A 72,089-nucleotide genomic window follows, 5' to 3' on the forward strand; every position below is an offset into this window, starting at 1 on the left:
GCTCGAATCCTGCCTCGAGCATGGGTGTGTGTGATGTCCTTAGGTTAGTTAGGTTTAAGTAGTTCTAAGTTCTAGGGGACTGATGACGTCAGAAGTTAAGTCCCATAGTGCTCAGAGCCATTTGAACCATATTTTAGAAAAGTGGCCAGAAGAATTGTGGGGGGACATTAACGTTGCATGATTGTCAAAAAAATGACCGAGCGAGGTGGCGCAGTGGTTAGTACACTGGACTCGCATTCGGGAGGACGACGGTTCAGTGACACGTCCGGCCATCCCAATTTATGTTTTCCGTGATGTCTCTGGGTCACTTCAAGCAAATGCCGGGATGGTTCCTTTTAAAGGGCACAGCTGGTTTCCTTCCCCATCCTTCCCTAATCCGAGCTTGTGCTCCGTCTCTAATGACCCCGTTGTCGACGGGACGTTAAACACTAATCCCGTCCTCCTCAAAAAATCAGAGATCTTAAGAATTAAACAATGAAACAGATTCATGATTTATATACTAACTGGAAGACTGTAGGCTAGCAAAATTTATCTCTAAGTAATTGTTGGGGAAGGAAGGAGAACAAGTGGGGTGCCAGTAGCTATAAAAGACGCAGGAATATACAATGTGAAATAAGAAGAAAAACAACAAAAAGAGTCAATGATGGAATGTATGAGCACCGTTGGATTCCAAAGTTAAAGAGTAGTAAATCGAAAGAGAAATAAGTACGCCAATATTCTGAATTTATAAACAGATATTGAAACAAAAGAAGAAAACAGAAGCGACAGAAATGTTGGCACACAATAGAAAGGAAATGAAAATGACAATTGCCCTTTCACTCAACACGCGATAACCACTACGTGTCCTGAACAGTGCTTGTGAACGGCTTCACCACTGAGTATTTAGCGACTGCTGGACGGTATGTGACGCTACCATTAACAATTCACCATACGTAAATTTATTGTGTTCCGTTTTTCATTAGATACCCTTGCTCTCCAAATTACGAAGACTACTCTTCCAAATACGGGAGATATTTCTGGCGCACATTCCGCACATTTTCTTGTAGGTAGGAAATGCTGCATGCGCAGAGTGTGTGGGTGTGTGTTTCATACGGAGCGTGGAATATATTTGAGAGCAGAGAGCGCCAGGCTTTGGCACACGCAGCTCCGGCAGCACTGTCGGGCAGGCGCTGTTGTCATGGCAACCTTTTACTCGGCTCCAGCGGGGGGAGCGAGCCCATTAAACAAAACGTCATCGCTATCTGGCTGCCGCGCCGTCACGGTGCGGGCGAGAGAGCGAGGGAGGGGCGAGTCTGGGCTGGAAAGAACGGCAGGGCTGGATGGAATGGCAGGCAGGCTCCAGGAGCCGCGGTTCTCTCCAGGCCCCTCGGAGGCGGCAGAGAACTCATCAGTGCCGCCACGGCCACCGTACTGACACGAGGAAGGAGCGCCGTCTTTCATCAGAAACAGCCACGAGGATTCCTAACGCGAACGTAAGGTTACAAGGAAGCTACACAGCGTAAGCCACGTAACGGTTGACCTCAAATAATATCGGAATCATTGGAACAGTGGTTCTCAACTCAGCGCTTCCTTACGCCCTAGGGAAAGTGGTTAGATCCTTTCCCTACCTGACCAGGACGCGCCCTCAGCACCACGTGTGTTCCTATTTCAAATGAACTCAAAGTCTACCTTGTATACAAACAAAACAAAATTTTTCTAAAAATAACTAATATTTTTATAATATTAAAGATATTTTTTTCAAAAATATCATACAGGGTGTAACGGATAGCAGAGCAGATATTTTAATAAGTAGTTCCTTAACACATATACACATCAGTGTGTTGGTTGTGTATTGTCTGCATTTGACAGTCTTCCCACAAAATATTCACAAACTTTGGGACCTGATTGTTCTACACGGTCGTAACTGCACCAGTAAGTGAACTACGCCTGTGTGTATAGACCATTTCAACACCTAACGTGCTGCCCAGGGGACAATAAGCGTTACTATGTTCAGTACACTTTCTACAGTCACCAATAAAAATGTCTGCTCTTACACCCGTTACACCGCGTATGTTTAACAGATTAGCATTAATTGTGATAGTTCAAAGGAAAGAATTTCAATCATCTGAATATTTAAATATGAGTAAACTCCAGCTACGATAACAATTACGATCTAAAGGGGGGAGTTTTTTTCGAAATTATAAATAATTCAGATTTTGATTACTGTTTCATAGAAACATTGGGATATGAGTAAATGGCGCCTCAAGTCTACATTTGTTCCTTTTTTCGGTCTTGATATGCAATTTCTTGTAGATTTAGAAAACAACAGTGTGTGTGTGTGTGTGTGTGTGTGTGAAGTTATTGGTGTGATTCTCAAGCATGAGGATGAATGAACCTTTATTCTTAATGAAACTCATTTACTCTCCATGTAGCTTTATATTGTCCTCGTTTAATTCGTCAAATGTATTTGCAAGATGCACAATACTGACGGCGTAGTTTGACTATATCACAAAGATTTTGATCTGTCAGCTATATGTCTTTTGTAACTGGTTTTGTTCACAATTTTAAATTAACTGATAATCGAAATATCCTTTTCATCAATGATATTCGATAAAGCTATCATTTATAATTGTTTTAAAGTGTAGGAAATTAAATTCACGTACATTTTTATCCTTCACTAACTAGATCGACAACCACCGCCGGAAACAGCGAATGCCCACGACGGCTGCACGGTTTTGTTCGTTTGAACCTCGAGGACTGTAAGTGCTGCATAGGGAGCGATCGCATTTGGTTTGCGAACCACTGATTTAAAATGTCGTAATTCCACTGTATAATTAAATTTCAGGAAGAAGTAGCAAAAACGTTAAGGTTTCTATATCTGTTATGAACGGAAAAGGACTTAAAAGATCAGTTTCACGAAATACATACTATTTTGAAACTGTGTTTTAGTACGAACACTACAAAAGTAGAGCATGATTTATGGATTTTAGTCGAATTAATTAAGGTGATGCGAGGTGAATTATATCTGAGAACGAGACTGTAAATGTAGTAGACGGTTTTTATTCGGGCGGCAAGTTAACAGACAGTGGCAGAAGTAAAGAGGATATGAACGTAGACTAAAGAACAGTTTACACCGAAAAGAGAAATATCCTTACATGAAATATAAATTTAAGTGTTTGGAAGTCTTTTTCAAAAAAATTGTTTGGAATGTAAACGAATAAAATAGAGACAAGAAGAGAACAGAGGCCTTTGAAATGTTGTGCTACAGAAGTATGCCGATAATCATATGGATAGGTAGGATAACTAATCACGTGATACACAATCTATTTTGGGATAGATATATAGCACAAGTACCCCGAAAGTAGGAAAAGTTAACACGACACTCCCTGAGACATCAAGGAGCAGCTAATTTGCTAATAGAGGGGAATAAAGACAATATACGTTGCAGACGGAGTCCCAGGCCGACTACAGTAAACAGGTTGTTGTGAATGTAAGATGTGGTAATTATGCAACATCACAGAGACTTTAAGATCACAGATTAGTGTAGATAGCTGTATCCAATCAGACTTCGTACTGAAGACCACAAAAAATAACAATTATATCTTCACCCAGATATACAGGGTGATTCAAAAAGAATACCACAACTTTAAAAATGTGTATTTAATTAAAGAAACATAATATAACCTTCTGTTATACATCATTACAAAGAGTATTTAAAAAGGTTTTTTTTTTCACTCAAAAACAAGTTCAGAGATGTTCAATATGGCCCCCTCCAGACACTCGAGCAATATCAACCCGATACTCCAACTCGTTCCACACTCTCTGTAGCATATCAGGCGTAAGAGTTTGGATAGCTGCTGTTATTTCTCGTTTCAAATCATCAATGGTGGCTGGGAGAGGTGGCCGAAACACCATATCCTTAACATACCCCCATAAGAAAAAATCGCAGGGGGTAAGATCAGGGCTTCTTGGAGGCCAGTGATGAAGTGCCCTGTCACGGGCTGCCTGGCGGCCGATCCATCGCCTCGGGTAGTTGACGTTCAGGTAGTTACGGACAGATAAGTGCCAATGTGGTGGCGCTCCATCCTGCTGAACTATGAATTGTTGTGCTTCTTGTTCGAGCTGAGGGAACAGCCAATTCTCTAACATCTCCAGAGAGTGTGGAACGAGTTGGAGTATCGGGTTGATATTGCTCGAGTGTCTGGAGGGGGCCATATTGAACATCTCTGAACTTGTTTTTGAGTGAAAAAAACGCCTTTTTAAATACTCTTTGTAATGATGTATAACAGAAGGTTATATTATGTTTCTTTCATTAAATACACATTTTTAAAGTTGTGGTATTCTTTTTGAATCACCCAGTATTGTAAGAAAGATCTGACAAAACTTCGTGTAGGCTTTTATCATAATTATTAATTATATAAAAATCGATATCAACTTTTTAAACAGAGAACTAGAGTAATATCTACTGCTAGTATAATAGATTTGGAAGGGATAGTCACCAGCGCTTTAATCTTCTAAATCCTATGTAGTAGTATAATGTCAGAGAAGTAATAGTACATAGGATATAGGATTTATATTTTGAATATCAAACTAATTACTGTCTCATGCGGCAGATCGTGGTTTCATGCTGGACCGTCATGTCCAGTTGGTGGCTCCTTCCAGTTTGATGTTGCTAACAGAGAGTAATCATAAGTCCAAAATGGAGGAGAATAGTTTTATTTGAAACTGCCACTAACCGTCTTGACTATGTGGTTAACCTAGCATCTACAAATGATTAATCTGTTACCAGAGCATCCAGAAAAATCGTTTTACCTATGACGTTGGCTATTGTATCCATACAAAGATGTACGTACATATAGACGATGTAGTTCCTCTCTGTACTGATCGAAATGGGAAGTTTTACACCAGGTACACTTCGTTGAATGCCACCAAACTGCTGCTCCAGTATTTCCATGCCTATGTGACAGGTACACATGAGCAGTGGTGTGAGTACATGGTGCCTGTTGTGTGTGCATAACGTTACTGGATGTTTACAGGCCGTGGTCGCAACACAGCACGCCAAGAAGACATACAAGTGGAATTTAGCACCTTTTTCGGGCATTGGGAAAGGTGAAATGACTGGCGTGAGGATTGTGGGTGTAACATACCGACAAATCGCAGAGATAGTTTATTGTAGTGTAATGGTGACGAGATAGACTCAGGACTCAGAAAGTGTGGCAAGGAGAGTAGATACGGGTACTTCAATAAGGACTAGGCCGTAAGGAGGTCTTAGACTTATTTGAAAGGCTCTGATTCAAACCGGATGATAACAGATGAAATCCTAGCAGAGGTTACAGGTCAGCATGAACCGTCAGGATCAGATTATTGCAAGCTGGCTTGTGATCTCGAGTTGCCATGTGTTGTTTACCGCTGAAACCACACAGTGACTTGCATAGCATGGTGACAATCAACTGGGACACTGATAAGGAAACATCATCAACTTGACCTCATATTTTAAGGAGAAAAAAAGCTCACTTGCGATATAGAAACCCCAGAAATCGATCCCGCACAAAAATATGGGACATAATTATGATATTACGTTGTCAAGACGTTCTGAACGTACAGATTTTAAACTCCAGGCGCAGCTGTTGTTTATCACTTGATCCGTCCCACTGCAGCCGCCTTACGCCCTAGCGCCGAGTACTGTACAGGGGACTGACAATCCAGAGCCTTCCTATTCAAATGGTTCAGAGCACTATGGGACTCAACTGCTGAGGTCATTAGTCCCCTAGAACTTAGAACTAGTTAAACCTAACTAACCTAAGGACATCACAAACATCCATGCCCGAGGCAGGATTCGAACCTGCGACCGTAGCGGTCTTGCGGTTCCAGGCTGCAGCGCCTTTAACCGCACGGCCACTTCGGCCGGCTCCCTCCTATTCGCGGGGAAGAGGAGGCGGGAGGGCTTCACGTCTGCCCAACGTGGTATGAAATCCTGATAGTAAACACATGGTTTTATGCACGAAAAATAGGTCAGTAATATGAGTATGTAATGCGTCAACCTCACGCCCACACTGATCAACAGGAACATTATGACGACCTATCTGCCATCGATATAAACCCACCTAGACTATAGCGGCGTCACCTGATCAGAAAAGACTGCTAGTCACACACACGCATGATGCTTGTAGTATGAGTGAGAGCGCTGTCCGTGCGTGGAATGGCGAAGGCGTGCGGTCTATCTGAGTTTGACCGAGGGCAGATTGTGATGCCCCGGACGCTCGGCATGAGCATTTCGTAAACTGCACGGCTTGTCGTGTGTTCGAGGAGTACTACGGTGGGTACCTTCAACACGAGGCGAAACCAATGTGGGAGCACGTCCAGAGGTCATTGGGTTGGGCGGCCACGTTGCAGGCCGGACAGACTCGTAAAACAGAACGGGTGGCGAACTGTGGCGAAAATAACATAGACCTTAATGCTGAGCAGAGTGCAAGTGTATCTGAACACACAGTCATCACGATGGGCCTCCGCAGCCGACGACCCGTACATGTGTCAATGTTAACAACACGACATCTGCATCTACTGCCGAAATGGGCACGTGACCATCGACACTGGGCGTTGGCGTAGTAGCACAGCGTTACATGATCTGATGAAACTCGATGCCTTCTTCATCATGCCGATGCGAGGGCGCGAATCCGTCGTCTTGCAGGGGAACGGCTCCTTGACACTTGTCCTACAGGACAGAGACAAGCTGGTGGAGGCTCCATTATGCTCTGGGGAACATTCACCTGGGCATCCTTGGGTCCAATGAGGCTGATGCTAGGCACCATGACGGCCGAGGAGTATCTTACAGTGGTTGCGGACCACGTGCCCCCATTTATGACGATCATGTTGCCCCACGCCAGTGGCACTTTTCAACAAGAAAATGCGCCGTAGCACACGGCCAGGAGTACGATGGAGTGGTTCGAGGAACATAGTCACGAGTTGCAATTGATGTGCTGACCACAACTCGTCAGATATGAACCCGATCGCGCACATCTGGGATGTGACAGACCGTGGCGTCAGTGCCCATCGCCCCCCTCCCCTGAATTTACGGGAATTAAGTGACTTATGTGTGCAGATGTTGTGAAAACTTCCTCCAGCGACCTACCAAGGCATCATTGCTTCCATGCAACGACGCGTCTCCACTGTTATCCGTGTAAAAGGTGGACATACCGGCTATTAGGTAGGTGGTCATAATGTTCCAGCTAATCAGTGTATAAGTTCTGTTTTATTTTAACAATATTCTTTTATTGGTATTATGTATATTGAAACTAATAACTCTAAGCAAATTAGAATTATTATGAAATGAAGTTAATTATTTACAAGTTAAGTGTGCCATTTACGTTGAAGAATAGCGTAACTGTTGCAGAGATGCTAGACTTTAACATTTCAAACAAAATAACACACTACAGTGATGTTAATAGTTAAACGACGCTACGATACTTCTTTAATGGCACACTCATCGGTTTCATCCATTTTCACTGCATTTATGACTGCCTGCATAAAAATGTTCTAAGCAAAGAGATCTCTGGCACCAGCTACAGTTTAGGAACCTCACAGTTTGACAGAATGAAAAAGTAAACTACCAGTGTCCAAACACTATTTTACTGGATGTCCGAAGTGGTCTAGCCAGCCACTGGTGTAGCCACTTCGATGTCAAGTGTACTGGAAGACCGGCCGCTATACCGGTGCGCATATCTCCCAGTAGAGAAGTGACTGCATTTGAAGGACTTTATGATGCTGGGCGAAGTTCACATCGACGCCCAGATGCCGTGCCGAACTCTTAAACGCCTGGACAAAAGATCTTTGATTATCCCGGAAGCCAAATACATCCAGCAGTCGATAGTATCATACTGCATCTGGTGGCATCGCCAATACAATAACTGCCGTGTCGTCTACTCAGTTTTTTAGTAATTCAAAAGTGCTTTTGTCGGACCTGAAAGACTGAAAGATATAAGTAATAGCACAAAGAAAGCTTTCGTTTGCATTGCGTAGAAGTTAGTCGAATAACCGCTAGTAACGATAGTTACCAGTCACTATTTTCAGGAATTCTCGTTGTTTGATGTTTAAACGTTGCAATTTGACTGACATTCCGTACCACTCCTGAAGATGCCGCACCATTTCTTGCTGGCTCAACGACGTTATGAACACACACATCTTACTCAGTCCGCTGTACAGTACCTGGCACTCAAGAACTAGACGGCTGCAGTGCGGCGGATCGAGTCAGAAATAACCGGTGCGCGCCAAGTTTAAAAGTTGTACATTCAGAAGGTAATAACTGTGTACTGTCAGAGTCACGGAACAGTTTCGCACCAGATCGATCGCTGGAGGTGATATCTTGCAATATGCATTTTGGTATTTAAACTATGAGGTCAAGTGGGTGATGGATTCTCGTGAGTGCCGTTCTGTAGTGTTCAGTAGTGAGTCTCGCTTTTGTTTGTGGTGGTGAGTTCGACGCCAACGTATTTGTAGACGATCCGGTGAAAGGTCCCAGCTGTTCTCAACACCGTACCTCTCCCACTCATCGAATCATGGTGCACTGAAAATCCCAACTTGCAGTCACAACGTGGACCCATGTAAATTAATATATTTTCTTTTATATTTTCATCTGTCATTAGGATATTACTTTCCATACCCATTTCTTCTAAGTATGTACACGTGCCATTACACAAGTGCTGAATTGATGGACTTAGTCCAAGGGCAGTATACAGATTTTAGGAAGGCACAGGTCTACTGATTAATTAATAATATTAAGAATAATATTTACATATACATAGTTAAAGGTCACCGGCCATTTGACAGTCTTCTTCTGTGCTGATGAACAAACAGTGTCCGAACTCTTACGGGGATCGGCAAAAAGCCGCGAGTAATGAGTGTGATGGGCAGGGGCACTATGGATATAGTGCGGGATAGTAAGTTCGGAATGTGGGTCTCACAGGAGGCGTGCCAGATATAAGTCTCAGCAGTCACACTATCCAATGTGTCCTCGGTGGCTCAGAAGGCTGCCGGCACGGTAGCTCAGCGTGTTCGGTCAGAGGGTTTACCTAGCCTCTGTAACAAAAAAACTGAGTGAACGAATCAACGAACAATCTGAACAGATGTCATCGGACGTCCGCCACGAACAAATTCAACGAATAATATGCAACAAAATGACATTAAAAAAAAGAAGATAGAGCGTCTGCCATGTAATCAATAGATCCCAGGTTCGAGTCCCGGTCGGGGCACACATTTTCAACTGTCCCTGTTTACTTCTATCAACGCCTGTATGTAGCTTGGCGTATTCATTTCATTGTAATTCAATAATATCTGCGACGGAAATTTGCTGGCACCACACAAGAGGCGCAACAATAGTGAGTTACTTGGGAGTGTGCGACTCAGCTAATTAACGCACAGCGACGCAGTCAGTCAGGCTTGTGATTTTTTGTACACACGAAAAGTCTGTAACATATAATATTGGATTATTAGATGACACAGTCCGTCAAGCCTTGAAGCTATTTACCTCCTCTTCTTCTTTGAAGACAATGTTACCGTGTCCAGCTTGCTCTACTTAAATTTCTTGCATTTCCGACATACAACATTACAGATACCGGTAACGGAGATAGATAGATCAGGTGAAATAAGGAAGCAGTAAATAAAGTTGTCTTTGTACTGTAAGAATGTATTTCACATTATTAGTGAACTAAACCGAAAGCCACGTTCTCTCTCTATCACAGACGGCAGAAGACAGACGGTGCAAGATCGATGAAACGCCCGAGAGGAGTTTTAAGAAAATGAATGTTCTTCATCTTTTCTCGTTAGATGCACAGGCTTGATTGCTGCGGGCATGCCGCTTTTTAATCTTTTCCGTAAACTACTTAGGTTAATGAATGGATAAAAATACGCAGAAAAATAAAAAAATTACGCATAGAGGCAAACCAGCATGAGTTCTAACACACGGCACAGTGCTCTCTCAGTAAACAAGCAAGTTAGGTGGGAGAGGGGGCACGCGAGTGGCTGCGGCGTCTGCCTTCACAGAGGCGTGAATCTCGCTCTCTTGTGTTCATAAAATCTCCTGCCTCTCCATATCTTGTAATTTAGTTCTGGTACAGGGCAGACTGTTTTAGGCGTCTGCCTCTATCTCTGTTGTTACCTGTAAGGGGACATCAAAAATTTTCGTTCGAAGTCCAAAATCGGCATTGCAATCAGGAAAAATCGGCGTCAGAATTTAGACAACCATCCCACCGACGTACCAGGTTGAAGATGACCGTTTGGTAAAACACCGTATTCTGCTGTGTGGAGAAATCTGTAACTGCCTGCTTCACATCCTCATCCGACAGGAATCGTCACGGCTTCTTTTAAGGGACGGAAGGCGTTATATCCGCGTGGGGTCAGATCAGGACCATTGGGCGGGTACTCGAGTGTGTTCAACTTGAGTCTCCCAGTTGGGGCTTGCCTGCCACATCGACCGGCGTCTTTTGTCGAAACGCGACCCGCATGGAACTTTATATGAAGATGGTATCTGTTCTTTCGGACATGTCCGACATGTCGGACATGTCCTTCTTCTGTGCTGGATGCACACGCGTTGCACGAACTCTTTCGGGACTCGGTAAGATTGTCTGCCGCGAGTAACGAGTACAATGGGCAGGGACACTACGAATGTAATGTGTGGACATTAAGTTGGGAATGTGGGTCTCACGGACAGTGCGCAAGGGATAAATCCCTGCAGTCGCACTATCCTCTGTCCCTTCGGTGGCTCAGATGGATAGAGCGTCTGCCATGTAAGCAGGAGATCCCGGGTTAGAGTCGCGGTCGGGGTACAAATTTTCATCTATCCTCGTTGATGTATGTCAACGCCTGTCGACAGCTTAGGGTCTTCATTTAATTATCATTTCAGCATGGAACTTGGCGCCCCATTCCGCAACTATGGTTTCCGACAGACATGCTGAACGGCTCTGAGCACCATGGCACTTATAACTACTTAAACCTAAATAGCCTAAGGACATCAAAAACATCCATGCCCGAGGCAGGAGTCGAACCTGCGACCGTAGCGGTCGCGCAGTTCCAGAGTAAAGCACCTAGAACCGCTCGGTCACAACGGCCGGTAGACATGCTGAAAGTGTGTATATTCTTCATTCTCCCACGGACGTCTACCTGTGTTTGCTCCTCGGCAGCGAAGAGAAGAATAGCAGAACGTCGCTCCTGTTTGTGTGCACTTCATAATAATGTCGTCGTGTTCACGTTTTTGCATTTATCACATGCACGTCGGAAATACACGAATGTCACACTAGCCCATTGCCTACATGTTGTTGCATATAAACCCGCATCTGAGTCGCGCTACGTTGCGTATACGCTTCAGCAACGCCCTCAAACAGAAACATTTATCGTTCCTTATACATTTGGACTACAGCTGTCTCTTCTGATCTTGTATTTCAAGAATAATGTTGTTACTATTCAAATAATTCTGCCATAGGGGAGCCAAGAATAATGTGACTTGCTGTTACTTAGTCTGTGTTATTAGACAAGAATAACAAGCCCCATCATATCATTGTTCAATCTTCTTACTGTTATCTTTCTTATATTATTTCATTTTAAATCATCTATAGATGATGCATGTGGTCTCTGTCTGCAAATTATCAGCGGCTGTGCGCAACAGAAATTTTATAACTGTTCATATTGTTTAATCTCCCTTCTTTTCTGAATTGAATTTAACTGATAACGTATCGATGTGATTAAACATAATCGAGAGTCGACCTCTAAGTCTGAAAAATTCTGTGGTAACTGCTGCAAATTAAATCGCCTATTCATTAATTACTCTGTGAGGACTTCTGGCTGTGATGAGTTGCGTTAGTTCTCTCTATATGGAAATCTGTTGTTAAAGCTTTTATTTGAAATAAGAATAGATCTGTAAGCACTTCCTTTTGTTATTCTCATTCGGATTTAGCTTTAGTTGTGATATCAACTATATCGAGACACTTTGTTACCTGATTGCACCATTTTTGTCCACTCAGACAAAATAAACTTATTCACACTGCAGTAGTGTTTCGTAGAAAAATATTGCATTCTTCTGAGAACTTTTCAAAGTTGACTGTTAATAAAACTATTTCACTTTTACAAGTAATGCATGGATTGCACATTCATTATCATGTTTGAGGTTTCTAAGGCTCCTCACATTTGTTCTAAAAGCATGTGAATTACAAATACTATTGTATTTTTGTCGAGGAAGATTTGGGCAGAGCAGCTATTGTAACAATTTTCTTATCTTTGTTTTGAAATAATAGTTAACACTTTAATTTCAAGGGCGGCACTACTTTGTAGCTTGTAGCCTGTTGTCAACAGTGTAAGTTGGACTAAATATTTTCATGCATTCGAACTTTATCCTATCTGTAATTTAGTTAAGAGTAGGTTTGGTATTCGTGAACGAGCCGTCATTGATAATTCGACACGGAGGCATTAATTTAAATCTTTTAATCGGGCCTACTACATGTTACTCAAATGTACTCTGAAATATAAAGCTGTATCACTATTCCGTGAGTGCGATTTCATACTTGTGCCTATTTTATATTTCTTAGATAACGCAACATCAACCTGGTTCAACGAATGACTTTACTTCATGGGGCCTATGGATAATATTTCGGAGCTAACCTACATTTTCTTTTGTCCACATAGCAGATAAAATTATCAGATAACTTCCTCTTTAATGTGTTCTGCTTCTCCTGGTGTGAATTGAATTTTTCCTTTCATATAATCTCTTTATCGTATCAGAAAAAGTAAAGTCACAACATCACTAAAATAAGACGTCAGGTCTATCTTGCGATCTCCTTACATTGTCTTCTCTCTGTCAATTAACCTCTTTATGCAAATCAAACTAACCACTATTTAATGCACTGCACTTACTGTTCAGCCCTATCTGCCGACGTCTGCCTCTCTTACCTCCTTGGCGTCTATAAGGGACTGCGATCTCATACTATACGCATCGCCTGCCACGTGTTGCTCAGTATGTGTCCATTTGATCCAAAATATATTCAGGACTTGCTGTCAGCATTTGTGTTTTCGGGTTGATGTATTATTCTAGATCAGCTTTAATCTCGTGTGGTGTTTGAGTTCAGGTTTGTTTTGTATCATACTTTGCATACGCTAGGTTCTATCATTTTTCTTTTTTTTTCGGTGAATGAAGCATAACGTAGCTAGACATGCGAGATTATCATAGACACCGCCACGTTACAAACTTGCGTTTGCCTCTGGCTCTCTTGTAATTTGACTCTGCCTCTGTGTCTCTCTGTTCTTCCAATTCGCCCTGTGATATCACTGTTTGTTTCGAACATCTTTAACACTACCACCCATCCACGTCCCCATGACTGGAAACTGGGATAGCTCCATAGTCCCCGAGGGTGCCATTGTAAACGATAATGCAGTAAAAGGTAGCTTTATTTTCATTGTATATATGACCTTCAGTCGCCCCCGACAACCACGTCTTTCATTCAACCGACTTTTCACTCTGTGTTCTGTTCACTACTGAATGTTACAAAAGGAACGATTTGTAATTTTTGAAAGGGGGCAGAATGCTTGCCAGTGTGTTTAAGGAACAGTAGTCCTTGTTCTCATACCTTTCATGACCAGTGTACGAAATGGAACATTAAAAAAAAGCACGATAACGCAAGACCCCCGAACCCCGCTCCCACTGCAGCCTACACTGAAAACGTTTCGAGGAATGTACTGTAATACCACAGCCAATTTTGCCAAGCCGCCGCGAGCGGCCGTGGAGGAGGAAGGGGCCGGACTCCCTGGAGCGAGCCCCCGGAAGCAGTCATTCTGCAAGCACACAGCGGGAAGCTCGGACGACGTCCTCGCCTCGCTCAAGAAGTGACACGATGTGAAGGACCCGTCTGACTACGAGAAGCGTGCCGAGAGCTGATGGACACCTGCCGCCATTAGGACGGAACGCCAAGAATGTACGCGCAAAAGCATCTGAGTTCTTCTGGCCTTGCGGCAGTCAAATGGCTTCAAATGGCTCTGAGCACTATGGGACTTAACATCTATGGTCATCAGTCCCCTAGAACTTAGAACTACTTAAACCTAACTAACCGAAGGACAGCACACAACACCCAGTGATCACGAGGCAGAGAAAATCCCTGACCCCGCCGGGAATCGAACCCGGGAACCCGGGCGCGGGAAGCGAGAACGCTACCACACGACCACGAGCTGCGGACTTGCGGCAGTCATTTTACCTGCCTTAGAAAACAGGGATGTGCCGACAGTTCCAACACCCCACGAGCACAGAGAGCAGCATAAAAAAGTGCGGGGAATTGGGGCAGGGAGGCGTGTGAAAGAAGCCACCATTCTTAAGATGATGTTTTCCTCGACAATGAGGACATTCCTTGTAAATGACGGACGCCGGCAGATTTTGAGGCGGAGCCCAAACATGAGTCTGCCGAGGGGTCACACAGAGAGAGCGGTCATAAAGAAGTGTTGTGTAGCTGCTCTCCCAACAGCCTCGGAATGCAGGAAAACATCTTAAGAATGGCAAATCGTGAGAAAGATGCCAATTCACGAGGCACGCCACATCGAATTGACGGTTCATGATGTACATCATTATGTATTCAGCTAATTTCTGCAACCTGATCATCTATGAAACTACGTCACCTGGTCATTCACCATTGTCTGCGAACTACATTTGACGATGCTATTTAATTATCTAATGATTTTAAGCTTCATAAAAATTCTTGACAGCTCTTAAAGAATGAAAAGCACTCTAACTTATTACTTTATGCTAGCGTAATATCAATCACGCTTACAAATCAAATTGTAATCGCTTATACAGACACATCTAGCTATATAAGGCCTTTCACCAGCTGGCCTCACTCAGTCGCCTTGTAGGGAAGCAGCCTACTCACGCCTTATAAAATTCTCATCAGTCTTTCCATTGTGTGCCAGCCTAGTCCGCTGTAACTAGCTCTGCCGTCATAAATGTTGCGCAATACTTTAAAAATGAAGTAAATAACCTGAAACGTTTCTAGCATGTCAGGAGTAATACTAAATCAATATGTGCTGAATATCAGTTCAATAACTTTAACCATTTTCGAAATTTGGATGTTTTTCTGTAAAAATCATTGGCGCAACAGAAAAGAGCTAGAAACTTAAAAATTTATATTTAGATTCCTTTTTCATAATAATTTAGTAGAAACAGTATTCTGGATCTCACAAATTAAAATTTTAGTTGAAATTCATGATTTTCTGGTTTTTGTCTTAATAATTAAGGAAGCAAGATAGATTAAGCAGGCGAATAAATAAGGCTAGGATGTTTAAATTTAAGTAAAAGGGAGATCCGCTATAATCATAAAGATGTGAGAAGTTTCAACGGAATAACTATAAAACTATGGAGATACGCTATCGCTAAAGGGCAAGTTCAGAGCTCGTCTACTGCGTATAGTGTAATTAAATTAATTCTCTCGCCCAAAATATTTGACTTAGCCACGTCAGACTTTTCTTATGATTACTTATCTGTGTGCTGATTGCACATTTAAATTGAGAGCTTCATCGGCCATCAGCAAAGGAAGTGATGATTTATTCGATAACTTAAAGTGGTGCATTACTAGCCCAGCGGCTAGTCGGGAGAGTAGATTTGATCAGGCGTTCCCTTAGCCGTCCGCACCGCGGCATTATATATAAGAACGCTGCGCGAGAGAAAAAGGCCCCAGTTCTCTCCATACGCACCACCTGTGCCGCGAGTCGCGTCGCGTCGGTATCATTGCTATAAACAGTCTCGGATGCCGTAATAAGTTACTCGGGATACGCGTAACCATGAAATCGTTTTCGAGTGAAGTGTTAATTCTGGGATGACTTTAATGATCTATCTTCAGTTTTCGTATGTCGTGTTGTCACGTGCCGCCGCGGGACAGACATTCTACCATTATTTAGCGTGGCGTTTGATGAACATTATCACCAAGTTATGTCGAGCATTCACTTAAACATTGAATTTGAACAGTTATAGTTGCATCAGCGCATTAGACTCTGAAGTGCTCTCGTAGTTGGATTGTGTGGATTCTTTTTGGTCTGTGACTTTCAGAATATAGTGAACATTTTAGAGAGAATGATTTTTGATTATGAATCCCAGACAATCTCCTAATTCCTCAGAGCTATAAGCTGTAGCTATAAATGTATTTCTCAGATGAAGTGGGCACTAGGAATTCTAATTACAGGCTTCACGTTTTGCTAATCACTTTCTGCTTGCCAATATTGTAGTTAGAGAGCCAGTGTTGAGAACGGCAAACAACAGCATTAAATAAATAATAGGAACATCAATAACAAAGATTCCACCCGCCGCCCCACACCCTCGTAGGAGCATAGAGGAGCTGTTCACTTCAATTATGTTGTGAGGCAGCCGTCGGCTAAGAAGTAATATTTTGTCACTTTAATTTTATGTACTGTACTTAGATAATTATTTAAATTAATTATCCACCGTTGACAGTTGCGTTTCTTGTTTCATAAGGCTAATGGAAATGAATAACTAGTTGAAACCGGTTTAGACAAGAAACATAGTATATCTGAGCATTGACTGGTGGTAACATTTGTAGTCAAATGTAAGGAGCTGAAGGGCTCTCTTCGTCAGTACGGAAATATGAACTTCAACTCGTCATTCTATGTCCATTTTGGAAATTCGCGCAGGTCAGCATAGATACTATCGATAGCTGCTCGCAAGTTGATTTGTTTTGCACTTGTACATGTTCAAAAATGTTCAAATGTGTTGACTGGGTGTTGTGTGATGTCCTTAGGTTAGTTAGGTTTGAGTAGTTCTAAGTTCTAGGGGACTGATGCCCATAGATGTTAAGTCCCATAGTGCTCACAAGGGAACCTCCCCATCGCACCCCCCTCAGATTTAGTTATAAGTTGGCACAGTGGATAGGCCTTGAAAAACTGAACACAGATCAATCGAGAAAATAGGAAGAAGTTGTATGTAACTATGAAAAAATAATCAAAATATACAAATTGAGTAGTCCATGTGCGAGATAGGTAACTTTTAGAAAGATGCGAACTCAGGAGCGCCGTGGTCCCGTGGTTAGCGTGAGCAGCTGCAGAACGAGAGGTCCTTGGTTCAAGTCTTCCATCGAGTGAAAATTTTTATTTTCAGACAATTATCAGAGTTCAGCCACTCAAACATAATCAACTTCGCTTTCCAAAATTCCAGGACATGTTCAGATTTCCTTGGACATATACATGATTTGACGGTCTACACACGGAAAAATTTGAAAACGTTAAAAACATATGTTTTGAGAGAGCACAGAGGAAACTGTGCGAGTGTGAAACTGTTGCATTCATTTGTTGCAGTTTATGTGACACACTCTTATGTTTTCATCACTTATTTGGGAGTGATTATCACATCCACTAGAAAACGTAAATCGGGCAAGGTAGAAGAATCTTTTTACCCATTCGCCAAGTGTGCAAGTTAGGTGGGTCGACAACATATTTCTGTCATGTGACGCACATTCCGTCACCAGTGTCATATGGAATATATAAGACGTGTTTTACTGGATCATATGTTTTCGGTTCCCATTGGAGAGGCACGTCCATTCGTCTACTAATCGCACGGTTTTGCGGTGCGGTCGCAAAACACAGACACTAAACTTGTTACAGTGAACAGAGACGTCAATGAACGAACGGACAGATCATAACTTTGCAAAAATAAAGAAAGTAAACTTTTCGCTCGAGGGAAGACTTGGACAAAGGACCTCTCACTCCGCAGCTGCTCACGCTGACCACGGGACCACGGCGCCACGGCGCTCGTGTTCTTACAGACTCCTTTATATTGCCTATGTTGCCGATGGACTACTCAGTTTGTATATTTTGCTTATTTTTTCATAGTTCCACACAACTTCTTCCTGTTTTCTCGATTGATCTGTGTTCAGTTTTTCAAGGCCTATCCACTGTGCCAAATTATAACTAAATCTGAGGGGGGTGCGATGGGGAGGTTCCCTTGTCAGAGCCATTTCAAATGTGTGTGAAATCTTATGGGACTTAACTGCTAAGGTCATCAGTCCCTAAGCTTACACACTACTTTACCTAAATTATCCTAAGCACAGACACACATACACACACCCATGCCCGAAAGAGGACTCGAACCTCCGCCGGGACCAGCCTCACAGTCCACGACTGCAGCGCCATAGACCGCTCGGCTAATCCCGCGCGGCTCTTGTACATGTGGTTACTATAGTGGGCCAGAATTGATGACACGTCATTGACAATGAGAAGAGTATAGAGCATAATACTGAACCCTGGGGGCCTCTTAATACTATCTGGCTCGATTGTAATTGTTTGGTCCATGACATAACGCTTTGATGGTGAGACCTCAGGTCCAGTCGAACTTATTCCATTGAACCTGCACAGAACTTAAAGTTTCTGTGTTCGTAAACTCAGCAATGTAACAATGTTGTAACCAGTGTGCACTGCAGATGGTTTGCAGGCTACGTTTCCTATAGTGCATATGTGGTAGCACTTTACCAACAATAATTGTCAATATTAATATCGGTGTTTTTTCCCGGTTTATTACTATTTCTCTGATTTTTCCTTGTTTAACATATACCAAAACGTATTGTTTCTCGTTGGTTCTTTGCCCCTGGCTGTCGTACCTTTTAAAATTCGTAATACTCCGAAAGTTTCGTTTATTTTACCATAACTTTAAAACAGAAGTATCCGAAAGTGTTGGGCTCCTAAGGGAAACTGTGCCGCTAAGTGCGCCCACTGCCGGAGCAGCGCCTGTGTACAGCAGCAGCAGCAGCGGCCGGCACAATCGAAAGTGTTGGCCGCGCGCTGCTCCTGCACCGGGCCGCGGCGCATCATTAGCGAACAGTAATGACGTGCTCGCGGCTACCGCGCATGCGCCCTGCCACGCAGCGCCCGGCACCGCCCGCGGTCGCAGGCCGGCGGGAACTCGCCGGCACCGCTCGTATTGGAAATGCTATCACCATAAATTCGGTGGAATTATTCCGGTTTGCGGGAGGGCCGTTTCTGGGTCGTCTTCGCCGGAGACATGTTGGCGGCCCGCGGCGCCTTATCGCGCCGTCTGCTGGCGCCCCCTGCGCCGTTGCGCCAGGAGCGGGCGGGCTCTTCTCCAGTGTGCCTACTTCCCGTCGCATCTGAGTCTGCCCCGCGTTCCAGGGTGATCAGTACTGCCAAATGTGCGGAACGATAAGTTTCCAGTGCCTAGGCAGGGCGATTGACAGATTTACATCCCGTGTCATCGGCTCAAAAAGATCAAAATTCACGTGTATAAGGCTATAAAAATATTTACCAAGATTTTAATTTTGGTGATCTAATATTGCTGAGCTACAGTAACACAGTTTTTCAGTTATTGGTCAGCAGTGCGTGGTGCGCAAGGATATCACAATTAGTAAAAAAATGGTTCAAATGTCTGTAAGCACTATGGCACTAAGGACATCACACACATCCATGCCCGAGGCAGGATTCGAACATGCGACCGTAGTAGCAGCGCGGTTCAAGACTGAAGCGCTTAGAACCCTTCGGCCACAGCAACTGGCTCAAATTAATAAACCTGGTTCAGCTTTCAATGGGAAACTGTGCTCTATAACAGTGTTTGTCAATTGCGGCCCGCAGGTCGCATGCAGCCCGAATAAACTATCTGTGCGGCCCACGGCTTTCGACCACATTTTGTAACACGTGCCTGCAACTAACAACCCAATTCAAAAACGGCAAATAACATTAAGAGCTTCTTAAGAGTGTATTTTTCCTGCTTAGAAACAAAAAAAAATACCTGCAGAGACAGTAATATTTAAGATGTACTTAAATTTAATTGACGCTGGTCAATTCATCAGTGAGTAAAATAAGGTTGGTCGCTTACCTCAAGGGTAAGTAGTCCATCCACTGCTGGGCTATGGGATGTGAGAAGGAAAATGTTTTATTGTTTGTGTTCCCAGTACTGACGACTCACAGTCGCGCGGAACTCATCATGGTCAGGTAGTATGGTAGCAATTTGGACACGGAAGTAATAAATGAATTCGTGAATGCGCATTATAGAGACAGTCATCTTCAAATGTGGTATATGTTTGTAGCAAGCTGTATGGAATTAAATTAAGGTTCATCGACTACAACGTCATTAGAGAGACAGCACAAGCTTCCATAGAGAAAGGAAATTGGCTGTTGTTCTTTTCATAGCAGCCTTCTCGGAAAATACCTCAACCGATGTAGGAAAACCACAGACAAGGTAAATCTGAGTCACTTGATCCCCGTCCCATCACTTGTAGGTGAACCGCCGTCCTTCTGAACGCTAGTGTACTGTCTTAATAACCTTGCTGGATAAACATCCACCGATTCAAAGTACTTACTAGTCATAGTAGTACTTACAGCGCTGAAGGAAATATATCGAAGATTGCTATTATCGCGCTGCATACGGCAAGGAAGCAACTTATAAGCTCGTTGTAAACAAAATACGTAACTAAACAAATTTCTAAGTCTTTGGGATCTTACCCACGTGAACAGTGCACACTGTAGCACTTCCATTATCAGTGGCAAATACACCTGTTATCCTCATATCCACATCAACCTTAGCCTTATACGCTTTTCACCATGTCAACAGATGGAGCTGAAGTAGATGACGGTCAGAACGAAGCGAGAGTGCGCCAGATTAGAATTTGTAAACACAGTACAAAATGGTTTAAATGGCTCTGAGCACTATGGGACTTAGCTTCTGAGGTCATTAGTTCCCTACTGCATCACAACTTTGACATTCAAGTTTATATATTCCTGATTGTTGGAATTTGTCCCTCTTGGTAGCTGGCTGGCTTAGGTGTGATTGAAGGGTTTGCCCAGGCTTATATGCTATTTTGAAGCCCTGTCTCTTTAGGATGTTTGCAACTCTGTGTGTTAGTTTATGTGTGTAGGTCATGGTGTACCATCTGGTTCTTTTCTGTGTGGTGTTGTCATTGTGTGTGTTTGTTGAGTGTGTTTGTAAGTTTTCAGGTTGTGAGTTCTTTTGTATTGTGGAAATGTTGTGTTTGTTTTTTATTTGTATTTTTATTTTTTGATTGAGCCTGTGTACCACATGTGTGTCATACCCGTTGTTCCTAGCTATTTGTATGATCGTGTTCATTTCTTGTTCATAGTTTCTCTTACTGAGTGGGATTCTGTTTAATCTATGTAACATGTGTCTTAGTGCTGCAAATTTCTGGCTTTGGGGGTGGTTGGATGTGGAATGTATTATTGTGTCCGTGGCTGTTGGTTTTCTAAAGTTGTTAAATGTATGTTTTCCATTTTCTTTTTTAATTGTAATGTCAAGAAAATTTATTTGATTTTCTTTTTCAAGTGTGAATTTTATGTTCTTATGAGCTTTGTTTATTTCTGAATGGAGTTCATCTATTTTTTCACTTGGCTCGTCTACCAAACAAATAATGTCATCCACGTATCTGTACCAATATATGATTTTGAAACTTTCATTTGTGGTTATCTTATCAAATATCTGATTTTCAAGGTGACTGATGAAAATGTTTGCTAGTGTTCCTGATGTTGGGGATCCCATGGGCAGTCCATCAGCTTGTAGATAATATTCTTCCTCAAACTGAAAGTAGTTTTGTTCAGTTGTCAGTCTGAGCATATCTGTTATTTCTTTTATTGCGTCTGTGGTGAGGTTGCTGTGGGATGAGAGATTTTGTTCTATGATTTCTATTGTTTCTGTGATAGGGATGGAGGTATACATATTTTCTATATCGAATGAAATCAGTGATGCTGTGTGTGGTACCTGTATGTTCTGTATATTTTCTATTAGGTTTCCTGTGTTTATCACTGTTCTGTTGTTTTCTACTTTATAGTGTTTTGTAACTAACTTTTGGAGGTGTTTGGCTATGCGGTATGTTGGGGCTTTCTTGAAGTTGATAACAGGTCTCATTGGCATTCCGTCTTTATGTACTTTCGGTTGACTGCGGAGTGTTGGTGCTTGTGGGTTTTTCTGTGTTAAGTAGTATTTTTGTTTGTCTGTGAGTGTGTGTTCAATGTTTTTCAGTGTTCGTTTCACATTTGCCTGGAATCGTGTAGTTGGGTCTGACTTCAGTTTTTGTATTGCGTTGGTGTTTATGTATTTCTTGGTTTTTGTGATGTATTGCTCTTTATCCATGAGTACTGTTACATTTCCCTTGTCTGCTCTTGTTATTAATACGTTGTTATTTGTTAACTTTTGTTTTAACCTTTTCATAGTAGCTGCTTCTGTTTGGTTGTTCTTATTGTGTGTCTGCTGTGTTTGTTTTATTATGCCTTTTATTTCTTCTTTTACTAGTTCTCTTGTCAGTCCTATGTTTATTTCACAATTATTTTGTTGTTCTTCACCAAAACACACACACACATACACAGGACATAAACAAAAATAAATAATTAAGTACAATAAAATAAAATAAATAAAATAATATGACACCAAACACACACACACACACACACACACACACACACACACACACACACACACACATATACACAAGCGCACACGCAAATGAATACACGAACAGACCACAGATACTTCGATAGTTACACTCATAAGTTTGGCAGTAATATTCGATCTTTGGCAAAAACATTTGACAGTCGGCAACAGAAACCAAAACATTGCATTTAAAAAAATCGTTCAGTGCATAGTGCTGTGGAATGCAGAAAAAACAGCAAATTGGCGCTCCTAGGAAGACGAACAAGACCAAAAATGCAACAGGAGCGTAATATGTAAGAAACTGTCTACGCAACCTGTAAGTACTGTTCAAAACATTACTACTTAATAGGAAATACCAACCACCAGAACTGTTTATAACCTATAGGCACAGTGACAAAAATGTAAATACTAAACACCTTTTTCCAAAGCTGTTTCACAGAGGAAGACCGCACTGCAGTTCCTTCTCTAAATCCTCGCACAAACGAAAAAATGGCTGACATCGAAATAAGTGTCCAAGGAATAGAAAAGCAACTGGAATCACTCAATAGAGGAAAGTCCACTGGACCTGACGGGATACCAATTCGATTCTACACAGAGTACGCGAAAGAACTTGCCCCCCTTCTAACAGCCGTGTACCGCAAGTCTCTAGAGGACCGGAGGGTTCCAAACGATTGGAAAAGAGCGCAAATAGTCCCAGTCTTCAAGAAGGGTCGTCGAGCAGATGCGCAAAACTATAGACCTATATCTCTTACGTCGATCTCTTGTAGAATTTTAGAACATGTTTTTTGCTCGCGTATCATGTCATTTCTGGAAACCCAGAATCTACTATGTAGGAATCAACATGGATTCCGGAAACAGCGATCGTGTGAGACCCAACTCGCCTTATTTGTTCATGAGACCCAGAAAATATTAGATACAGGCTCCCAGGTAGATGCTATTTTTCTTGACTTCCGGAAGGCGTTCGATACAGTTCCGCACTGTCGCCTGATAAACAAAGTAAGAGCCTACGGAATATCAGACCAGCTGTGTGGCTGGATTGAAGAGTTTTTAGCAAACAGAACACAGCATGTTGTTATCAATGGAGAGACGTCTACAGACGTTAAAGTAACCTCTGGAGTGCCACAGGGGAGTGTTATGGGACCATTGCTTTTCACAATATATGTAAATGACTTAGTAGATAGTGTCGGAAGTTCCATGCGGCTTTTCGCGGATGATGCTGTAGTATACAGAGAAGTTGCAGCATTAGAAAATTGTAGCGAAATGCAGGAAGATCTGCAGCGGATAGGCACTTGGTGCAGGGAGTGGCAACTGACCCTTAACATAGACAAATGTAATGTATTGCGAATACATAGAAAGAAGGATCCTTTATTGTATGATTATATGATAGCGGAACAAACACTGGTAGCAGTTACTTCTGTAAAATATCTGGGAGTATGCGTGCGGAACGATTTGAAGTGGAATGATCATATAAAATTAATTGTTGGTAAGGCGGGTACCAGGTTGAGATTCATTGGGAGAGTGCTTAGAAAAATGTAGTCCATCAACAAAGGAGGTGGCTTACAAAACACTCGTTCGACCTATACTTGAGTATTGCTCATCAGTGTGGGATCCGTACCAGATCGGTCTGACGGAGGAGATAGAGAAGATCCAAAGAAGAGCGGCGCGTTTCGTCACAGGGTTATTCGGTAACCGTGACAGCGTTACGGAGATGTTTAATAAACTCAAGTGGCAGACTCTGCAAGAGAGGCGCTCTGCATCGCGGTGTAGCTTGCTCGCCAGGTTTCGAAATGGTGCGTTTCTGGATGAGGTATCGAATATATTGCTTCCCCCTACTTATACCTCCCGAGGAGATCACGAATGTAAAATTAGAGAGATTAGAGCACGCACGGAGGCTTTCAGACAGTCGTTTTTCCCGCGAACCATACGCGACTGGAACAGGAAAGGGAGGTAATGACAGTGGCACGTAAAGTGCCCTCCGCCACACACCGTTGGGTGGCTTGCGGAGTATCAATGTAGATGTAGATGTAGATGTAGATGTAAATAAAATAGCTAACATATGTACATATTACAGGCCACTGATGATGCCTTGCAGAAAATAAAGGCGAAACGCGTATGGCACTAAAATTGTGTTTTATTCAGTTGCTGTCAGACGGTCCATAAGTGAAAATGCTGTATTATTTGTAGCCGTATAGGATGGGATGGTGATAGTTCTACACGGACATAGCAGCCACAGCGCAGTGGCCGTAAAACGATCCTAACCGACGCACTCCTGAGATAAGTCTCACGTGACAGGAATTGCTACTCCTTGGTAACGCAGGTCCAGCTCAACCAGTATGGGAGCGAACACTACGAAGAAAACTGCACGCAGTTGACATTTGCAGTAGGGTGCCAACCAGACGGCCATTTCTCACAGACGAATGTCTTCAGTGAACAAAAAACAGCAAAGTGACAGCAGCTGACTGAATGCGTGTAATGTGGTCCGAGGAGTCGCGGTTTTGCCATCTTTCAAATGATGCAAAGTATCAAAAGCGCCGATGGGCAATGAGGCTTTACTTGCAGTATGTGGAGGTGCAGTCTAGACAGGAGGCAGCACTATGATGGTTTGGAGGCGTTTTTCGAACCATCATTTGTGCTTAGTCAAGCAAGTTTCGTCCTTAATACTCTCGATGACCAAGTGTTTGCTCTCTTTTCAACATCTTCAAGAGTGTGCTATGGGTTCACGCGTCTCCCAAGATAACAGCTGTGTTCAGAGAAATGCACACCTACATTCCTGGTTTGACTAACACGCTGTTGCACCGTCGCCTTTAGAATGGCCCACTAAATCATCCAGTCTTAATCACATAAAAAATTTCTGGAACTATTTCTGATACTGGGTGAAACCTAGCAATGAACATCCACACCCCCCCCCCCCCACCCTCCTCACCAATCTGGAAGCTCTACGGCATTTAATCATCAATCAGTGACGTTGAGTAGTTATGGCTTCTATGACGAGTCTTTTTGACTCTCTACGTCAACGAATTGACGCCGTTATAGAAGCCTGAGTGAGTATTACTCCGTAATAGCGTGATGTCTACCGAGTGTGACTTTTTTTGTTCGATACCCTTAACATGTATCATTCACGTATAGGTGGTTAATGTCTCAGAAACGCGAGAGCGATACCTAGAAGCTCATTTAATTACAAAGGAGAGGAGGAATTTACGTTGCGGAGGAATTTATGTTGCGGAGTAATTTGGTGTTAAAATTCCAAGGTCGTACCTTGTCAGTTAGGCATCCCAAATACATCACGCGAAATGAGAAAATAATAGATGTCATACAGTGATTTGCAAACAGTTGTTTATCCTATGTGAAATGAGAATGGAACTTTTCTTCCAGTGGGAATTGGTCTGCTGATTATAGGTACTTTTCTTGTGTATTTTCGAAATTAGAAGTGATGATTGTAATTTACCTTTCGTAGTAACAAAGTGTAGCGCATTTACTTTCATGAGGTGGACTTTGCTTAACTTGGCAGTCAGCTATTTCATTTGTACTGATATTTCTGTTGAACGAGAGTTGCCGCCAGAAAGCAGACGATGTATTCCCTACAGGGTCGTACCTCAGCTGAGCCGGCGGGAGGGGAGGGGGACCAAAACCCAATTCACTTTTTGTCCGACCTGCAGAGTGGCTTTCGGATGGATCGCTCATAAGGGCAAACACCCTCGGCCTACCTGCCACAAACTACCGCGCACTGCAGGCCCACCTTCGACTCGTCTCCATGTGCTGCGCTGCACTGTATATTCTTAAAACCAAACACTTTCTACCACTGGAAAAATTTCGGAAAATTAAAGTGTTGGACATCAGTTTGATTTGTTTCAAGTATGCTGCAAAAGAACATTCACATCTGTCGAAGCAGAATTACAAAATGTTGTACCAAGCGACACTCTATTCCGAACTCTAAGCAGAACTATAGGCTTATATATTTGACGTTGGACTATTGTAGAATTCTGGAACGAATTTTATGCTCTCGTATTATGACATTTCTGTGGGAATCAACGCGTGCTCTGAAAACAACCATCGTATTAAACCCAGCTGGCTCTGTTCGTCCACGAGAACCAGGAATCAATAGATAGAGGCGCACATGTAGGTGCTTTGTACCTCGACTTCCGGAAGGCGTACGACACGGTTCCACACTGGCGCCTAATCAACAAAATAAGAGCACGTGGAATATCGGACCAAATGTGAGACTGGACTGAAGAGTGCTACAGCAAACAGAAGTATGTCATTTTCAGCGGAGAGAAATCTTCAGACGCAAGTGTTACTTCAGACGAACGTTAAGAGATTGTTACAGGACGATTACTTTTCACAATATACAGCGTGTCTCTCCTAGGAGTCATCAGAAGCGTTTTCTTTTATGGTTCGGAGGAGCACTGCAATTTCGTTCCTGCAATATGAATCTGGAGCCAGCCTAAACAAATACTGCCCATCACGTCTTCCATGCGACCCTCATTGTTGAGCGTCGGTTTGTTTCCTGTTACAAACAAATTGTTTTTAAAGTGGAATTTTACCTGCCCAATCGATAGAACGGTCGCAGCTTAGTCTAGTGGGAGATTAATTTTACCGATATGCAGTAACAGGGACACTGAAAGGAGGATAGTCAGTACTCCAGCGGGGACTGAACTGCACTGGCTACTGCTGCCATGCACAAACTGTGCTCGGTCGCTGCTGCACTACTGGTTATTGTTCGTGTTTTACTCTCCCTATTAATGCGTATCGATGAAACGAATATCACACTAGGCTAATTTGTGACCGCTCTTTCGATTGGGCACAAAAATTTCCGCTTTAAATACCATTTTGTATGCAACGGGAAACAAACCGACGCTTTCCGTCGACACAAGGTGTTGTGTGAAAGACTTTATGAGCAGTATTTGTCTGGGCCGACTCTAGCTACACGTTGCAAAAAATAAATTGAATACATATGCCGAAACAACAGAGCGAACACGCCTGACGACTCTTAGGAGACTGTATACACTGATTAGCTGGAACATTATGACCACCTACCCAATAGCCGGTATGTCTATCTTTAGCACGGATAACAACGGCAACACGCTGTGGCTTAGAAGCAGTGAGGAGGAACTGGAGGGAGCTGGCACCACATCTGCACACACAAATCACCTGCTTCCCCGTAAATTCCGGGCAGGGGGGCGATGAACGCTGACGCCACGTTCAATCACATCCCAGATGTGTTCGGCCGGGTTCAGATCGGCGAGTTGGGGTCAGCACATCAATTGGACCTCGTCACTGTATTCCTCGAACCACTCCATCACACTCCTGGCCTTATGACATGGCGCATTATCTTGTTGAAAACTGCCACTGCCGTCAGTAAATATAATCGCTATGAAGGGGTTTACTATTCTCCTTGGGCGTCATGATGCCACTGGAACCATCGATACCCACGTGAATGTTCCCCAGAGCATAATGGAGCTGCCGCCAACTTGTCTCCGTCCCGCAGTACAAGCGTCAAGGAGGTGTTCCCTGGAAGACTACGCATTCGCGCCCTCCTATTGGCGGGGTGAAGAAGTCACCGAGGTACATCAGACCATGCAATGCTCTGCCACTGCGTCAATGTCCACTGTCGACGGTCACGTGCCCATTTCAGTCGTAGTTGCCAATGTCGTGGTGTTAAAATTAGCACATGCATTGTTCGTCGGCTGAGGGGCCCATCTTTAGAAGTGTTCGGTGCACTGTGTGTTCAGACACACCTGTACTCTGCCCAGCATTGAAGTCTGATGGTAGTTCCACCACACCTCGCCGGCTGTCCTGCTTTACCAGTCTGCCCATCGTACGACGTCCGACATCTACAATGAGGGGTGACCGCCCAACCCCTGACGTCTGACACGTTTCCACCTTGGTTTCGCCACGTGTTGAGGACACTGACCACAGCACTCCTCGAACACCCTACAACTCTTGCAGTTCCAGAAATGCTCGTACCGAGCCTCTGATCCATCACAATCTGCCCATGGTCAAACTAAGGTAGATCGCGCGCCTTCTCCATTCTACAAAAGGACAACACTCTCACTGATACTACGTGTACCGTGGGTAATGGAAATGCCGAGTTGCTAGGGCCTCCCGTCGGGTAGACCGTTCGGCTGGTGCAAGTCTTCAGAGTTGACGCCACTTCGGCGACTTGCGTATCGATAGGGATGAAATGATAAGGACAACACAACACCCAATCCCTGAGCGGAGGAAATCTCCGACCCAGCCAGGAATCGAACCCGGGCCGATAGGTATGACATTCCGTCGCGCTGACCACTCAGCTACCAGTGTACCGTGGGTGTGTGACTAGCAGTTATTCCTCGCCAGATGAAGCTGCCATCGCCTTGACGGGTTTATATCGATAGTAGATCGGTGGTCATAATATTCTGGCTGATCAGTGTCTAAATAACCTAGAGGATAACGACGGTAGCTCAATAACGACTTTCGAGTCGTTGTACACAGATAAGGCACTATGCTGGAGGATTTTAGTGAAATGCAAGAAGATCTGCAGAGGATTGCCTGTTGGTGCAGGGAGTGGCAATTGACCCTCAACATTAACAAATGTAAAGTATTGCCTACACATAAGTTGAAAGACTCATTATTGTATGATTATACGATTGCTGAACGAGCACTGCAAGCAGTTACTTCCATAATATATCTAGGAGCATGTCTGCGGAGCGATGTGAATTGGAACGACCACATAAATAAATCGCGGGTAAGGCAGACAGATTCATTGGAAGGTTTTCCAGGATATGTAGTCCACCAACGAAGGAGGTAGCAAAGAAAACACCCGTTCGACGAATACTTGAATATTGCCCGTCACTCTGCAATCTGCATCAGAGAGGATTGATAGAAGAGATGAAGAGGATCCAATGAAGACCAGCATGTTTCGTTACAGGTTCATTTAGTAAGAGCAAAGCATCACATAATTGCTCAGCCAAATACAGTGGCAGACGCAGCACGAGAGGCGTTATACATCACGGTGAGGTTTACAGTTAACTTTCCCAGAGCGTAAGTTCCTGGAAGAATCATCCAATGTATTGCTCCCTCCTACATACATGTAAATAAAATCAAAGAGATTCGAGCCCAGACGGAGGCTTACCAGCAGACGTTCCGCCCGCGGTCCATTTGTGAATGGAATGGGAGAAGGGGAAGTGACACTGGTACACAAAGTATCCTCCGCTAGACAGCCTGAGTTGGTTTGCGGAGTATATATGTAGATGCAGATGTAAGCAAAAGTCTATATCTTGCAACAACATGCACGGATGCCGTGGTTACACGAAATACATCCGCAGGGATACTCTGCAAATTACACTTACATGCTCGGCAGAGGGTTCATCGAACCACGTTCACAAAATTCTCTATTATTCCATTCTCGAACAGTGTGCGGAAAAACGAACAGCCATGTCTTTCTGTGCGAGCTTTGATTTCCCTTACTTTATTATGATGATCGTTTCTCCTTATGTAGGTCGGGGTCAACAAAATATTATCGCATTCAAAGGAGAAAGTCGGTGATTGGAACTTCATGAGATACCGCCGCACCGAAAAGCGCCTTCGTTTTAATGGTGTCCATCCCAAATACCGTATCATGTCCGTGACATTCTCTGGTCTATTTCCCGATAATAAAAAAAGTGCTGCTCTTCTTTGAACTTTCTCGATGTACTCCGTTAATCCTATCTGGTAAGGATCCCAGACCGCGCAGCAGTACTCCAAAAGAGTTGTGTAGGCAGTCTCTGCAGTAGATTTGTTATATTTTCTAAATGTTTCATAAATGTTTTGCCAATAGAACGTAATATTTGAATATGCCTACCCCACACAGTTTCATGTGTTTTTTTCCAATTTAAATTGTTCATAATTGTAATTCCTGGGTATTTAGTTGAATTTATGGTCTTTAGGTTAGGCTAATTTATCGTGTAACAGAAGTTTAACGGATTCCTTTCAGCACTCATGTGGATGATCTCACGCTTTTCATTATTTAGGATCAGTTGCTAATTTTCGAACCATTCGAGTATTATTTTTAATTATATTTTAATTATATTACTTTTAAATTTCAACCATTAAATCTCTAACTTTAGTAAGTGGAAGTTGACTTTACTGATGAAGATAAAGTAACGTAAGGTACTTTTCGGCTTTAAGAGGCGAATACAATTTTAAAGTCGTGAACGCTAGCGATGGAACATTACTTGAAAACTTAGTTCTCTTCCCAGAACAATTAAGAAATTGTTTATTATTTTGTTTTAGCCAGATTTCACTTATTCCTGAACTAAACTGAACACCGCAGCTGAATAGAGGTACCAAAAATTTCCAACTTATAAGAGATGAGAGAAAATAAAGTTGGTAGTAACTCACTGCTCTGGTCTGTTGCCACATTCTCCGAGTTTACTTTCTCCTGCCTGGTCTTACAGTGTCGTTTTCACCAATTGTTGTGGTCACGATTGCGTGTTCACCGAAATACAAGCAGAGTATCTGGGAGTTTAGAACTCAGTTATTACTATAGCCAAGATGATAATAACATATTTCATGGCCCGCCCTGTTATCCGTGCACTGATTTCCGTGCGGGAAGGCGTGCCGATCTCCAACACGAATCTGCCCGATGGATTAGTCTCGAGATCCCGTCTGCCGACCAGTCTGTGGATGGTTCTTAACGCGGTTTTCCATCTGCCTCAGCGAATGCGGGCTGGTTGCCCTTATTCCACCATAGTTACACTTCGTCGATGGTTGCTGCACAAACACTGTCTCCACCTAAGTGTACACCATAATTGCTCTACCGCGCCAACATTGGGATTACACTCGTCTGGTGTGAGACGTTCCCAGGGGGGTCCACTGGGGGCCGAACCGCACAATAACCCTGGGTTTGGTGTGGGGCGGCGGTGGGGTGGGTGGACTTCTGTGGCCTGTTTTGGGGTTGTGTACCACTGAGGGATACGGCGGGGACGAAGACTCTTCGATGTTTCTAAATTAGAAATTTGTGGTACGTCCCTATGGGACCAAACTGCTGAGGTCATCGGTCCCTAGGCTTACACACTAGTTAACCTAACTTACACTAAGGACAACACACACACACACACACACACACACACACACACACACCCATGCCCGAGGGAGGACTCGAACCTCCGATGGGGTGAGCCACGCGAACCGTGGGAAGGAGCCTCAGACAACGCGGCTACCCCGCGTGGTCGTCGTTTCTAGGTCCACAGTTCTATACAATACAATACAATACAATACAAAACAGCATATTTCATCAGAAATACGATACTAAGGAACTGGATCTCATAACGCTTGTTTTTAGGAAGAATTCACATCAAATGAAGGAGCAGCAGTCAATACGCTTCTGCTTAGGAGGGAGTCAGTGTAACTACCTATTGTACATGATGGCGCAGCAACCTTTACGGTGCCATATTTCTCCGTCCCAGCAACCGGTCATTAGCAGATCTACGTCTAAAATATAGCCACCGAAACTTGATGGTGTGTCGTACTGAGTGACCGGCAACAACCATATTCCACTTACACTGGAAGTGGAGGGGAAAAAGGCACTATGAACTACAAAAACGTAAAATACTGACATATTTATATTCTTATTGGATACATATTATTGTTTCTTTTTATTAACTCATTTACAGAAAATTTTAATTTCTGAACGTTTCAGTAATTCAGATTTCAGAACAACCTCCACATACGTCGACATACCAGTGGCCAGTACTCTTACTTCTTCTTCTCCAAGGTCTGACAGGAGCAGGGTTGACGCAGTGCGTTCGATTTACCTCTCCTTCTTTCAGAGCATTTCAACACAAAAATCAAACAACAGTGGTCATCAGCTGCAATCTTGCTTTTTAATAATAATTTGTTTTTTTTGCTCTGCCACTTTTATTGCTCTAGACTGGTTACTGTTGATTCCTAGTCTGTGTCTACGTAGTTTATGTACGTTTGTCTCAAGATTGTCAACATAATCACAGTCGAAAATTTTCCTTGCGTCCAAAAAGAGCTGGAAGGTATCCGTACACTACTTTACTCTTGTTTTTACCATTTAATAGAAAAATCACTGGAGCTTCTCTCAAGCCTCAAATTTTTCCGAAGAAAAATCAGACTTCGTTCAGCACTTTTGCAGTTCTTCTTTATTTTATTGTATGAATTATTCATATCTGGGGTTCTTAACAGTGACATGTAAGAATAAAAAAACATTTATATTTATTCAGATTGCCGTTCCAGGTGGTATGGCAATACTATCCTGGATATCTGATGGTAGAGCTCTTATTTCTGGAGGTTTCGTTTACATCTACACAAGTACATAAATACTCTGCAAGTCACCGTATGGAGCATGGCGCAGAGTGCCTTGTGCCACAGCTAATCAGTTAGGTGATAGCTTTCGTCCCTGCAGCAGTTCAACAGAGTCCACCGTTTCGTTTCTAATAGGACGTGAATGGTTTAGATTTTCCTGTGTGCTTCTAAGTTTCAGTTCTTACATTTCTTGCGTATTTGTGTATTTATGAGGCACAGTTCTGCGTATTAATAACTATCTAGTTTAGACGGGGTGAAAAATAATAAAACAGACAAACTGCAAGGATGGATTTCTGACTGGAAGTGGAGGAAAAAAGGTACTACGAGCACGTGTCCGGAAACGCGTCATTGCCACGATAGGTGGCGCTGACGAATGGAATTTCCTCTGACCTTCCTTGTGAGTTGCAGGCAGCGTGATTGACGCAGCGTACTGTAAGTAGCAGAATAGTCCGGTATTCAGGTCGGGAACAAGCCGAGGTAGATTTTGTGTACGGCCAAGCGAATGGAAACGGTCGAGAGGCAGCAGGACTATACCAAAGCAAGTACCCTCACAGACACCAGCTACATCACACAACATTTCAAGCCTTTTTTGGGCGTTTGTGTGGCCAGGGGTCCTTTGATACAGACGAATGTGCAGGGAGGCGGCGGACTGTGCGTACACCATATCTGAAGGCCCAGGCTATACAGAATATTCGAAATAATGAAAAGTGTTAAGTCATCCACACGAGTACCAAAAGAAATCTGCTAAATTTCTGTTGCACGGTAAATATCACTAATCTAAAGGCTGCAAATTCAATAAAGTACTTAGTGACTATAAGTGTAAATAACTTAAGCCGGACGTTCACATGGAAAATGTTGTTGGGAGAGGTAATCAAAGGCTACGATTTGTTGGCAAAAGTCTTAGAATTTGCAACTGGTTTTCTAAAGAGACTGCCTACGCTACGCTTGCCCGTCCTCTTCCGGAGTAGTGCTGCGCAGTGTGGAATCCGAATCAGATACTACTGACGGAACACATCGGAAAAGTTCAAAGGAGGACAGAGCGTTCTGTAGTATCGCGAAATACAGGAGAGATGACACGGATATTTTACGTGCTTTGTGGTGGCACTCATTATAACAAACGTGTTTTCCTTTGCGGTAGGATCTTTTCACGAAACTACAATCACCAACATTCTTCTCCGACTGTGAAAATATGTTGCCCACCTGCTTAGGGAGAAATGATCATTGCAAAAATATAAGAGAAATCTGAGCTCGCGAATAAAGATTTAAATGTTCGTTTTTACTGCGCGCTGTTCAAGAGTGGAGCGGTAGAGAAATTACTCGATGATGGTTCGATGAAACCTCTGCTAGGCACATAATTGTGAATTACAGAATAGTCACGTAGATGTATGTCCTGTCATTTCCTTACCTGTTCCTCTGACAAATGGAGCGAGAGAAAAACGACTATCTATATGTCTTCGCGCGAGCCCTGATTTATCTTACCTTCGCAACTGTTTCGCGAAATGTGCTTTGGTGTAAATAGAATCGTTCTGCAGTCAGTCGTAAATACCAATTCTCTAAATTTTCTCAACAGTGTTTTGCGAAAAGAACTTCCTAATCCCTCCAGGAGTTCCCATTTGAGTTCACGAAGCATCTCCGTAATACTGTCATGTTAATCGAACCTCATGGTAACAAACGTAGCAGCTCGACTCTGAATTGATTCGATATTTTCCTTTAATCCATCCAAATGGGGTTCCAAAACATTCAGACAGTACTCAAGAAAGGGCCGCACTAGTGTTGTATATACGTTGTCCTGCATAGACGAGCTAGACGTTTCCCTAACATTCTTCCAATAGATGTTAGTCGACCGTCAGCCTCCCGTTCTACCATTCATACGCACTCGTTCTGTTTCATATCGGTTTGCAATGTTGCACTTAGATATTTAGTGGAGGTGCCTGTGTCAAGTATCACATCGGTAACAGAGTACTGAAATACAGTTAAGCGCCAAACGAACTAGTATAGGTGTGGGTATTCAAACATAGAGATATCTAAACAGGCAGAATACGGCGCTGCGGTTCGCAACGCCTATATAAAACAAGAAGTGTTTGGCACAGTTCTTAGATCGGTTACTGCTGCTACAATGGCAGGTTATCAAGATTTAACGTGGTGTAATAGTCGGCGCACGAGCGATGGGACACAGGATCTCCGAGGTAGCGATGAAGTGGATTTTCCCATACGACCATTTCACGAGTGTACCGTGAATATCATGAATCCAGTAAAGCATCAAATTTCCGACATTGCTGCGGCCGGAAAAAGATCCTGCAAGAATGGGACCAACGACGGCTGAAGAGAATAGTTCAACGTGACAGAAGTGCAATCTTACCGCAAATTCCTCCAGGTTGCAATGCTAAGCCACCAGTAAATGTCAGCGTGCGAACCATTCAACGAAACATCATCGATATTAGCTTTCGAAGCCGAAGGCCTACTCGTGTACCCTTGACGACTGCACGACACAAAGCTTTACTCCTCGCCTTGCCCCGTCAGCACCCATATTGACTGTTGATGACTGGAAACATGGTTGCCTGGTCGGACAAGCCTCGTTTCAAATTGTATCGAGCGGATGGACGTGCACGGGTATGGAGACAACCTCATGAATCTATGGACCCTGCAAGTCAGCAGGGGACTGTTCAAGCTGGTGGAGGCTCTGTATTGATGCGGGGCGTGTGCAATTGGAGTGATTTGGGATCCATGATACGTCTAGATACGCCTCTGACAGCTGACACGTACGTAAGCATCCTGTCTGATCACCTGCATCCATTCATATCCGAGCAGGACAGCGCGACCCCCCACACGTCCAGAATCGCTACAGAGTGGTCCCAAGAATACTATTTAGAGTTTAAACACTCCCGCTGGCCACTAGACTCCCCAGACATGAACATTATTGAGCATCTCTGGGATGCCTTGCAACGTGCTATTCTGAAGAGATCTCCAGCTTCTCGTATTCTTACGGATTTATGGAGAGCCCTGCAGGATTCAAGATGTCATTCCCTCCAGCACTACTTCAGACTTCTGAGTTCTAGCAAGGGCCATACACGATACTAGCCAGGTGTACCAGTTTCTTTGGCTCTTCCGTGTATTAATGGACTGTTTTTCATATTCATCTGTTGTATCTCACGTTTTTCTACAATTAGGACGAACTGCCATTCATTACACGGAGTAGTAGTTGTGTCTAACTCACCTTGTATCTCTGCATAGTCACTCATTACGATACTTTTCCCTGCATTACTGCGTCATCAGTAAGTCGTCGCAGATTGCTGCTCACCCTGTCAGCTTCTATATGTACATAGAACGGGTTTCGTAAACTGTGTTCCACGGAACACTAGAGTGCTCTGCCAAAAACTTAATAACATGGCATGTGTTTTCGATATTTGATAATAATTTGACGAAGACAAATTTCAAACCACCTGCTGTTGGCGCTACAAAACGTCGTGATTACCAGAAGCATTAAGCATTGCTTCCATCTACATCTCATTTACCTCTACATGGATACTCTGCAAATTACACGTAAGTGCTTGGCAGAGGGTTCATCGAACCACCTTCGCAGTAATTTTGTATTATTCCACTGTCGATAAGATGATGATGGTGAAGTCCCATACTCCGTAAAAGAGCGTAGGGGACGATGCGGGAGACCCGCACCGCCGTACTAGGCAAGGTCCTAACGGAGGTGGTTTGCCATTGCCTTCCTCCGACCGTAATGGGGATGAATGATGATGATGACAACAACACCCAATCATATCGAGGCAGGTGAAAATCCCTGACCCCGTCGGGAATCAAACCCGGGACTCCGTGCTCGTGAAAAGAGAACGCTACCGCGAGACCACGAGGTGCAGACAGTGTCGATAAGGATGCTGAAAAAATGAATACCTATATCTTTCCGGCGAGCTCTGATTTCCCTCATTTTATTACGATGATCGTTTCTCCCTATGTAGGTCGGTTTCGACAAAATATTTTAGGATTCGGAGGAGAAGATTTCGCCTCAACGAAAAATGCCTTTGTTTTGATGATGTCTACCTCAAATCCTGTATGATGGCAGTAACACACATTCTCTGCTGTTTCGCGATAATACAAAACGTGCTGATCTTTCAAATTATATTCTTTATGAACATATACTGTGCTGCCTTCTTATTAGTAATGGTCGATAAAAGTTGAAAGTCGCCATTGTGATAATAAACACCAAACTATGCGATGTAACAGTCTGGTTTCACTCTGCTGTCTGCCTACCTGTCTGCATGTTAAATAGATGTTCAGAGTGTCATTCCTCTTCTAATCATTGAATAAATGAATTACAACAGTCTCCATACGCCTTACCTCATAATGATTACTACAAATAAGCATCGCAAGTCGAGAAGAACGTCCAGCTACTGATCGCACACTTTTACTTGGCCCCCGAGCGGAGATGCTGGGAGCGGAAAGCTACGATCGCCTCGTAACACATTAGCTGCTGAAACAAGCCCTGCCTCACTCTCCCAGAGCATCCAGATTATAGTTTATCAAAGAAACGAATATGTACTGGATTATTTCGTTGCAGAAGCAACTCAGAAACTGATGGCGAATCGATAGGAGGACCAGATGCAGCCTCTTCGCTCATTTCTGTATATAATATTTACAGTCACTTCGCACAACACCGCACATGTTTCGAAACTATATTAACAACGAGGCCATTCTGCAGCCGGCCGGTGTGGCCGTGCGATTCTAGGCGCTACAGTCTGGAACCTACGGTCGCAGGTTCGAATCCTGCCTCGGGCATGGATGTGTGTGATGTCCTTAGGTTAGTTAGGTTTAAGTAGTTCTAAGTTCTAGGGAACTGATGACCTCAGAAGTTGAGTCCCATAGTGCTCAGAGCCATTTGAGCCATTCTGCAGTGCAACGGATGGCCGTCCGACGACTGCGCCAAACAACCGTGTAGATCAGGTTGGGGGCAAGTCTTGCACTCTGCACTTAAGTATACGCTTATGTTAACAGACGACACCCGGTAACAGGGATATTATTGTCTAAGCGACGCTGCACCAATTCTTATGCCTTGTGTTCCTTGCTCGTTTCTGGAGACATTGCTGTTAAAATGGCACTCATCGCTTTCCCATTTCCTATAATAATGCAAAATTTCGAACCAATGCAAATATTTCGAATAAATATTACTCTTCTTCCAATAAATGTTTGTTTGAAAACGAAAAATTTTAGCACTGTTGTTGTGGTAAATTGATGTTTCGGTTTTTTCTTAGTTGTTAATAAAAATAAATAGCGAAAAATATCTGTTACTCAGAACTAAATTCTGGTAACGGTAACGGTTCAAGCCGTCGGTTTTTTTCCATCCCTATTCAGAACTGCAGCCCTGAACTTTCGAACATCCCCTTTTCTGGGTCACTGTAAGTTTACTGGCAGTTTTGTCAACACGAGGAAGAGGGTTGCAATAAGCATACAAACTAGCAGCGAATCCTCGTTCTGGGATACCTCGGCGCAGCTCACCAAGTACAAAGAAGAGTGGGACCAGCTCTCACGCACGGCCAGCAAATTGGGTCAGCGCGCAGGCGCTGCGCTGCCCCGAGGGACGATCGACGCTTCCCGTCGAGACTGCGGAATGAATGAGTAATGGCGGCGTGAGCGCGGCTACGGACAGCGATCGCGGAAGTTCATTAGTCGCAGGAAGGGGGCGGGGTGGGGAGGGTGGGTCGCATGTCCGTGTCACCTCTCTCACGTGCCGAGGCTGAGTAACGCAATTACCGAGACAGCGGAGTCACGTCGTCTCACTGTCTCTCGAATATTCGACGCGGCCGACCGGCGGTGGATCAATTTTCAGTGTCAGAAACGTCGCGCGACGCTCCGAGATTACACATCTCCTATTCTGCTTTCCAAATTAAACAATTGGATCTACAAACGCATTTCAGTTTTAGTTTAAATATCAACATGTTAATTCAAACTAAAACAAATTATCAAAATCTGTTATTCGTCAATGCAGCCGGAAAGTGGGGACACAGTCTACATCTACGTTTATACTCCGCAAGTCACCTAACGGTGTGTGGCGGAGAGCACTTAACGTGCCACTATCATTACCTCCCTTTCCTGTCCCAGTCGCGTATGTTTCGCGCGAAGAACGACTGCCGGAAAGCCTCCGTGCGCGCTCAAATCTCTCTAATTTTACCTACGTGATCTCGTCGGGAGGTGTAAGTAGGGGGAAGCAACATATTCGATACCTCATCCAGAAACGCACCCTCTCGAAACCTAGACAGCAAGCTACACCGCGATGCAGAGCGCCTCTCTTGCAGAGTCTGCCACTTAAATTTGCTGAACATCTCCGTAACGCTGTCACGCTTACCAAATAACCCTGTGACGAGACGCGCCGCTCTTCTTTGGATCTTCTCTATCTCCTCTGTCAGCCTGACCTGGTACGGATCCCACACTGATGAGCAATACTCAAGTATAGGTCGAACGAGTGTTTTGTAAGCCACCTCCTTTGTTGATGGACTACATTTTCTAAGGACTCTCCTAATGAATCTCAACCTGGCACCCGCCTTACTAACAGTTAATTTTATATGATCGTTCTACTTCAAATCGTTCCGTACGCATACCACCAGATATTTTACAGAAGTGTTTGTTCCGCTATCATATAATCATACAATAAAGGCTCCTTCTATCTATGTATTCGCAATACATTACATTTTCTATGTTTAAGGTCAGTTGCCACTCCCTGCACCAAGTGCCTATCCGCTGCAGATCTTCCTGCACTTCGCTGCAGTTTTCTAATGCTGCAACTTCTCTGTATACTCCACCATCATCTGCGAAAAGCCACATGGAACTTCAGACACTATCTACTAGGTCATATATATAAAAATTGTGAAATATGTGGTTGTGGTTCCCGATGAAAATTCTGCTACACATATCGAGGTGGCTACTGGGATGTAGATATACCGACATTGTGGTAGTCGTGAAGGAATTAAGAATGGTGTTTAAGACTCCGTCAAAGTCGAAATTATTGAAAGTGGTGTGGTAAAGGTGGGGGGGGGGGGGGGGGGGGGGAGGGACGGGGAGACGGGAGGGTCCGACAGTATTCTTTTTGAGTCTGTCTCTTTCCTTGATGTAAATCAATGATCTTCTACCCAACATGACAAATTATTCAGAAAAAGTCATATTTGCAGATAACACAAGTATTATTGTAAGACCCGGGGAATTTAATTTTATGGTGTAGTCACTAGGATTGCAAAAAAACACAGTTCATGCAGTTTATGGTATGAGATTGCTGTAAAAACGAGATTTTACTCTCCCGAAATTAAATGCTGTTATCTTGTCCATAAGAATATCCTCGACTGTTTTCAGCAATAATACCGTCGACAATCACCGCCACTGAAATCCGAAAGCCTGTTTACTTTCGGTCTTTTATCTTGTATGGTATTACACGAAGGGCGTTCAATAAGTAATGCAACACTTCCTTTTTCTCAGCCAGTTTTAGTTGAAAAAAAAAAGCAGAATTTGGTGTGGGACGTCGTGGAATATTCCCGCTTCAGCCCCTACAGTTTCATGAAGCTCCCATAGTGGTGGCGGTGTACGTAACCTTCAAAATGGCGTCTGTAACAGAGGTAAGTTCCTACCAGAGAGCTGCCATTGAGTTTCTTTTGGCGGAAAACCAGAGCATCGTAGATATTTATAGACGCTTGCAGAATGTCTGCGGAGACCTGACAGTGAACAAAAGTATGGTGAGTCGGTGAGTGAGGCGTCTGTCATCACAACAAGATCGCGAAAACGTCTCTGACCTCCCGCGTGCCGGCAGGCTGTAACAGCTGTGACTCCTGCAGTGTATCCGTCGCCACAAAAATGCAAACGAATTTCTCCTTTTCCATGACAACGCAAGGTCTCACATGACTGCGCGACCGACAGGAGCCACAAAACTTCAAAGACTGTTGTTCCTCATCCACCCTACAGACCGTATCCCGCACCTTGTGACTTCCATCTATTCATCTATTCAACCCAATGAAGGATGCACTCCGCGGGAAGCGGTACAGGGATGATGGGGAGGCCATCTATCGTGCAAGACGTTGGCTCCTATGTGGACCAGTAGAGTAGTACCATGCGGGCATACAGGCCCTCACTGTAAAGTGTCGTAAGACCTACACATTGAACGGACATTATGTTGAAAACTAGGATTTTGTAGCCAAAAGACTGAAGAGTAATGTGTTATGTTGGAATCCTGAATAAAACCAACTTTCTTTCGAAAAAACTGATTTGAATTACTTATTGGATGCCCCTCGTATTGCAGGGCGACTCTGCACACGCAGGAAGAGTATTCTTACCCCAGAAAAGGACGATGTACTAGATCTGCGGTATCAGTTCGCAAACATCGCATAGATCGTTTTTATGCATCTCAGAATTCTGTGTATGACATTTCTGGAGCTGTATGTAACACTCATTCGTGGAGCAATAGCCGGAAAAATCACCTGAATTTCGATAACACTTCATTTAACATTGTAAAGAAATACATGCACTATTCAACAGTTCCATTTTCAATAGGATTCCAGTAGAGGTCGAAAATTGAGTGACAAACCCAAAGGCTTCAAATCTATGTTAAAAGTTTGTCTTGTAGAACATCCCGGATATTCTGCACAAGGGCATCTCGTAGGAAATGAGAGAACTCTGATAATGGCAAGCAACTCCGATGGTGAGCGCAGAGAAAAAAATGGAATAGATGGAAGTGAAACCTGAAAAGTTAGTATGAACTGGACGAAAGGCAAATGCGATAACAGAAGAAGTTGAGGTTGTCATACATTACCTAAACTATAAAAAAAAAAGAGAAAGGAAATAAAAGCTCTGAGTTCAGGTAAGACAGTTAGTACCAATGGGATACGTTCCTTGTTTCTAAGCTAGTAGAGATTCGAAAACTGTGTTACTTGAGCTAACGTGTGAAGGAGGAAAAACACTGCCAAGATTTACAAGAAACCTTTTCCGCTGCTCTTTCAAAGAAATTACGCCAGAAAATAGTATTGCAGGTTTCCTTTAACGTTTCATGTGTGAAGACTGTTAACGAGACCAATATATAGCAGAAAAGAAGAAATACCGGTATGTTCAACGATGATTTACACGAAGTACGTTTGATTTTTTTTGAATCTGGTGAAAGCTTAAAAACACAGTTTACGGTTGAAAAATAGGCTGCGATGAATAGTTCCTCGGCATGCGGATAGTCTCGTTTCGTTTGTGAAACGGTGCTGTGACGATACCCTCGAGCCATCTCTGAATTTACTTATGCAAAGACTGATAGCAATAAAGGGTATTCGATATATATACCGACCACACTAAAGAAATTTTCTCCAGATGCAAAATTAAAAATATATCAAGGAAATGTTGTTTAGCTACCAGGGGAGTACTAACTAGTATGATTGCCTTTCTTGTGATTCTGTTCGTTACGAAGATACGAACAGCAGTACGTGTTTTGTAAACAACACCTTATATTTTTTATTCGGTAATCCACTTCCTCTTCTCAAGACCTGTACCAAAAAGTTATCACAGTGTACTATTCACGTGAACATTATCTTATTGAAAATATAACACAAAACTGACTTTGACTTTCCCGTATTAGCACACAGTGTGGATACCTCAGTTAACGTAACACGACAACTTGCTGGAGTTGACAGTAAACAAAAGGAAACACCGGAAAAATACTCACCGGTCATCCAGTCAACCCTCTTCAGTTGAAATTTCGTGAGAGTACAGGATACATCAAAGAAGAATTGAAAGAAACGTCACTCGTTTATAGAAAATCTAAACAGAACAGCAACTGAAATAATGTTTCCTTGTTTACAATACGGGTACATGCATAGTGCTGCAATACTTTAAATGATTTGTTGTATACAGTAGAGTCAAACCTTGATTAAACACTGTATCATCATTACCGTTCTTTTATTATGGTTGGAGGTAAGCGCAATTACACTTAGAGAGGAATTCTACAGAGAGCGATATCCTGACAAGAACCGACATTCCCTACATACATTTCCTCGTATTATTGTGACACCTCAGGAAACAAGATGTTTCAGTCCAAGGCAAAGCAATCGTCGTAACAGTCGCACAGTCGAAGCCACCGAAGTTGCATTTCTCGCTCGTGTTGCTATGAATCCACACATGAACACACAACAGCTTGTACTGAGGATTGGTATTTCTGAAAGTATAGATCGCATTCTTACGTTCCTTCTACCCGGCGGGGTCAGGGATTTTCTCTGCCTCGTGATGACTGGGTGTTGTGTGCTGTCCTTAGGTTAGTTAGGTTTAGGTAGTTCTAAGTTCTAGGGGACTGATGACCTAAGATGTTAAGTCCCATAGTGCTCAGAGCCATTTGAACCATTTGAATCTTACGTATCTTCAACTACACCCTTATCACGTACACTCACAACCAAAATTTGCGTGGAAATGACTCCCAGAACCGTGTACAGTTCTGTCAGTGGGCACAGGAGCAGGTTCTAGCCACCAAGAACTTCTTTTCCGATATTCTTTTCATCGATCAATTATAGGTCCAGCAAGAAACCACTGGGGTTTGGATGGGTAGGACGTCAACGCGAATCAAGACCTGTATTCAGTGTGGGGTGCTCGGTACAGTTATTGGCTCTTATTTCGTTAACAGCGATCAAAATGACAGGTCATATGCCAGCTTTCTTATACAAACTCTTCCTCGTCTTTTGTATGAAGTACAGCTACGAATCAGAATTCGCATGTGGTAGCAACATGAAGGATGTCGAGCGCATAAAGTCTTCCGTGCACATCGTGTTCTGTGTGCAAAGAGAGTAGAAAGGCGATGAGACTGACACGATGTGGAAATAAATGAAAGACCGGATCGTATGAGGTGATAGCATAGTATCTCTGAAAATTATGGTAGCAACATCAATACTGAAACTTAAAAAAGTAAGTAGGTTCTGCAAAATAGCTTGATCTGTGTGGCAGTTATGAGATAGCACACCTGTTAGATGTGCAGGATACACGTGTTGCTCTTTAGAAAAATGATTTATTGTGTAATATTTACGAATCAATGTTCTCAACGACTGTCACAAGCGGCATTTAACTCGGTATCTTTTGCATGCCTATCAGCTCTGAGATAAACATCGCATGTAAAGCTCCTGTGTTCACTATCTAACTGTATCACACTCGCAGAGACGACCCAGATTCTCAGAGTGCGGTGAGGTTTCTACTTAAACGTATGATGGCTACTTGCATCTTGCACGCGATGAATATAACGAATTATTCAAAATCCAAAGTATATATTTGTTTGTAGATCTATTCCAATGGCTGGCTTTTCTTACTTCTTGTGTCAATCAAATTTCTGCCAGGTAGCGATGAGTTCTAATATTACTTTCTCTTCTTTTACAGGTGAGCATCTGCGCTTCTGATTGAGTACTCAGGTGAAAGTATATTCGAAATATAATATGTTATAACAATAATAATATTATTATTATTAGACTGTACTATGGAGAGAATTATGTTCTGGATAAAGTTACACAGCTTGTATGTCCTACAGGTTGGTACATGCCATCGAAAAGGATCTGTGTAGAATATGGTTAGGTTCTTCACGTACAACGACTTACTTATGACTTAGTTTCTCAAATTATGGAAGTTATATACTAGATGTTTTTTATTTATTTACATAGACGTAACCGATGTCTTTACATGAAAGATCAGAAGATAGCACCTTATGGATTTTAAAAACGCAATAATACCTTTTTGCGAAATCTGTGAACGATATATGTATGTCGTTATCTGTGTTTGGTTTTGAACACATGCAGCCGATCATTGCAGTGCTCAATTCATGTGTAAATTAGCTACAAGACAGCACTCCGTATTTCGCATGAGGAGAGACTCGGTATAATTTGAGCTGTTGATGCGATATTATTTACATATGCGAACCGATAGGCGGAAAAAAAAGATTTCTGGGTACGAGAATGAAACAACAATAATCGTATGCTTTTATAATAATGAAAAATACAGAAAGCAGATTTCCAAATCAGTTTTATATCTTTGCCGTGTAGGGAAATTAGTGAACGTCGTGTCGGCAGCGGGGCTAGGGACGGGAAAGAGATTCACAAGAGTTTTTACTTTTTTTCAGGTTACGAGATTTTGAACCATCTCTTACATTGCGCCAGACATCTACATTCTACAGTACAGGCATACAGCTACATGACAGATAAAGGCAAAACTAGAGGCATATTAAATTATTTTACATTATAACACTTATCTCTCTAATGGTATAATAAATGCATTGCAAAATCTGGACTTACTAGGAGATGGAAGAAGAAGAAGAAGAAGAAGAAAAGAGAGTATAAAAGGGGATACAGAAAAAGAGAGCAGAAGTTAAAACTTATCCAAGATTTTGTGTAACATTATTGCGCGAGCAGTTCGTGGTATATGCATCTTCGTGGTGTCGCCTATAAGAGAATATTTGAAGTAGTTGGCAGGCGAAGTGCTAACCCAAAAGAGCGCGTTTTGAGATATTGGATGTTAAATGTTTCAAATTCAAAGATGGGAAGATAAACACAACAAGACAAAAAAATTTACGCAGTAGAAAATGCTTTAAAGCTATTCACAGGGAACTATTTCTTGGCAGCTCGTGGTACATTCGGGAACACAACAGGTGAACTGATCATTCCAGTCCTTAATACTCGTACATTGAGTGTCAGCACTCTCTCCCGCCGATCACTTCGTTTACTGATGCAGTTTTGGTGTTCTGACGCCATCCTGTGGCTGATATTTCTTCAGGGATAGTTTTTCCACTCCACTTAGGAGTAACTCAAAGCAAGTGTCGTTACCTACCCCGTATAACTGCGTTATTTTTTGGTCCGAAAATGCGTTTCCTGACCGTTACATCGGGGGAAGTATAATTCCTGGAAGTTTTTAACATGCATACTCAGCTATCGAAAAGGTTTGAGGCATCTTCCTCAGGTATCAATTTAACATGAAAACTCCGACAACATTGCTTGCACAACTGCTGAAAAGGCGGTGAAAGTTTCAGATCCACCGTACAAGCTAATTTCACATTGATATTGTGATAGCGATCTACAAACATCAAACAGAGTTAAAATGCATCGTGGGCGACATATAATGAGAGGAGTAGGAAGATGAGGAATTTAATTTGCGAATCCTTTTCTACGGATCACTTCCTTTGATTCACATTGCATCTTTGATATTAATGTGCGAAAAAATTTCGAACTTTGCTTAATTCTGTTGTCCTGTTACATTATAATGAATGTGTTTATAGAGTCTCTGGCCCTAACGTCGAAGTCCAACAAAATAATTTCAGGGGGAAAAATCTTTTAGCCTCATTTGACTACAAAACGCGTGACATTGATTTGAAGTGTGAGCTTTTGTTGCTCTGAAGCTGAAGATTCACTAATGTTATATGACGGAAGAATCATGCTACTGGAAGCAGCATTTGAGTATCAGCTTTGCATGTAGAACTACAGCTCAGCAAATTCGGATCTCTTTGAGGTTGGAAGGATACTGACAACTACACCAATTAAATGAACGGTCCACTACCGTTAACAATGACCACTTACATTGCAAACACGGAAAATAATATCAATTTTATGGGAAAGTTGCCTCGGTCTACACATCATAAAGTCCGTGTATTGCTAAATTAAACGGATCTGCATAGGTGCATCATCTGAAAACGGGCTTGATAAGTTTGTTAATTTTCACCTTAGCCGCGCGGGATTAGCCGAGCGGTCTTAGGCGCTCCAGTCATGGACTGTGTGGCTGGTCCCGGCGAAGGTTCGAGTCCTCCCTCGGGTATGGGTGTGTGTGTTAATAGTTGATTTTAGCGGGCACACTGAAATGAGAGCTGCAGTCTGTAGTGTAGTACAGCCTTTTCGTTATTTCTCAGATATAATTCATGCTCACAACTTCGGCGACTTGCTTGTCAAGTTTCTCGTCTTTCGGTGATTGTGTAGATGAACGTGAGATAATTCGAGGTCAACATAGGAGTTGTATTTCAGATTGGACAATGGCTACAGAAGAACTTGGGGAGTAATGGTTGAGATAGTTCTCCTTCTTTTGCAGTTATTAATTTACTGTTGAATGGAAATATTTACGAAGAAAAAGTAGCAAATTATTATTATACTGATGTTACAAGACATATTTTCTGACCTATTTCAATGTTTAGTCTCGCAAATGTATCCTCCGAAACATATTTTGGCTAAATGTTTGAAGTCTTTAGTCCCCAACGTATTGTCCTTACGTTCCCCTACTGTCTATGCGCTTACGTTATTCTGAAATTTTCTTCGATTTCCGAATATGCTGTGGCAGCTTGGTACTATAAATACATACCCTCCATAGGTATGAAATGTAGTGGTTAAGAAACTGCGTTCGTCTTCAGAAAGAACGTTATTAATATTCCCTTCCAGTCATCCTGCTTTAGATTTTTCGTCATTTACGTGGCACTCTTAAGGCAAATCTCGAGACAGTTCTTTCAACAAGATCACGATCTGCAAGAATACATTTTTCGAAACTACTACAACCGGTAACGAAATAAACCTTTTGTGATGTAACTTGTTAGTCACATGTCGCTCAGCGATGATAAATTAATTTATTGCTGTTGGATTTTCCTAAATTGTCCGGATAGAGGAATAGGACTTGAAGTCTGAATGATTGAGCCAGTGAAATTTCAATTTGCTGGAACATGACGAGAAAGGCTAACTGCAAGCTTTAGACGCTGCGTGGTCGAGGAGTGGATTTTTAGGGGGTTTTCCTGAATTCCTCGCTGTGGCTGAGCGGCTCTAGGCACTTTAGTCCGGATCTGCGCTGCTGCTACGGTCGCAGGTTCGAATCCTGCCTCGGGCATGGATGTGTGTGATGTCCTTAGGTTAGTTAGGTTTAAGTAGTTCTAAGTCTAGGGGAATGATAACCTCAGATGTTAAGTTCCGTAGTGCTCAGAGCCATTTGAACCATTTGCTAAAGGAACGTCTATTTGAAAGAAGTCCACCTGGCCGCTGTGCCACACGAAATTATACAGGGGACGTTGATTGAAATAATTAGAGTCCTCGAACGATACTGACGATAATGGTTAGTAAAGGGGTAGCTTTGTATACTAGACAGTGAAAGGAAGAGTAGACTAGAAGACTGGACGTTGCACTGTCGGAAAGAAGTTAGTGGAAGGGAAGGGAGGAGGCGCTACATTTCCTGTGGAGAGAGAGGGCGAGTCTAAGCAGGCAGGCAGGCGGGGCAGGCGAGGTGGTGTCCCGGAAATTACCTGCCAGCCGCGCTGTTTGCTCGCCAGACCAGGCGCCGGCTGCGGTTGTGTCAGTCACCCCGCTAACGATGCGCTGCAACGTGCCGGCTCAGGCGTCCGTCTCGGCAGACCAACGTTGTTTTGAAACTCTCCTAGATCTTTACTGATTCGGAGTGTTGAGTGCTATCGGGAAGGGAGTTCAAATGGATTCCGTATTTCTAGATTTCCAGAAAGCTTTTAACACTGTACCTCACAAGCCGCTTGTAATGAGATTGCCTGTGTTGTATCCTGCTTACTCGTCAAATACGTGGGGTCTAGGAAGCCTGCCTTCTCGGATCGCTAGAAAACATTCAAAAAAATCGTATTCATGAGTTTGATTACGAAATGAACAATGACAATACTTAATTTTAACAATACCGCAGAAGTGCCGCAAGCAAAGTGCGACATACAAATAAGAAATCTCTTCAGTATATACAATTCCTAAGTCACTGATGCAATGGTTCAAATGGCTCTGAGCAGCATGGGACTTAACATCTGAGGTCATCAGTCCCCTAGAACATAGAACTACTTAAACCTAACTAACCTAAGGACATCACACACATCCATGCCCGAGGCAGGATTCGAACCTGCGACCGTAGCAGTCTCGAGGTTCCGGACTGAAGCGCCTAGAACCGCACGGCCACCTCGGTCGGCCAGTCGCTGAACTTGAAGTGCCTATGTTACGTTTTGTTAACCAGGGACCTAGAAACGACGGAGAGGCTCCGTTCCCGCCGCAGCCGCAATGGTCCGCAACCCCACGACGACTACCGCAGTCCACTTCACCCCTCCGCTGCCCCACACCGAACCCAGGGTTATTGTGCGGTTTGGCCCCCTGTGGACCCCCCCCAGGGAACGTCTCACACCAGACTAGTGTAACCTCTATGTTTGCGTGGTAGAGTAATGGTGGTGTACGCGTACGTGGAGAACTTGTTTGCGCAGCAATCACCGACATAGTGTAACTGACGCGATGTAATGGGAACCAGCCCGCATTCGCCGAGGCAGACATCCACAGACTGGCCGGCTCATCGGACCTCGACAGTGATCCACAAGGCGGATTCGTCCCGGGGACCGGCGCTCCTTCCCACCCGGAAAGCCGTGAAGTGCCTAAGCTTGATGCTGCTGTGGAACTGGGCCGTGATCAGTCGGCGGGGCGCTTATGTTCTCTTCGCATGGAACCCGCTGCAGTCGCCTTGTCGGCCTGGCGAGGGGGCTGGTCAGCGTGTAATTGGCTTACATCTTTTTCACAGCCGTCTCTGCTCTCCCGTTTCGGAGTGGCGTTCCGGCGCTTGACTTTACGCCGTAACAGCCTGCTTATGGAACATCGTATCAGTTGAACGACTGGATTCGTGATTATCTGTCAGAGAGGTCACAGTTAGTAGTAGCTGAGGGAAAGTCATGGAGTGAAACAGAAGTGATTTCTGGCGTTTCCCAAGGTAGTGTTATATCTCCTCTGCATTTCCTTAGAAGACAATCTGAGCAGTCCTATTAGGTTGTTTGCAGATGATACTGTCGTTTGTCGTGTGGTAAAATCGTCCGAAATCCAAAACAAATTGCAAAACGATTTAGAAAAGATATCTGTATGGTACGAAAATTGGCCGTGAACCCTAAATAATGAAAAGAGCTAGGTCGTCCACAGAGCTAAAAGGAATCCGCTAAACTTCCGTTACACGATAAATCAGTAAAACCTAAAAGCCGTAAATTCGACTAAGTGCCTGGGCATTACAGTTACGAACAACTTAAATTGGAAAGGACACACAGAAAATGTTGTGGGGAACGGGAACCAAAGACTGCGTTTTATTGACAGAACACTTAGAAGATGCGACAGAGACTGCCTACACTACGCTAGTCCGCTCTTATTTGGAGCACCGCTGCGCAGTGTGGGATCCTTACCAGACAGGACTAGCGGAGAACACCGAGTAAATTCAAAGAAGGGCAACACGTTGTGTATTATCGAGAAATAGGGGAGAGGGTGTCACGGACATGCGGGATTTTGGGTGGACATCATTAAAACAAGGCGTTTCTCGCTGCAGTGGCATCTTCTCAGGAAATTTCAATCACCAACTTTCTCCTCCGAATGCGAAAATAATTCGTTGACACAGATCTGCATAGCACTCCGTCTTCAGGCCACAAATGACCCATCGGGACCATCCGACCGCCGTGTCATCCTCGGAGGGGCGTGTTGTCACCACACCACTCTCCCGTTATGATGGTTTTCTGTGACCGGAGTCGTTACTATTCGGTCAAGTAGCTCCTCAATTGGCATCACGAGGGTGAGTGCACCCCGAAAAATGGCAACAGCGCATGGCGGCCTGGATGGTCACCCATCCAACTGCCGGCCACGACCGACAGCGCTTAACTTCGGTGATCTCACGGTAACCGGTGTATCCACTGCGGCAACGCCGTTGCCCAGACCTGTATGGGGAGAGACGAATTATCGTAATAAAATAAGTCGAGCCAGAGATCACACGGAAAGATATAGGTGTTCGTTTTTTCCGCGAGCTGTAGAGAATTATTGTGGAGGTGGTTCGACAAACCATCTGCCAGGCAATTATATGTGATTTACAAAGTGTCGATATAGATGTAGATGCAGACTTTACGTTTCTTCTGCAGAGGGCCCTTGCGGGACACGCGATTCCCTAAGGTGTAGAAATGCACTCTGCCGTGGTTGTTTCACCAGGTGCATACTGACGTCAAGGCACGATTCAGTCCAAAAAGTTAGAATACTGTCAAGAGATGGGGGAGAAACGTACTCAGCTACTGTAGAAAGGATAACAGCAAATGTAGTAGGACAGTGATTAGCTGAAAGATATTCAGTGCATAGAAGTTTTGATTCGTTGATAAGAGCTTCACAAATTTGAGGTTTGAAACATCGTCATGCACTCCTAAGATTTCGCTGTCTTGCTTCAACAAATACTGTGAATACCATGAAGGGGGCATGCAACAAACATCAAAGAATCGAATTTACTATATGGCTAGATATACGGATAATTAACATTTCGGCACAACCTCACAATGTAAGTGAAATTACGCCATCTGCATTGTGTGTAATAATGAAAATTAAGCAGAGTTCTTCTTATTCAGACTCGCATTTCAGTGTTTTTTGTTTGTCAGAAGATAGCGTTATGTCTCGTGTAAGGAGAAAGGTCTACTAGTACGTGTCGAAATTCGAGAGCAGCAGGACTGCAGCCTGTGGAGACTGCTGCCAACATTTCAGCGTTTCTACTGCTTGCAATGATTGGCTTCTTACTACTTTCCTGCGAATATGGTGTGGATTGGTTCAGGAGAGTCGTTCCAGGTGGTTGTAATTAAAATGTTGTTCTGAGTGTTGCATTGCGGGCTGTATACATCGCAGGACAGTGAAATATCGTGACTATGTTCATTAATCAGTGCGCTCGCGGACTATGCTGAAAAAAATAGTAATTCCGCTTTCTGTCACCAGGTGAAAATATGACGCTGTAAGCATTCAGAATATGAAATGTTTCCCGTTTTGACGTCAGTATGCTGTTTGTCTTGTTGATTTCTTTGTGAAGTGACTGTTGGTTTAAAGCGATAAGGAGGTTGGAGTTTTCCGTGCGAAACGCAATGGCTGTTGAGAAGAAAGACCGTGCTTTACTGGTAAAGTTATCTTATCAGAACGACAGCACAATAGCAACACTGCAAAGCGGGAATGCCGCTGACAGAAACCGCTGCGAAGAGGCCACATGTCAATAAATGGACTAATGAATATGAAGAAGGAATTTGAAAAAAGATGTGCATTAGGTGGTGCAGCAGGAAGAGCGAGGCGGCACATACCCATGGCAGTTGTTAATAACGTTGCTGCAGCTATAGCTGACAGTGCAGCAAATGCCTCAAATCCTGCAGTTAGTGCTGGAGCTATGTCATAGGAATTCTCTCTCCCCTGGTCAACAGTTGAAAAGATTTTACGGCCCATTTTAGACTGGTATCGCTACAAGATTCAAAAAGCGCATGATGCTCCATTGTAGACTAAAGTGCCGTGACTGTGTCTTTCATTTTTTGGCACGTATAGAAATGGATGACTTGTGGTCGGGGAATATTCCTTGGACGGACGAGGCACATTTTACTCTGCATGGTGCCGTGAATGCACGGAACTATCGCATATGGGGGTTTTCTTCCGACACATGTTGTGCAGGAAATTCCACTACACCCAGCTTATGTGACTGTGTGATGTGATTTGACACGTTCGTTCATTCTCGGAGCGTTTTTGTTCGAGGAGGAGACACCTCGCAGGCCCGTTAGCTATACAGTGGCATCTGCAGGTTATAAGGACATCCTTGCCCAACACGTGATTGCAACTTTGCAAGAACGCAACGGTTTACACACCACTGTTTTCATGCAAGATGGGCCGACATCACATATCGCTTGCCAGATGAAAGATTTGCTTCAAGAAACGTTTGGTAATGTCCCCGTCATTCCAAGATCTGTGGCCTTCCGGATCCCCCGAACTAAATCTATGTATATTTTGGTTCTGGGATATCTGAAAGATCGTGTCTATCAGGAATGTATTCGGACTCTTCCTGATCTGAAGTACAGCATACGACAACATGTCGCTCTGATTGTACTGCATATGCTGCGAGCAACTGTCGGCCACTCCGTGTTACGGATGCAGCATGTTATTCAAACAGGAGACCATACTGAACGTATGTTGTAACTTGTCATCATATCATAATAAATGTCCCAGAACCATCGTTACGATATGTTTGATCGTTCCTCCCCTTTTCCTGCACCCACATTACCTTCTGACTGCTTACAGCGCCATGTTTTCACCTGCTGGCAGAAAGTGGAATTATTATTTTATTCAGCATACTCCATGAGTCCACAGATAGATGATCATACCCAGAATGCTTCAGCGTCCAGCTCACACTGCAGCACTTAGAACATCATCAGTTTAATTATAACCACCTGATACTTAAAGTAATGCACTATTTCAGGGGCAGCACTTGACAAGCGCCTCAAGGGCAAACATATCGGTCATCCAGTCGTGCAGGACTGCAGATCCACGTCACGTAACTTGAAACAGGTAATGGCGTTGATTATAGCAAGGCCAGTAAACACGAGGACATTTATTATTTTCATCTATTTCCTGGTATTAACAGTTACAGCCTGTTATCTGGGAAACTAACAGAGCTCATACAATTCACATTTTTGTAGATAGTAAAAAAGTGTATATCAATTTAAAAAATCACTTAAAAATTCGAAAAAGTTGATAATATTACAGAAAAGTTAATGCAACAGTTACTTCCTACAACTATAAAAGCACTGTAAATTCCTTAATCAATTACCCAACTACTCTTGATGCTACACATTCTGTTCTGTTAACGTTCAATTTTAGGGTGTATTTAAACTGTAGTTAGTTGTCTTCGCTAACAGATCCGTCCCCAGACCACCCCGATCAACAGCCATTATCTGCTGGATTCCTTGGGCAAAGGGCTGCACGTCAGTAATGTTTCGATTGTAACAGCCGATTTTGCGACTTTCAGCAACACACAGACATTACTACGGCACCTGGAGCACCACGCACTGTCACAAAGGTGAGCATTGTTGCGGCTTCAGTTGACGCGACAGAAGAAAGAGGGTCGTCATCAGTGGGGCGACCAGCACCGAACAGAGGCGCGGTAGTAGGTCGATTTCAGAGGGGAACTCCGCTCTGCGTGCAGTGAGAACGTATTTTGCCAGACTGCATTCGTCGTCATGTGGGCCAAGCACATGGCGTGATGGCACGGTCGCCATTGAGTACACAACACGATTTCCTTACACTCGCACTGTAGGCAATTTGGGCAGCATGTGTCACATTTCTGATATCTTACGGCTGGCAACTGTATTCTGTCGTCGTGGTCTCCGTGACATTAATCTCCAACAAGATGATACAAAACCGCATGTTGCCCGTGTTACACTGAGCTACCACGATACACAGGATGTTCGACTGTTGCCATCGTCGGCGTGTCCTCCAGATCTCTCACCAGTTGGAAACATCTGATCATGATTATTTTGAAGACATAAAGTCTGAAAATGAGTCCACGATCATATTTTTGGCTTTATTTTACAGGTCCGTCTAGATCACATAAATTTTTTGATTTCACTATGACCGGTTTCGGCTGCTGCCATCTTCAGATCATAAAATATTCTGATGTAGTATCACCGTCAGACTAAACATGCTGGTACTCAGTAAAGTACATACTTTCTATGTACCTACATGTTTAGTTTGGCGTTGATACTACATCAGATTTTATGATCTGAAGATGGCTGTAGCCGAAACCTGTCATAGTGAAATTCAAAAATTTATGTGGGCAAGACGGACCTGTAAAATAAAGTATCTGTTTATGGGCTTCCGAGAGACTCGAATGCTGTCACACACGCAGCTACGATTAATGAACTCTAGTACGAAGCTGGAACAGCAAGTCTGTTAGGCTTGATTCAAAGCAGGGACAGAACGGTTGTTTCTTCAAGAGTTGGCAGCTCTGTGTATTAAACTTCTGAGTTGACATACCCATAAAACAACTTACAAATTTAATCGTGTACGGCTGGTCTCGGCCGAGGTTCGAGTCCTCCCTCCGGCATGGGTGTGTGTGTTTGTCCTTAGGATGATTTAGGCTAAGTAGTGTGTAAGCTTAGGGACTGATGACCGTAGCAGTAAAGTCCCATAAGATTTCACACACATCCTACATCCTTAATCGTGTATTATTCCTACTGTACCGTATACACACAACACGTAAAATTCAGCTATTAGAGATTCTTCCTGGTGTTGCAACTTCAAGGTTGAGCAGTGTAAATAGAAGTAGCTGTAATGACAATCATGAATGTATAGATACATTGAAAACTGCTAGATGAATTGTTATTTCAGTAGTTTCGGTGTTATACGCTATCTTCAGTAATGAACGAAGTTCAGCTAGCAACTGTCCGTGTGTCTATACATGTGAGAGTGTCATACACAACTTACCAGATGTGAAGCAACACAGGAATTTTTTATAAGAAATTTGTTTACTCTGAGGACAGAAACGAAACACAAAGTGCATTTTGTTACACTAATTAGTCAGAAGTTCGGTCCTAGGAACGAAATGAAGAAATGAGGGTAGTTGTCTCCATTTTATGATCTGTACTCAGATTGTCAACGGGATTATAAATTATTGTACTTTCGCAAATAATTTAGATTACCGTAACGGAAGACTTAGAGTCTAGGAATTAAAGGCAAGTAATTTCTGTTACTAGCTCTAGCTGTAAGATAATTATTTGTAAAGTAATTCTTATGAAAAATAATTATTGCTACTTTCCTCTTTTTATGATTCTATCATAGGTTAAGTCTTTCGTCATGTTCTCAGGAAACGCGTTGGAACGAGGCGACAACAGATATCACTATCGGCATACATAAGTGCCTTCTTCCAGTATATACTCCATTCTCAATCCGTCAACTACCAAAGCACAGAGACGGCGGACACAATTGTGGAACACTTTACGAACTTTAAAAAACACAAGGGAGATGACTGAAATGTCAGTAAAATATCCGTAAAACCTTCTCCACGTGTGTTTTTGGAGGACTCTTTGGTCTGCAGCTCTCCACACACTGAGCGCTCAGGACACGTGTTGTTTGTGGGCGGTAGCGGTAATTCAGTCGAAATGCCTGCGACGAATGCGACCACCGTAAAAATAGCTTCTTACTCGCTCTGGGCGAGTATTTTAAATTGTGTTGGCGTCTGTGGTGTGGTGCCAACATCTGGAATGCGAGGCGAACCTTCCGGTACCTGGGCCATTGCTACCAATTCACGGACAGCAGCGCGGAATACGACGACACAGTACAGAGGAGCCTTTCGGTTGTCTTGGCTGCGGGTTACCGCTGGCATCCCAAGGAACATCAAAGGCTTTGTATGGACGTGCGCGGATGCCGTAGGAGTTGCTAACTAGCCTTGCGTCTCGTTCTCTTCCTCTAGGTCCGGGTGTCTTGAAAACAACAAGCAATCACTTCTAAGAATTGTGCCTCACCTGTAGTAACATTAAAAGCAGTGTCATGGGCAGAAGATGTATTTTCAGGCACCCCGTAGATTTGACGGTTCCATGTTTATGTGAATTATGTAGACGGAACTTGAATGCAACCGGGTTGGTCGGTGGCCAGCCAAGGAAAATGCCGTAGACCGTTGTCCACAGAAACTTACCATTACGACTACGTCAGGCGTCAAAATATTGTGGATAATAGCGATACCGTTAAACTACTTGACTATGTTGAATTACACCTTTAATGGTTTACGCAGGAAAAACTCAGAAATTATAAACAATAGAGATATTTTCAGAATGACTAGGATTCTCATTTTGTTGAAAAAGTGTATCAAATTTAAGTATCTGAAGTTTCAGCCAAAGTAAAGTTAATTCTTATGCTTATTTACTTCCATTTTTACACGTGTTTTCATTAGATGGTAGACAACGTGATTTGTTGATTGCAGCCGGCCGCGATGGCCGAGTGGTTCTAGGCGCTGGAACCGCACGACTGCTACGGTCGCAGGTTCGAATCTTGCCTCGGACATGGATGTGTGTGATGTCCTTAAGTTAGTTAGATTTAAGTAGTTCTAAGTTATAGGGGACTGATGACCTCGGTTGTTAAGTCCCATAGTGCTTAGAGCCATTTGAACCATTGTTTTGTTGATTGCAATTCTGCTTCTATTGGATTCATCTACCTGGTCTGCTCATCTGTGTTGTTCTGTCTCAGTTGTAATATGCTATTCCCATGGATAATCTTTGTTGGATCTTCTGTTTTGATCATCTATCAAATCTTTTCCCTTTTACTAGTTCAATTTCTGACGTGTGTCCAGGTAATTCATCCTGCTTCTTCTTGTAACACATACAAAACAATCGTTTTCGTGAACTCAGTTATAGTTTCCATCTTCTATTTACTGTTTCCTCCACTACCATCTAAGTAGCCGATTAAGTGTTTTTTAAACAAAATCTCATTTTGATCTGTTTCCATACTTAATTGTTGCATCTTTTCTCTTACCCTCAGTATTTTCCCACTGTTTCATCAGATATACAAATTTTACGGCAATTGCCCATTGTTTCATAAATGATATCTGATAAATCAGAAACATGATTTTGTACTGGATACGACGACTAATTTACATGGTAACGGTAAGAATTTTGTGATGGGTATTACTTGCTCTGTTGTAACTTCACTTCGCCGCCAATAGATGCGGATACAGTGACTTCTGTATATTAAAAGAAGTATATAACGTGCTGCGATTGTGTCTGTGCAAGCAGGGGCGCTACTCCCAAAAAACAGACTCAGAAACGCCTACACATATATATTACGACTGCTCAACTATTCACAAATGATTATGTTCAAACCACCGATTTATTCAGCGGCACAGATACGCAACTTTCAGGCGATCATTGTTCAAGTAGACATAGGCTACGTCAGTGACCCCTTCCGAGACTAGATCCAAATCGGTGGATACGACCGCCTCCTTTCCGGCGAAGATACTGCTGCCTAGTGATGTCTTGCGTTGTCACTGATCTGCTGATTTCCCCTTGGACTCGTCGTCGGCGTGTGTGGCAAGTCCTTCGGCGAACACGTGGACGCTCCTCGACAGGTGAGTTGCGATGGAACTGCTGAACTCGATGAATCTGGACCTGCCTGTGGAATGGTGGAATGCGGCTTATATCCTGGTTTTCGCAGTGATGCGAACACGCGGGCTACTTGCCCCACATAGTTTCTGGCGTGGGACAATAGTTCCGCTGGCAATCTCTGCTGTGGGTCAGTGGAATGGCTAGCGGCCCCGCTCCGCCTGGTGAGCAGGCTACACCTTGCAACGTAAAGGCAGGCTTGCAGTGGAATTGCCGCCACGCGACTTGCGGTCAAAAGTGTTTCAATTACACAAGCTACGAGAAGCGTTCCACACTGATTATTTATCCTTTAGTGTTTCCCCTCACTCATGGTGCGCCGTATATCTCATCATTACAGCTGCAAATATGTATTACTTTTGCCCAAACATTGGTGGCAGGACAGTCACTAGAAGTGTAATCACTACATAGTAAAATCCATTTTCCCAAGTACTGTCATTAAATAAACGGACAGCATGGAGTTCGATCATCAACGACAGCTCTGGACGATGAGGTTTCTGTGGAAAGATGGTTAATCACTGCATATACTCAAGGGACATTGGTGGCAGTGTGTGGAGAGAGCGCACAGTCGCGATAAGTGCCCTTTCCACGCGATCACGCTCGTCCCCTGAAGAGTTGTAAAATGACGGCTGCCATCGCTGAAACAGTGACCCAGATACTGCAGCACTCACCGTATTTTCCTGACGTGGCCCCTTGTGATTACCAACTATTCGGGGCTGTGAAAAAGCCTTTGAGCGGACATCATTTCACATACTTCCAGGAAGTGCAAGCAGCTATCCTATTGTAGGTGCGACAATCTACAGAAAAATGGTTCTAGGAGGGCTATAGAAGTTAACGGGGTCACATCAGGACAGTACCTGTGACCTGATTCCAGTGATGGCAGCTGTGATTTTTCTACTCGTTTGGCGAAGAGCTTTGTAGTGTCGCGAGAGCACTTTTGGGGCGGTGCACACTCCCCATGCTCTGCCACCGATTGCCTTGAATATCTACAATGATTATAGGCTCCTTCCACAGAAACCACATCGTCCAGCGCTGTCCTTGATGATACACTAAATGTTGTACGCTCAAGCAATAACAGCAGTTGGCAAAATCTGTTGTACTGTGCAGATATCACATATTTAGTGATTAGTCTGCAACCTACGGTTAGGACAAAGGACTACACACTTGCAACTGTAATGATGAGTCAAATGGCGCACCATATGTGATAAGAAAAAATCAATTTGGAACGCCCGTCGTATATTATACTTTTAAATCTTTCGAATCTTTATGTTATCGTGAAATTTGGCGCTCGCTGAGATCATGGTTTGGTCTTTTGCAAACGTGAGAATAGAAATTAAGTCACTTGCATCATTCTCTGCGATTACAAGTTTCCATGTTTCAATTTAGTCTCTCATTCTCCAACGAGATTATCGGATATCAGTTTTAAAGTGTACAACGCCCTTGTCAGATCTTCTTCCTTTATGTATTAGTCTGTGTGGCTGTGTACGCACACTGACAAAAATGAAGTGAGAATGCTCGTATTTCTAAGGAAGTATTTGCCACCGCGTAATAGTGCCTATCAATCTGCGTCCTTGAAGTAGATCCTTATGCAGTCACAAGTTGCAGCAATACCAATCGATTCAGTGACATAAGGCTAGCAGATTACTATACGCGTGTTCTTGCACTCTGTTGAAAGCCGAAAATACTGAGCTCTCTTGCAGCTTCACAGAAAACGACAAGTATAAGTGTTGCGAGCATTGAGAGGAGCGAATGCAGACGTGTGTATTCTCAAATTTCCTCGTCTGGCATCGACCAAGACTAAGGGAACACAATGGTTTGTAGCATCGAACTATTTTCTTTCGTATCAGAACTCTTAAAAACATTTTCGACTAAGGCGCAAGAAAACGTCTGTAATTATTATCTGCTCGTTCAATGTCATTCACTTGCCAATAAGGTTTGTTAAAATTTGTCATAACGTTGGGACACAATTCGAGGTCCAAAAAAGAAGGACGAGAAGCCAAATGGCGTTGTTGGCTGAGCTCAGATCTATCCCGTGTTTTCCTGGAGTTTGAGAGCTGTGCCTTACGACGACAGCGAATGTGTGGAAAATGTACTATCATTTTAGTGCTGTGCAAGCAATAGGAAAAGGGTGAGGTAAAATCCGATGCCAGCATCTAGCCTACTCGCCTTGAATAGGATCAAAGGGGCCGCCAAACTTAACGTCCCAATCCGCGCATCGCCACCGATGTTGTCAAATGCTCTCAGTTCGTGAGACACTGCGGAGAGCTTTGGAATTTAATTCGGGATATTGGCACAAAAAGACTGGTGGCAAAGAACATTATGCCACTACCACACTTCCTCTTTCCACCGGCGAAATACTCGTAGTGAATGATTCTTCCTCAACTAGAACTTGAACTGGCTACCTCCGAGTCGAGCACCAACGAAGAGGTGCGCAGCAGCGCCTTCGGAGACAGAGGCTGGCTTCAAGGTCCGTAAACACGACTGAATATGTCACGATCAAGTATAGACTAGTAATGCATTCAGTCTGGGTTCTTTTCTGTCAAATATCGCATGTATTCCAGTAAAGTACCCAGATTCGATTTACTTCCGCTTACCTTCATTATTCTGCAAAGTTTCTTCGTATACGGGGCGATATTTTCCACATTGCACAATCACTGGAGACTGATCGATGACAGGATACGGAACAAAAAAGGTCTCATGAACTTATGTCCGGAAATGCAAGGTTTCCATGCAAGAAACCATTTATTCAGTCATACTTTGTTACGGAGACTGGAGTCCAATACGAGCTGTACCATGCAGTCACAGTTAGAATATTCATTGTTTCCTCTTAGATGGTGGTGCTGCTCCTCATACGTCATGTTCTAGCACTCACTCCTGCTGTAACATATAATGTTGTGTCCGATTCACTTCTCTTGCTTATTCGCCTTGTAGTGGAAGGGATACAGCGTTGTACACAATAGTTCCGTATTTTAATCGAGAGCTTGCCGACATGATGTTTACTTACGGAAAGACAAATTGCATCGGACGGCGGGCAGCAGGGTTATGTGACAAGACCTATCCCAGCAGACGACAACCACAGCATTCAGTGTTTGGAACAATGTTTCACCGTTTGTCTGATACAGGGTCGTTTCAGGAAGCAGGAAATCGTGAAGGACGTATCAGAAATGTTCTAACACGAGACTAAGAGGAAAATGTTATTAACACTGTGGAATTCGACAGCTGTGCCAGTACCAACGAGTTGGCCCGCTAGTACAGGATAAGCCGGACGGACGCGTGGAACATTCTCCATGACAATTGTCACTATTCTATCACTTACATAGTGTGTTTGGCTTACTAGCGACAGGCGTTCCACGTTGAAAGTAGTTTTGTCACCGATTTCTTCACCAGGCAACCACGATTCCGGGATTTATGTCATCCATCCTATTCACAGATGAGGCCACCTTTACGCGGAGTGATATCTTCAACTTCCATAAGTCAGCTGTGGGATACTATGCAGAACCTCCATGATATGGTGACAGCGGATCATCAGCAGCGGTGCAGCCGGAATTCGTGGGCCGGGATAATTGGCTACCGTATTTTGGGACCGGTCTTCCTTCGACGTCGCCTAACAGGACGGAATGATCGGCGTCTCTTGCGTGTGACTTCGCCTCCCCTGCTGGGAGAAATGCCATTGATTATTCGAAGGGCTGTATGACTGTTACATGATGGTGCTGCAGACTGCTCCGTAATTAACGTCCAGGCGCACCTCAGTCGTGTCTTCCCTGATCCATGGGTCGGAAGAGGAGGCTCCAGTCGCATGGCCTGCCCGTTCACCGGATCTCAACCCGTGCGATTTCTGGTCATGGGGTCATTCAAACGTATCTTGTATTTTGAGCCCATTCCAGATGTGAAGACACTGGAGCGGCTTATTCATGCTGCCTTTGACACTGTTCGGATGCAGCCTGGCCGATGTGAACATGTGAGACAGAACATACTACGTACGGCACAAAAACGCATGCCGGCCGCGGTGGTCAAGCGGTTCTAGGCGCTCAGTCCGGAACCGCAGGACTGCTACTGTCGCAGGTTCGAATCCTGCCTCGGGCATGGATGTGTGTGATGTCCTTAGGTTAGTTAGGTTTAAGTAGTTCTAAGTTCTAGGGGACTGATGACCACAGATGTTAAGTCCCATAGTGCTCAGAACCATTTGAACCATTTTTGAGCAAACACGCATGCGTTGAGGCACATGGAAGCCATTTTCAGCACATAGTGTAACTCTGATGGCATGATGCAGCGCGTATTAGACCACAGTCTCTGTAAAAATGTATGATTGAATGAATGGTCTCTAGCATGGAAACCATGCATTTCCGGACATACGTCCATTAGACTTTTTTGCTCCGTTTCTCTCATCGATCAACCCCTTGAGTTTGCACACGGTGAAAAACATCGCCCTGTATACTTCCCTAAAAATGGTACTCAAAGAATTTCTTAATAGAAACGTCGTCTGTAAATGCTCAGGTTTCCCCAGCGTTGCAGCAGCGGAACCACTTCACCGCCAGCCTGCCCCCTGCAGGTCCGGGGATTAGAATAGGCCTGCGGTATTCCTGCCTGTCGTACGAAGCGACTACAAGGAGTTTCAACCGTTTCGGCCTTCCATGTGATGGTCCCCCTTGGGGTTTGACCTCCATTTTTCAAAATTCTACAGAAGTACGAGCCTTTTGGGGAAGGACACCTTACATGGTGTACCACTGGTCCTAAATGCACTAAGACCTTGGCACTCAGCATTGCACTGGCGTTGTAACCATACCCACTATTCCTCAAATTGGGCCTCAACGCGTGATGGGTTGTCCAAGTTACGCCAATAGTGCATCTCCATCTGCACCAGCGATCATGATGGACTTTCCATGGCACCAGAAATCCAGCACGGTAGCCACCCCATTGTGGTGGGGTCATCATGTACCCTCTAGGTTGTAGCCCCCTGACAATACAGGGATCGTACTGCCGATACCTGAGCTGCACTCTCCCCACGTCGGCCAAGGAGTAGATGCCCGTCTCCTTGGGGCATCAGGACTCCCGGAAATGGTCATCCTGCCAGGTGGCCCTTGCTGCGGCTGGGTGGCGCCCGTGGGGAGAGCCCCTGGTCGGAGTGGGTGGTATCGGGGCGGACGTTTCGCAGATGAAACGTCAACATGTATCAGGTCGCTCTGCGGCCGAGTCTTTCAAAAGAAAAGGTACCGTTTCTAGTTCTGGTTCTCCTGCCCTTTCCCCCTTGGCCACTCCATGGGAGGAGGGACAGGCCCGCCGGCTTGGGGCGAAGTACTTCCCCCACTATTTGGTCTGTTCTCGAACCGATGGGGGGACGTTCGCCACCTCTAAGCCCATGTTCTTTGTTCAGCACATTGAGGACGTCTTCGGGGAAATCGAGGCTCTCAGCAAGATGCGTTCAGGGTCCGTTCTTCTCAAGACCACCTCCGCCACACAGTCGGCGGCGCTCCAGGCGTGCGACCGCCTAGGGGACATCCCAGTATCCATTGTCCCACATCTGGCACTAAATAGGACGCAGGGGGTTATATTTCATCGTGACCTCCTGCTACAATCTGATGAGGAGCTCAGGGCCCACCTGGAGCGCCGAGGCGTGCATTTCGTCCGGCGAGTCCAGCGCGGCCCAAAGACCGTCGCATCGACACCGGGGCCTTTATCCTCGCCTTCGAGGGGGACGTTCTCCCGGAGAAGGTAAAGGTGATGTGCTACCGGTGTGACGTGCGACCTTACGTCCCGCCTCTTATGCGCTGTTTTAGGTGTTTGCGCTTTGGGCACATGTCATCACGGTGTGAGGCTGAGCCCCTTTGTGGCGATTGTGGACGTCCTCTTCGTGAGGAACATACATGCACCCCACCACCTCGGTGCGTTAATTGTCCTGGCGTCCACTCGCCTAGATCCTCAGACTGCCCCGCATATCAGAAGGAGAAGAAGATACAAGAAATCAAAACTTTGGATCGGCTCTCTTATTCTGAGGCCCGGAAGAAGTACGACCGCCTCCATCCCGTGTCATTGACCACTTCGTTCGCCTCAGCTGTGTCCACTCCTTCCACGGTATCCTCACCCCTATCCTGTCCCCCCTCCGCCTCCTCCGCCCATCAGGGGGCTCTGCCTCCGCCTCCCAAATCCCTCCCTTCCAAATCCTCCTCCACCGTGGCCCCCACCCCCTCTGCCCCAGGGGCCACCCTTCCTCCTCCTCCTCCTCCTCCTCCTCCTCCTCCTCCCCCCACGCCACCTGAGAAGCGATCCTCTTCTCAGGCGTCCATCGGGGAAACGTTCCGGGCCCCAGCTTCCGAGGTCCGGCGTTCCAAAACGGACCCCGCGCGTGAGGACCTTCTTCGGGTCCAGCCCACCATCCCTGTGCCTCCTCGGCCTTCCAAGAAGGCCTCCAAGAAGAAGTCTCTATCCCCCTCTCCACCCCGGCGCGTTTCGTCTGACGCTCCATCCGTGAGTCGCTGCTCCCGGCCGTCCTCAGTTTCGCCGGGACGCTCTGCTGCCAGGCGCTCCGCCGGCCTTTCGTCGGCAAATGATGCGGCCCCTCCTACACAACCAGGGACAGCGGCCGCGGCTGGCGACGAGTCGATGGAACCGGATCCGCCTCCCGTTGGTTGTAGCGTTGTTCCCTCGCAACCTGGCCCTCCGCGGCCGTCGAGGTGACCAGCTCTTCCCCCGTCTCGTTCCCCCAACCTTTTGACTAGCGATGGCGTTGTTTCATTGGAACATAAGAGGTATTCGATCTAATCGGGAGGAATTACAACTGCTCCTCCGCCTGCACTGTCCGCTCGTCCTTGGTCTCCAGGAAACCAAGTTGCGCCCGACTGACCGTATTGCCTTTACCCACTATACCTCGGAGCGGTATGACCTCACCCCTGTGGACGGTATCCCAGCTCATGGTGGGGTCATGTTGCTCGTTCGGGACGATGTTTATTACCATCCCATCCCATTGACTACCCCACTCCAAGCAATAGCTGTCCGCATTACTCTTTCTGCTTTTACTTTTTCAGTTTGTACCATCTACACTCCATCGTCATCTGCTGTTAGTCGGGCTGACATGATGCACCTGATCGTTCAGCTTCCCCCGCCGTTCTTATTGTTTGGCGACTTCAATGCCCATCATCCCCTTTGGGGTTCTCCTGCATCCTGTCCAAGAGGCTCACTCTTGGCGGATGTCTTCAACCATCTCAATCTTGTCTGCCTCAATACCGGCGCCCCGACTTTCCTCTCGGACTCTACTCATACCTACTCCCACTTGGACCTCTCGATCTGTTCTACCACTCTTGCCCGTCGGTTCGAGTGGTATGTCCTTTCGGACACCTATTCGAGCGACCACTTCCCCTGTGTCGTTCGTCTCCTGCACCACACCCCATCCCCACGTCCTTCGAGCTGGAACATACTGAAAGCTGACTGGGGACTTTACTCCTCCCTGGCGACCTTTCCGGACCACGATTTTCCCAGCTGTGACAGTCAGGTCGAATACCTCACGGCTGTTATAATCAATGCTGCCGAACGTTACATTCCTCGTACTACTTCTTCTTCACGTCGCGTTTCCGTCCCCTGGTGGAACGAGGCTTGTAGGGACGCTATCCGTGCTCGACGACGTGCTTTACGCACCTTTCGCCGCCATCCTACGTTGGCAAATTGTATTGAATACAAACGACTCCGAGCGCAATGCCGTAGAGTCATCAAAGACAGCAAAAAAGCTTGTCGGGCCTCTTTCACCAGCTCCTATAACAGTTTTACTCCCTCTTCCGTCGTTTGGGGTAGCCTGCGCCGGCTGTCGGGCATTAAGGCCCACTCCTCAGTACCTGGCCTGACCTCAGGTAATGAGGTCCTTGTTGATCCTGTGGCTGTCTCCAACGCCTTTGGCCGCTTTTTCGCGGAGGTTTCAAGCTCCGCCCATTACCATCCTGCCTTCCTTCCCAGGAAAGAGGCAGAAGAGGCTCGGCGACCTTCCTTCCACTCGCTGAATCTGGAAACTTATAATGCTCCCTTTACTATGCGGGAACTCGATCGTGCGCTTGCACTGTCCCGGTCCTCTGCTGTGGGGCCAGATGCCATTCACGTTCAGATGCTGGCACACCTTTCTCCGGCGGGCAAAAGCTTGCTTCTTCGTACCTACAACCGCGTCTGGACCGAAGGTCAAGTCCCCATGCGTTGGCGTGGCGCCGTTGTTGTTCCTATACCCAAACCCGGGAAGGATAGACACCTTCCTTCTAGTTACCGCCCCATTTCTCTTACAAGCTGTGTCTGTAAGGTGATGGAGCGCATGGTTAATGCTCGGTTAGTCTGGATTCTTGAATCTCGACGACTACTTACTACTGTCCAATGCGGCTTTCGTCGCCGCCGCTCCGCTGTTGACCACCTTGTGACCTTGTCGACATTCATCATGAACAACTTTTTGCGAAGGCGCCAAATGGTAGCCGTGTTCTTCGACTTGGAGAAGGCTTATGATACCTGTTGGAGAGGAGGTATCCTCCGCACTATGCACAGGTGGGGCCTACGCGGTCGCCTGCCCCTTTTTATTGATTCCTTTTTAACATATCGAAAGTTTAGGGTACGTGTGGGTTCCGTATTGTCCGATGTCTTCCTCCAGGAGAACGGAGTGCCTCAGGGCTCCGTCTTGAGTGTAGCCCTTTTTGCCATCGCGATCAATCCAATTATGGATTGCATTCCATCTAATGTCTCGGGCTCTCTCTTCGTCGATGACTTCGCGATCTACTGCAGTGCCCAGAGAACATGCCTCCTGGAGCGCTGCCTTCAGCGTTGTCTAGACAGCCTCTACTCATGGAGCGTGGCAAATGGCTTCCGGTTCTCTGAAGAGAAGACGGTTTGTATCAACTTTTGGCGATATAAAGCGTTCCTTCCGCCATCCTTACATCTCGGTCCCGTTGTTCTCCCATTCGTGGACACAACTAAGTTTCTAGGGCTCACGTTGGACAGGAAACTGTGTTGGTCTCCACATGTCTCTTATTTGGCGGCCCATTGTACACGTTCCCTTAATGTCCTCAGAGTTCTTAGCGGTTCATCTTGGGGAGCGGATTGCACTGTCCTGCTTCGCTTGTATCGGTCCATAGTCCGATCGAAGCTGGATTATGGGAGCTTCGTCTACTCGTCCGCTCGGCCATCCCTCTTACGCCGGCTCAACTCCATCCACCATCGGGGGATACGTCTTGCGACCGGAGCCTTCTACACTAGTCCTGTCGAGAGCCTTTATGCTGAAGCTGCCGAGTTACCATTGACCTACCGGCGCGACGTACTGCTGTGTCGGTATGCCTGCCGGCTGTTGTCTATGCCCGACCACCCCTCTTACGAGTCCTTCTTCGCCGATTCTCTCGACCGTCAGTACGGGTTGTATGTGTCTGCCCTGCTGCCCCCCGGAGTCCGCTTCCGTCGCCTGCTTTGACAATTGGATTTTGTCCTCCCTACCACCTTCAGAGAGGGTGAGAGCCCGACACCACCTTGGCTCCAGGCTCCGGTCCCTATTTATCTCGACCTCAGCTCACTCCCGAAGGAGGGTACTCCGGCTGCAGTGTATTGCTCACGGTTTGTCGAACTTCGTGCTCGACTTGCCGGTCACACCTTTATTTACACCGATGGCTCCAAAACTGACGACGGTGTCGGCTGTGCCTTTGTCGTCGGGGCCGCCACCTTTAAATACCGGCTCCTTGACCAATGTTCCAGCTTTACGGCCGAGCTTTTTGCTCTCCATCAGGCCGTTCCGTATGCCCGCCGCCACCGCCATTCATCGTATGTACTCTGCTCTGACTCACTCAGTGCTCTTCAGAGCCTTGTAGCTCCCTATCCGGTCCATCCCTTGATTCAACGGATACAGCAGTCCCTCCATTCTTTCGCTGATAATGGTGGTTCTGTCAGCTTTCTGTGGGTTCCCGGACATGTAGGAGTGCCTGGGAATGAGGCCGCGGATGCTGCAGCCAAGGCTGCAGTCCTCCTGCCTCGGCCAGCCTCCCATTGTGTCCCGTCATCTGACGTTCGTGGGGATGTATGTAAGAGGCTTGTGTCGTTGTGGTGGGATGCTTGGTCATCCCTCCAAGGAAACAAGCTCCGGGCAGTAAAACCGCTCCCAACTGCTTGGACAACATCCTCCCGATCATCTCGGCGCGAGGAGGTCCTTCTGACCAGGTTGCGGATTGGGCATTGCCGGTTTAGCCACCGCTACCTGCTCTCCGGTGACCCAGCCCCGCAGTGCCCTTGTGGTCAGGCATTAACAGTGCGCCATGTTTTATTGTCGTGTCCCCGTTTTAGTCAATTTCGTGTTATCCTGTCCCTGCCGTCTACTTTACCAGATGTTTTAGCTGATGACGCTCGAGCAGCTGCTCGTATTCTGCGTTTTATAACTTTAACTGGCTTGTCCAAAGACATTTAACCTTTTTACTTATTTTATCCACATCTTTGTCAGGTCCTTCTGATGTCCCCCCATCCCCTTGAGTTTTAGCAGATTCCATGTGCTCTAACACCAGTGACTGGGCGCTAATGACCTCAGCAGTTGAGCGCCCTTAAACCCTACCAAAAAAAAAAAAAAAAAAAAAAAACCGCCAGCCTAAGACTGTCTTAATGGCACAATATTTCAGTGACGTAGGTCGTCCAAATAACCAGAGAGTGTGATGTTGCCACATATCAGGAAGATGTACCTGTACGTTTAGCGCATCCAAGAACAGCGTTGAAAAGTAAAGGTTAGGTTGTCGTGTCCAACATGTGAGTCGCAACTCACTAAGTACGAGTATTACTTCTACTTAGTCCTGTCATTTTTCACAATTCTATTTGTAATTTTTCTGAAAGTCAATTCATACGATACCGTCCAACGGGGACCACTTCTTGTGTAACAGAGGAAACGAGGAAATGTTAAACTTCGAGTGTAATAATATCATTTGGATTTAAGATTAATATATCTGATCTAAAAAATTTATACTCAGTATTGAAATAATTTGTCTATATTGAAGTAGAGCATGTTGTAGGTTACCATCTGCGATGCAAACATAAATGCGGTCTGACTGGATAGACCAAAGATTGAACTGAGATTAACGGCGTGTTCAGTAGTTTTACACTAACAGAAAAGAAATATAAATATAACTCAAGTTCGTTAATGTAACAGTAGTTGAATATTTTAGAAGTTCAGACGTTTACAAGGTGTATTTGGCTCCAAGCAACTAACTTTTAGTTTATTCTTTCACGTTGTGGTATTAAGAAAAGACTACTTAGTCACTTGCAGCTCTAGCAGTTGTCATTTGCACGTTCACAGAAATGTTCCTTTAGCTGTACTTTTTATTGGTAATTATGATTTCTTGATTCCTTGAGCAATTTTATACGCAATACGAAACACGGAAATATTGTGAGAAATAACTAATAACATTCTGGGCACCTTTTCCAAGAACCGTTAAATGCTTTTTCTCAGGTAATTCGAATTTTTTTCTGTTTCATATTTGTTTTATGTAGGTGAACTCAACTAAAACCGAAAACTGGTAATGTTGTGTTTCGTGCGGTATCCTGCCGTTTTGTCCAACTACATTAATTTTAGGTCTAACAATACTCCTCATATTAGCAGCTTACAGATATTTATTGATGACGAAAGCTAAATGAAAAGGGTAACTAAATGGTTCAAATGGCTCTGAGCGCTATGGGACTTAACATCTGTGGTCATCAGTCCCCTAGAACTTAGAACTACTTAAACCTAACTATCCTAAGGACATCACACACATCCATGCCCGAGGCATGATTCGAACCTGCGACCGTAGCAGTCGCGCGGTTCCGGACTGAGCGCCTTAACCGCGAGACCACCGCGGCCGGCAGGGTAAATAATATTTTCTGCAGTAAAACTACTGTTATTATGTTGCAGGGTGAATTACTTACTCGCTGCAAAAAATACTTCCATTTCTTCCTATTTAGTTGTGAACACAAATAAACGTTTGTAAACTAGATATTGCTCTAGAGTTATTAGATGCTTCTGTATCTACCTAGAACAGGATGGTATATTCATGAAAGAGACTGTTCGTGTTAGCTTATCGTTTATATTCTGCGCGATGGTTTAGTAGATATTCGGTGCACTTCAGATAAGAAAATTATGCTCACCAAAGAATAAAAACGAGAACGGGTTATAAATTTCATTAATTAATAGTAATTAATGCACCGGTATTTATTCGTATATCCAAATAAAAATTTACAGAAAAATAAAAATTAACACTCAAACGGTTCATTCAGAGTAAGACGAAATAAATAATCGTTAAAGGTGTTCTTATCTCGTATAGAAACCCTGCTTCTATTCCTGGTTCTTATTGAAATTTGATTTATTATTTTTCGGGCTACAATATTTGCTGTATGCCATGGATTTTCGGAAACTACCGTTATTAGTATCAACAGTAGGGAACGCGTTACTATGTATATCCCAGTTTCATATTGTGCAATTTCATGTGAAGTCCCCACGGAAATTTACTCGCATTTGACATTATTAATTATTTGAAAAACGCAACAGACATTAATATTAAGACTTCAGGACGACGATCCAGGGAATGAGTTTTATTAAAAACTTCTTACTCATTTCACAAGCAAAGCTCTTTCCAAGCGTGATTTCACAGGGGATATAGGAAAACAGCGGAATGCACAAGAGGAGAGAACGAAGAGTGAGTTACACTCCATGAAACAAACATTTATTAACTAAACAGACCTTCATTCCGAATCACACATCATTTATGATTCCTTAAGAGGGTGCATTTCCTTAAACGTTCTTTACGTTTAATACCAGTAAGGTATCTTGGTTGAAAGAAGATAGGATACGGATAATCGTGGGACCGCAATATGGTCTGAACATCGCAACATACAACCCTTGCGGGAGTAAAAATCTGCGGGAGGAGGTTGTACAGGATTTTTGTACCAGCATGCACTATCATTGCAGACGGATGTCAAAGGAAACAAGAACCTAAGGCCACCATACTGACTAAAAGTCTAATAATTTCAATAAATCCCAACCCATCAGTATCTTGAATGAAATTTTCACTCTGCAGCGGAGTGTGCGCTGATATGTAACTTCCTGGCAGATCAGATCTGTGTAATGGACCTAGATTGGAACTTTGGACATTTGGCTTCCTCTGGGAACTGCTCTACCGCTTGAGCCACCCAGTTTGGAAGGTCGGAGATGCGGTACTGGAGGAAGTGAGCCTGTGGGGGCACGTCGTGGTTCGGGCTTGGGTAACTCAATCGGTAGGCAAGGGTCCCGATTTCGAAACTCTGCCGGCAAACAATTTTAATCTGCGAGGAAGTCTTATATCATAATCTTCTCTAGATTGTGAGCACTCATTCTGATTAGAAAATCGAGTAGGATACGATTGTATGGTCGTATTGTGTGTGGACGCCAACATTAAGGCCAACCTATATTAACACTGCTAAAATTCTAGGCTCACACAAATTTGTGTATATATACAGGTATTTGTTCGCTCAAAAAGAGAAGCAGTTATCGATTATTAGGACGATAATTTGATACAGAGATCATACTTACGGTTCGCGAAAAGGAAACAACGAATGTACGTAGATATTCACCTCACACGATACTAAAGAGCATTAATTCTCTTGGCTGATATTTTAAATAAACGCGATAGTTACCTACATCGAAAGCGAAATGTTTAACGGATCTCAACCAAAACTGAATCTTCCACTAAGTATCCTCACCACGCCGTCACGAAGAATTGCATCTTCTCTAAATCCTCCAGATACCCTGTCTAGCAGGTGTTGTCTGGCGTATCTTCAGAGTGTGTGAGGGGTGGCAAAACAACCGCAAAAACCGCCAAAAAGGCGCCAGGCGTTTGCCCAGTGGGGAGGACGCTGAAGAAAGCGGGAGATTGTTATCCTGTATCCAGCCCTGTTTACAAGTTTGGAGAGTGTCCATTGGAAAATTTCCACGTCTTCGCACGTTTACTTGTTTGACCAACCAAAAAAACAAACTATCGTAATCACTATTGGTACATGTGCACATCCAGTTACCCACACTCTGCAGAGTTTGTTCACGACAGCGATTACGGAAAAGGGCAAAAACATGTTGTTGATGTGAAACACAGAAGATAATAATCAATAAAAATAGGCTCTACGCAACCCTTCACCGAGCATAAAAATGCAGTGTGGTAATAATTAAACTTCCCCTATGAGAGAGCGCCGCCACGAAAAACAAATGATAGTAGAACAATGAAACTTCGTAGAACCATTTGTAAGGTCATGCGGAAGAGAAATAACGAATAAACCATTGAAATAAACACATCTTAATTTCCACATGAGAGGGTTTGAAACTGGTGATAGTGGTGGTTACGCAGTTTGGAACGAACGACCAGTGATTGGGTTTTCTTCAACTGTGTTACGGGGTAGGCGAGTGACTCCCGATCAGTGTGAGATGAAGCTCCATCGTGCATCAAAGCGCTTCTCTCCCGTGAAGCAGCGATCACATGCCGGCGAAGCAGATCACAGTACCACATGGCCGTTCATGCTGCACGACGGTAATCATTGGGGTCAGAGTTTCTCTAAATA

This window comes from Schistocerca piceifrons, chromosome 2, assembly GCF_021461385.2.
Source record: "Schistocerca piceifrons isolate TAMUIC-IGC-003096 chromosome 2, iqSchPice1.1, whole genome shotgun sequence".
Lineage (NCBI taxonomy): Eukaryota > Metazoa > Arthropoda > Insecta > Orthoptera > Acrididae > Schistocerca > Schistocerca piceifrons.